Below are 70,820 nucleotides of genomic sequence, written 5' to 3'. Positions count from 1 at the left end.
ATCACAGTGACCGATGCCAACAGACATCAGCACACTTGGGGATCCGCAGAGTTTGCGCATCATGCGCATGACAGATCTCAACAACTCAGCATTTTGGCTAATCTACTTTACTTACATATAAACACACACGGAGCACTGCAACATGGCTCCCTCTCTCTCTAGCATCAGACAGCAAAGAGAAAAGAACAAAGGACAATAGTCCCACTTCACGGAACACAGTAACACAAACATCCTGTCTCCGTTACTTCCCACTCTGTGGAGTCAAAACATACACCGTCATGTGATAGACAAAAATCCCATGACTGCAATCATGGAGCAGGAATTCTAACAGGTTAGACTCCTACTGAATGCTCATGGGGAGGTTATATGATGTTGAGCATCTGTCCTGATTTGCTTGCGGGAAGTGTGTTTATATGTCTTCCCATTGACTCAGCCATTCATCCTGCACTTTTTAGTGCATTTCCTACATCTTTCCTAACTGCAAAAGGTCTGCTTAAAAAGAAGAATGATGGAGTTGGTTTGTTGTGCTAAGGTGACGAAGCACTTTCATCTGCTTTCCTTACACCAAGCAGTATACACTTGAAGTTTAAAGGTTTAAAGACTGTCTCAAGGCAAATCTTTAAAAATGTTGTATAAACATCGACAATTGGGAAACACTTGCCTGCGAGCGCTCCAGTTGGAGAACAGCCTTTACCAAAGGTGTCATGGGCTTTGAAGACACTCAAACTCAGGACACAAGGGAGAAACGTGCAATGCAAGGGAGAAATGTGTGGCAAATCCACACTGTGATCAACTCCTGCCCGGAAACCAATGTCCCCACTGTGGAAGGACGTGTCGATCCAGAATTGGCCTCCATAGTCACTTACGGACTCATTGTTAAAACTGTGTTTATGGAAGACAATCTTCCATAAATCTTTGGCTATGAGTGATCGCCAAAGAAAGAAGAAGACACTTGAATTCCTCCTACAAAATAGTGACAGCTTGAAGGCACCCTTGCTGTTTGTGTGTATGCTTAGGGTATTGGGGTATTGGTTTGTTTTCATTCTTGTTCTTGTCTTTATTTTGTGTTTTTATCTTGTATTTTTATGCTGTGAACTGCCCTGAGATGAAGGGCGGTATGCAAATTTAATAAAGAAAATTAAAATAAAAACTAAAAACAATATTCATTCCACGCATGCACAAACCTGTACATTTCCATTCTAGTGGCCTGGATGGGAGATGTAACTTGATATGCAGAAATGGCAAAACTTACTGGAAAAATAAGAAATTGAGATAACAGACTTTTTATAGAAGAATGGAAATGGTTGATTGAAGATTCACAAACAAATTGTGAACAGACAAGAACATTGGCAGGATTATGGTAACAAGCTGCAGTTTCATAAGAGCATGTATTTAAAGTAGAGGAATAAATGAACCAATTAGGTTCAAGAACAAATATGCAGAAAATGTTAAAAATAAATTTAAGGAACCTCAGAAAGGGGGGGAAGGAAGTCAAGTTTTGAAATGTTAAAATGACTGTAGAATTATTGAAAGGTATAAACCTGAAAATCATAAATAAATAAAAAAGGAGGGGGAAAAGGAAGATGGAACTTGAATATAAAAGAACGACAACTCTACAAGGCCTTGTAGGAAACAACACGGCATGCAAAAAACAAAAAATTATTGAGGTTATAAAAAGTAAGGACCATCCCTGTATATTTGGAACACATGCCTATGGTTCTTTTTAAAAAATCTCTGTCATTTCCAACTGCTCTCTATAACCTTTGGCACAACAAAGGCTTCTCCTAGACCAGGCTTCCTCAACCTCAGCCCTCCAGATGTTTTGAGACTACAATTCCCATCATCCCTGACCACTGGTCCTGCTAGCTAGTGTAATAAACAAAAATCTGCCTTTATTCTCTTATGGGGAACACAAGAGCCCTTATAGAGTCCTTTGTAGGTTCTCTATTGGTCGGAGAAAATAACAGAGGCCAACCAGAGAATATTGAGAAGCAAAGCAGCTAGTAAGCCTGATCTTTATTGAACTGTTGCAACAGGTTGCTCCCCTCACACGCAGGAGAAAGGAGGAGGACCCAGAACAAAGGTGTGCCCGCCCTTATATAGACATTTTAAATTGCCCGCCCTGGAGTCCAAGACCACCCCCAGAAACATCATACCTACATCACAGAAGGGGTGTAGCTCAAGATCACCCCCCAGATACATCACAGAAAGGGCGGTCTACAACAGAAATCTGAGTGTGTTGCTTATCTCCTGTCTGGCAGGTTACTTATTAATGGTCACTTGATTGGATACCCTGGGGAGCCTGGCCAGTCTTTTGTAATGACAAATACTTAGTTCCCGAGCCAGGTCACTGGCTCACCCTATTCATACACAGACATACCCTTAAGAGAGGATTTGTGAAGGAGGAGACAATGGGGAGGCTTTTCCATTTTCCTTTGAGCTTGCAGAGAAATGTTTGAGGTCAATTTGGGAGGGACAAAATGGTTTCAGGACTTTCTATGGGTTTTCAGACTTGTGGTTTATATATCAATGTATGTGCTTGGTTGGTGCATTTATGAACATTCATAAGGGGAGGACAGAGGACGAGATGGTTGGACAGTGTTCTCGAAGCTACCAGCATGAGTTTGTCCAAACTGCGGGAGGCAGTGGAAGACAGGAGTGCCTGGTGTGCTCTGGTCCATGGGTTCACGAAGAGTCGGACACGACTAAATGACTAAACAACAACAACAAGACCTTAAATTTTTTATTTCACTAGGGATCATGGGAGTTGTAGGCCAAAAACATCTGGAGGGCCAAGGTTGAGGAAGCCTGTCCTAGACTAAAACGAAACCTAGGTGTAGCCCTTTCAAACGTTCACTGGCAAAGGTGCCTGGGGGGAAACAACCACTTCCTGCATAGTCCGAGGACACCCTAGACTTGTTTGCACTCAAGTCACCAAAAGTTTGCAGCTCCCTGCATAGCACTGACGTGGAAGGAAACCCACCAGGAGGGGCTCGCTTCCAAGTAAACGTATGATGGTCTAGGCTGTGCAATTGACAACAAAGCTCTCCACCCATGTTTTCCTGGGTGACATCAGACTAACCCGTACAGGGCTTCTTGAACTTGGATTGCAAAACTTTTTCGGTTGTGTTTTCTGCGAGAAACAGAGGAAAAAGTCAGAGGAGGCTGTACGGAGCCTTCCTCCCGAGAGAGTGGAGAGTCGAAGCCTACAGCTGGCACGGAGGAAGGCAGGAAACCTATTTTATTTAAGATTACATTTCTATCCCACATTTTCAATGAGCCCAAGGTGACGTACATGATTTTCATTTGCTCTCCACAACAACCCTGGGAGGTAGGTTAGATGGTGACTGGCCCAAAGTCACCCAGTGAACGTCATGCCTTAACCGGGGTTTCAACTCTGGTTTTCAAAGTACTATGCATCACTCTAACCACTACATCACAGTTGGTCCTCTCTCTCTCTCTCTCTCTCTCTCTCTCTCTCTCTCTCTCTCTCTCTCATTATACAACAGAGGTCGGCAAAGTTTTTGTGGCTTGGGCTAGTTCATGGTCCTGCGGACGCCGCGGTGGGCCAGGGTGCACATGCACACACGCATGCGCAAACGCTATTTCTTTTTTCTTTTTCTTTTTCAAAATCAGTAAAACTTTATTCTATTTCCATTCTATTTCTTTATTCTATTTCCAATTGGAGAAAGCAATGTTTGTTTTACAAAGATAATGCATCTCCCAGAGAAGAAAAACCCTAAATTGAAAATAGAGGTAACATGGAGATTAAAACAAAAGATCAGAATTTGTTTATGTATGCTACTGCCGCCGCAAGAACCCTTCTGGCCAAAAAATGGAAAACACAAGATATACCAACCATCCAGGAGTGGCAGGTGAAGATGACAGACTTTGCGGAACTTGCCAAATTGATGGGGAGGATCCGGGATCAAGAAGACCAGAGATACAAGACCAATTGGAGTAAATTTATTGAATATTTAAAGGAGAACTGTAACAATTTAAAGACACTAGCTGGACTGGAATAATAGCTTCAGTGTAAAACAGTAGTGATACAAGAATAATGTACACGATAAGATGTGATTAATATACCATTTGCAGGGAGGGAGGGAAGTCAAGACTCGGCAGAGTCAAAGGGAACATATGGTAATAGTAAGGATTGTTAGAAAAAGAATATCTAAAGAAAAAAATAAACATTTACTTGAAAAAGGAAAAGAAAATAGAGGTAACATGGGAAAAAAATCACAGTACTGCCCTCTATTCAAAGAAAATAACTCCTGATCTTTTTGGTTAAAGTAATACTTAGACCAATCATTTAGTTTGCTCGCTTGATAAAGTGTGGCTGAGGAAGGGGAGGGAGGGCAGAGAAGGGGCCTGTTTAAAAATACTGAATAAAAAATTTAAAAAGTTGTGCCTGAAGTGAATACATTATTATTTTTATTTTTTTGCAGCCAGCGCCCAGTGTACTGTAAAAGAATACTTAGGCTTTCCATAGTTGTATTGAGACTTTCATCAAGGTGAAATAGTTGATGTCTGTGTGGTTTTATTTCTCTCCCTCCAGGCGCAAACACTATTTCCGGCTCTCCTTCTGGTGTGGAGGAGGCATGCGCAGTTTCCCATTGGCTGCAGGAGCTTACTGCAGCCAATGGGAAGCCGGCCAGCGTCGCGGAAGGCGGTCCCCGCTCTGCTCCATGCCAGTTTAGCGCGGTGCATGGGAGCCAACCGAACGGGCAGCAGGGGTCCCTGAGCAGGTGGCGGGGGTCCATGGGCCTTAGGTTGCTGACCCCTGTTATACAATAATCCTTTGACAATAATAAAAGTTTCCTGGAAGAGCGGTTGGCTGTTAAACCACTCTGGCCATTGTAGCTCTGTGAGGGGAATAGGGGTCACCTAACAACGCCCTTGGGACGCAGGTAGCGCTGTGGGTTAAACCACAGAGCCTAGGACTTGCCAATCAGAAGGTCGGCGGTTCGAATCCCCGCGATGGGGTGAGCGCCCGTTGCTCGGTCCCTGCTCCTGCAAACCTAGCAGTTCGAAAGCACATAACAGTGCAAGTAGATAAATAGGTACCATTCCGGTGGGAAGGTAAACGGCGTTTCCGTGCGCTGCTCTGGTTCGCCAGAAGCGGCTTAGTTGTGCTGGCCACATGACCCGGAAGCTGTAGGCTGGCTCCCTCGGCCAATAAAGCGAGATGAGCGCCGCAACCCCAGAGTCAGCCAAGACTGGACCTTATGGTCAGGGGTCCCTTTACCTTTACCTTAACAACTCCCTTAATAAACTACAGGCCTCTGTTTTCTTTCAGGGAAGCCATGCCTGTTTTAAAGTGCTATATTTCTGCTTTAAATGATGGAGGCCTCAGCGGGGAGGGTGTTCCACACGCTTTTAGCAGCATTCCCCAACCTGCTCCCCTCCAGATGTTTGCACTACAATTCCCATCATCCCTGACCACTGGTCACACCGACTGGGGCTGATGGGAGTTGGAGTCCAACAACATGTGCTTGGGTAAGGCTGCCTTATAATAAGCAGGGGTGTATTCAAAACATGCTTTTAGAAACGTCTTTACATTCTTGTATGCTTCACAGGAGGATGAAACCTCTCACATTTTTGGTTTCTAGCATCTGTTTACTGGGGGAAATGAAGTTCTTACTGGGCTAGTAAAATGTGATAACCTGCCTCCCACCACCACCGCTTACCCCAGGGAATTGTGGGCCTTTTCTATTTGAGGTATTCTCAGAGGAGCAGACATTGTTGCCCCACCCCAGCTATTGTGGGTGATGCAGCCCAGCGAAGCAGAACACTCATCCTGTCAGGTGTCTGAGCCCCCCTGACCCCCGACTTCTTTTGTGTGGGTTGTGGTGGTGGGCCCCACCCTACTCAATTTCCTTTCTGCAAAATCTCAGCTTCTGCTGCAAGAACTGAAGCAGTGGCGTTGTGCCACGTTCTGAAATTCAGGAGAAGGAGAGTCGAAAAATGTTGGCAGCTCTGTTGTTATCTCTCTCCCGCAGGTGTCGCGGGAGCAGGCCCGTTAGTAATCGCACCGTTCAAAGTTGGAGTTAACACTTTATTAGCAAAAACACGATCTCCACAAACTTGGTCAGATGTCAGGCCTAATCAGGAGAGCAGCTCATTCTCAGGGGTCTTACTCCATTAGAATCAGTTGCTGTCACAGCCATCTAAGTCCCCTCCTCTCTGGGGCTTTCCCCTAGCAATCGGAGACTGTGCCTGAATGCAGCCAAGCTGTCCTCTGCTCTTTTTATGCCTCTTCTGGTTCTGGGAGACAAGCAGGGAGGGGAGCTTGTGGCAGTAGGAGCGGGAGACACCTGTGACTCTTCACCAACCTGACTCATCTCTGCCTCTTGTCCTCTCCCCTCTCCTCCTTCCGCTTCTGCCTCTGATTCTGGACGTCTCTCTGCCACAGACTCCCCTTGCTCACTAAAGCCTGTTACCTCTCCAGCTTCTGACACCTCCTCTTCTCAGTCTTATCCCTCTAACCGCTCATCACCACTCTCTGGGCTCAGAACCCTCTTTCCTTGGAAGGTTCCCCAGCTGGTTCCCCAACTCCCCACAAAAAGGTGTTTTTGGGGCACAGAGGCCAACCATTTCCAGGGGGAAATCGTGCCACAAAATCACACAAGATCACTGCAACCAAAACAGCCACCATTCTCTCATGATAAAGTATAGGGCATGGGTAGGCAAACTAAGGGCCGGGGGCCAGATCTGGCCCAATCGCCTTCTAAATCCGGCCTGCGGATGGTCCGAGAATTAGTGAGTTTTTACATGAGTAGAATGTGTCCTTTTATTTAAAATGCATCTCTGGGTTGTTAGCAATGGGATCCCCCCCCCTTCCAGGAAAGGTTAAATCCCAATTGAAGTGGATGAGTTGTGGGGCTGTGGGCTGGCTTTTGCTAACTATGGGTTTATCCGCTATTCCTCTTGTTGCGCCATTCCTCTTGCTTCCCCCAGATTTCTTCTGGGGGAAAACCACTCTTTGGTGCTCAGTTGGAGCAAACAGCAATTCGGGTTTTCTCCTGATGGATGTTTGCTCCGATTTAGCACTAAAGAGAAGGTTTTTCCGCCCCTGAGCAGTGCAGACGGGAAACTGCTTGGATAAGCAGAAGTGTGGACAAGCCCTACATTGTGCGGCTGCTGTGAAAAACGTGCTTGCGTAAGGAGCACCCATCTCATAACAAACTCCCATTTAATATAGATTTGAATTTATGGGGAAAGCTTTGGAAGAGTGTTCTGAAGTTCACAGCATGTTATTCTTTGAAGGAAAACTACCTGGAAATGATTTATAGATGGTATTTAACTTCGAGTAGACTTGCTAAAATGTATAAGTCCGAATCATATAAATGCTGGAGATGTAATGAGGTTGAGGGTACGTTTTATCATATGTGGTGGACTTGTAAAAGGGTAAAAGAGCATTGGGAAATGATAATAATAATAATAATAATTTATTATTTATACCCCGCCCATCTGGCTGGGTTTCCCCAGCCACTCTGGGCGGCTTCCAAAAGAATATTAAAACACTGTGATACATCAAACATTAAAAGCTTCCCTAAAAAGGGCCGCCTTCAGATGTCTTCTAAAAGTCTGGTAGTTGTTGTTCTCTTTGACATCTGGTGGGAGGGCGTTCCACAGGGAGGGCGCCACTACTGAGAAGGCCCTCTGCCTGGTTCACTGTAACTTGGCTTCTCGCAGTGAGGGAACCGCCAGAAGGCTCTCGGTGCTGGACCTCAGTGTCCGGGTAGAACGATGGGGGTGGAGACGCTCCTTCAGGTATACTGGACCAAGGCCGTTTAGGGCTTTAAAGGTCAGCACCAATACTTTGAATTGTGCTCGGAAACGTACTGGGAGCCAATGTAGGTCTTTCAAGACCGGTGTTATATGGTCTCGGCGGCCGCTCCCAGTCACCAGTCTGGCTGCTGCGTTCTGGATTAGTTGTAGTTTCCGGGTCACCTTCAAAGGTAGCCCCACGTAGAGCGCATTGCAGTAGTCCAAGCAGGAGATAACCAGAGCATGCACCACTCTGGCGAGGCAGTCCACAGGCAGATAGGGTCTCAGCCTGCGTACCAGATGGAGCTGGTACACAGCTGCCCTGGACACGGATTTAACCTGTGCCTCCATGGACAGCTGTGAGTCCAAAATGACTCCCAGGCTGCGCACCTGGTCCTTCAGGGGCACAGTTACCCCATTCAGGACCAGGGAATCCTCCACACCTGCCCGCCTCCTGTCCCCCAGAAACAGTACTTCTGTCTTGTCAGGATTCAATCTCAATCTGTTAGCCGCCATCCATCCTCCAACCGCTTCCAGACACTCACACAGGACTGTCACCGCCTTCACTGGTTCTGATCTGAAAGAGAGGTAGAGCTGGGTATCATCCGCATACTGATGAACACCCAGCCCAAACCCCCTGATGATCTCTCCCAGCGGCTGCATGTAGATGTTAAAAAGCATGGTTGAGAGGACAGAACCCTGAGGCACCCCACAAGTGAGAGCCCAGGGGTCTGAACACTCATCCCCCCCCCACCACTTTCTGAACACGGCCCAGGAGGAAGGAGCGGTACCACTGTATGAGAGTGCCCCCAGCTCCCAGCCCCTCAAGACGGTCCAGAAGGATGTTATGGTCGATGGTATCAAATGCCGCTGAGAGATCCAGCAGAAGTAGGAAACAGCTCTCACCTTTGTCCCTAGCCTGCCGGAGATCATCAACCAGTGCGACCAAGGCAGTTTCAGTCCCGTGATGAGGCCTGAATCCCGACTGGAAGGGATCCAAATGGTCCGCTTCTTCCAGGCGTGCCTGGAGTTGTTCAGCAACCACTCGCTCAATCACCTTGCCCAAGAATGGAAGATTTGAGACTGGGCGATAGTTGGCCATTGTGGCCGCATCTAAAGATGGTTTTTTAAGAAGCGGTTTAATAACCGCCTCTTTCAGCGGGTCTGGGAAGGCTCCCTCACGGAGGGAAGCATTCACCACCCCACGAAGCCCATCGCCCAGCCCTTCCCGGCTAGCTTTTATAAGCCAGGATGGGCAAGGATCAAGGAGACATGTGGTTGGTTTCACTCGTCCAAGCAGCCTGTCCACATCCTCGGAGGTAACAGATTGGAATTGATCCCACACAATTTGACTAGACAGGACTCTAGCACTCTCCCGCCCCGGCCCTGCTCCCACGGTGGCGTCTACCTCTTCCCGAATCTGAGCGACTTTATCTGCAAAAAGCTTAGCAAAATCATTGCAGGAGATCACGTGGCCCGTACTGGGCCCTCATGTAGCAGGTGGTTCCGCTAAATTGCAGACCACCTGAAAAAGTCTCCTGCTGCTGTTTTCTGCAGATGCAAATGATATATAATGAATTGGGGGGGGGGGAGTTTAAAAGTACCTTACCAAAAAAACCAGAGTCCTTTTTGTTGGGGATAATTCAGATGGAAATTCCCAAGTGTCAAAAAAGACTATGTATGCTACTACTACTGCGGCCCGTGATTTGTTAGCCCCAAAACAGAAAACGAGCGAGGTCCCATCTAAAGATGAATGACAACTTAAGCTGATGGAATACGTGCAACTTGCAGATTTAACATATAGAATAAGAGAACAAGAAGAACATACGTTTAAAGAAGACTGGAAAATGTTTACTGAATATATGGGTGAAAATTGTGTTCATTTAAAGATGCTGGCAGCACTAAGATAAATTCAACCGTGTAAATAAGTTTTGATGGATGTAACAATGGATTACTGAATGGTTCAGTTCATGTAAAATATTCAGGGATGTATGGTATGCAAAATGAACCACGGAAAGAGAAGAAGGGGAGTCATTGATTTCAGGTTGTTTAAATGGACTTTTTGAAATGTAAATTAGAAAATTTAATAAAAATTATATATTTTAAAAAAAACCCAAACAAACACCCATTTCAATGCACCTGGGGGGAGAGTCGTCAGGCCGCCTTGATCATTTCATTCCATTGCTTTTCCAGTGACTGTCGTTCAAACTGGGTTTGTTAACCCAGTTTTTGTCTTGGATTGGCTAAGTTCAACTTGAGAACATGAAGCCTGCGTTTTTAACAGCTCAGATAGCAATCTTGAGACTTCTCTCTTGTGGGAGTGGAGCCCGGCGTCCTCCGTAGCAAGCGCCTTCTGAGCCCTGCTTCTTCTGCCCCAGTGGTCGAATGGAAACATCTGCTCTGTAAGTTCTGGTTTTGCACGCCGGGTCCCTGTTTCCTGGTGGAAGCAGAAGTTGCAGCTCACTGCTTCGTGACATCTGTCACAAGAAGGTGTCAGATCGAAAGCGAAGACAGACGGCCGAGGACGGATGCCTGAGCGCTTGGGATGTTGAGGACGCCCCAAAGCCCTTGGGACCAAATTGAATAAGTGGAAGAAGGTAAGAGGGGATTAAATGGAACCTGTGAGCCGCTTAGGGCCTGGATCTGTGAGAGGGCGGTGGGAAGGGCAGAGGATTTGGGAAAATGCAAAGGAATGGGTGAATGAAGAGAGACACTGATATTAGGGGCAGGGAGAGATTTCAGTGAGTCTTCCTGTGAAATGTCTGAGGCTTCAGTCACCTACAAAGTTCAGAGGGCTGGAGCGGTGGAGCGACTGAGCTGTGTGAGCTCAACAGTTTTATTTTATTTTATTTTATGTTGTACTTCTGCAAGCCTTGGGGTTCTTGTCTGCAATTCTGGTGGCACTCACCACATGAGTTTGCTGTGTAACTGCTGTACAGACCAGTTGGCAGAGCACGAGACTCTTCATCTCAGGGATGTGGGTTCGAATCCCACGTTGGGCAAAAGATTCCTGCATTGAGGGGGTTGGGCTGGATGACCCTCGCGGCCCCTTCCAACTCTACAGTTCTGTGCCAGTTGTGATAGCTGAGCACGCATTGTGCAATTTGGATGCATACCTTGGAGTTGTTGTCGTGGTTAAAAAACACCCCGTGTAACTTTTTCAGCAATGTAGTGCAGCAGTTAGTCATGTGAGCTGCGTTTCTAGGTACAAAATTATCTCAGACACGCTTGGTGACTGTCAGACGAGTCATTGTTCCCTCAGCTTCAGCCACCTCTCTTCCACAATCTCCAATATAGAGATGATTATATTACTGACTTGCCTTCCACAGCAGTTGTGAGGGTTTGCTGAGATTTTGTACATGAAGCAGTTTGAACATTTGCAAAGCTCTTTTTATCTGCCTGTGGGAAAGCCTGTTGTTCCTTAATTTGTTGTTGTTTAGTGTCCGACTCTTCGTGACCCCATGGACCAGAGCACGCCAGGCACTCCTGTCTTCCACTGCCTCCCGCAGTTTGGTCAAACTCATGCTGGTAGCTTCGAGAACACTGTCCAACCATTTCGTCCTCTGTCGTCCCCTTCTCCTTGTGCCCTCCATCTTTCCCAGCATCAGGGTCTTTTCCAGGGAATCTTCTCTTCTCATGAGGTGGAGCCTCAGTATTGGATTCTCAGCTTCAGGATCTGTCCTTCCAGTGAGCACTTAGGGCTGATTACCTTCAGAATGGAGAGGTTTGATCTTCTGTCTGCAGTCCATGGGACTCTCAAGTTCCTTAATTATAGATCAATAATGGCAGAAAATGTTTTCTGAGACAGCCTGCACCCTACTACCATTAATAATAATAATAATAATAATAATAATAATAATAATAATAATCCCATTCCTTTGACTTGTCTCTTTTGTTTCGTTCTAGAACACCTCAGTTCTTACTCTGGCGATGCTTGTTTTGCATTGTGAAGGAAATGGTAGGTGCATTTCAGTCCTTGGTGTCAGCTGTTCTCATCCACAGGTTGGGATCGGGGCCAGCCCTGCCATTGGGTAGACTGAGGCAGGTTCCTCAAGGGGCAGAGGTGGGGCAGAGGGGTTTCGATTTCTGGGAATGGAGTTGAGAGATGACCTAACCTGGGGAGAAAACAGCAAAAACCTGAGAGGTTATATTTTCTGAGAATCCTCCGGAAAAACAATCTTTCAAAGCACCTGTTGATGGCATTTTACCATTATATTGTGGAGAGTGTATTAACTTACGGTCTGTGTGTGTGGTTAGGGAGCTGCACGGTCAGCGAAAAAACAATGCTATCCAGGGTTGTAAAGACTGCAGAGAGAATAATTGGGTGCACTCTTCCCACCTTGGATCAAATCTACGCTTCCAGGTGCCATAAGAAAGCTGCAGAGATAGCGCAGGATAGTGCGCACCCCAGAAATGATCTCTTTCAGCTTCTGCCTTCTGGAAGAAGGTACAGGGTTATTAAGATTAGGACTAGCCGCCTGAGAAACAGTTTCTACCCAAATGCAATTCTGGTTCTAAACACAGCATAAGGAGTCTCTATAGTATATTGTATTTTAAAATGGGGTTTCAGAGTTTTTAGGGGCTTTTTAATGTCTTATGTAGATTTTTCAATTTCATTGTTCTCTATGGGACAATGACAATAAAGATATCGTATTGTATTGTTAATGCCCATTTAGAACATATGGCTTCCCCCCAAAGAATCTTGGCAAGTGTAGTTTACTATCTGCCGGCCTACAATTCCTGGTGGCTTTTAATAATCTACTGCTTCCAGCTTTGCGCCTCAGTGTGGGGTCGGTGGCGCCATAGGAAATGTAGTTCTCCCAGGGGCTGTGGAAACTGCACCTCCCATGGACCCCTGAGCTGGGATGTGCTGTTACCCAGGACGTCAGAGCCACAAAGGCGAGAGAAGACACCCCGAAACTCATTCTCCTCCTCTGTTTGGACACCTCCACTTCTGCTCTTGTCACCAGCAGGAGTGCCTGTTTGGCCCCACAACTGTGGGTGTTTGGGCCATGAGTGCCATGCAGTGTGCAAGGCCCCGGCACCGAAATTTGTGGGTGCCTGGCCCCTTCATGGGGAATTTTGTGGGTTCCCAGGCACCCAGGTCCCTAGGGAGTTGGCACCTATGTCACCAAGGCAAGGAAAATGAGGAGAGTATGTTTTTGGGTGGTAGCTTTTGACGATGAGGTAGGGCATTTGAGACGAGCAGGTAATTTTCTCAAGCCCTTAGATTGGCTCAGGCAAACGTCTTGATTTATTCTGCTGTGTTCTTTTGTGTGTGTTGTGGATGCTTTGAAAAAAAGAAATCAGGTAGTTTGTGTGAGCTAATCCAACAGGAGCTTGGGATAGGCTGCAGGACTTTTCAAAAAGCATTTTTCCTTGAAGGAAAGAACAAACTCAAAAGGGCACGCGAATGGGCACGTTTTAAATCTTCCCTTTAAATATTCAAACACAATTTACTTAGATGAAAGAGCGTCATGATGAATCGCACATTTTAATAGCAAATAACTGTCATTTCACGAAAGCTGAATTTAAAAATGTCCTAACTCAGAGCCTTGGTTTTTTGAGCGTCTCGGAAGCCGAACAATTTGGAAGCCGGATGCCAAAACCCGGAAGTAATTGCTTGTGTTTTTGAACGTGCCTCAGAAGTTGAACGGCTTACACTGTGTGTTTTTCCATTTTTTCAATGGATTTTGCCGACCGCCTATTGATCTTTGGTTTTTGAAGGTTTCGAAAGTTGAACGGTCTTCCGGAACAGATTACATTCGAAAACTGAGGTTCCACACTGTGTGTGTGTGTGTGTGTGCGTGCACACACACACACACAGTGGTACATCAGGTTAAGTGCTTAATTCATTCCGGAGGTCTGTTCTTAACCTGAAACTGTTCTTAACCTGAAGCATCACTTTAGCTAATGGGGCCTCCTGCTGCCACTGCGCTGTTGGAGCATGATTTCTGTTCTCGTCCTGAAGCAAAGTTCTTAACCCGGGGTACTATTTCTGGGTTAGCGGAGTCTGCACATACATATATACATGCAGTCATACCTCGGGTTACAGATACTTCAGGTTGCGTGTTTTCGGGTTACGGACGCGCCGAAACCCAGAAGTACCGGAATGGGTTACTTCTGGGTTTCGGTGGTCGTGCATGAGCAGAAGCACTAAATTGCACTTTGCGCATGCACAGAAACACCGAATCACAACCTGCATGTGCGCAGATGTGCTGCTGCGGGTTGTGAACACTGTGGGTTGTGAATGTACATCCCGCACGGATCACATGCACAAACCGAGCGTCCACTGTGTGTGTGCATGTGATAGCTGTCAACGTTTCCCTTTTTTAAAGGGAAATTCTCTTATTCCAAATATGATTCCTCACAAGAAAAGGGAAAAGTTGACAGCTATGGTGTGGGTGTGGGTGTGGGTGTATACACACACAAACACAAACACATATATATAAAACAACACAAAAATGCCCACTCTGGAACAGGCTGGCACTGTCTCCTCTCTCTCTCTCTCTCTCTCTCTCTCTCTCTCTCTCTCTCTCTCTCTCTCTCTTTCTGGTTGAAAGAATATCCTTAGGTGGCATCTGTTCAGCAGATACTCTGTGGGCAGTGGAGGTGTTGGGGCCTGGCACCCAGCCATGCCACCCTCTGGAATGGGTGCTGGGTGGAAGAGGTCTTGCTCCAGCCACCTCAGGCCTACGTCCTCAGGAGGGGTAACACGAACTACAGCTAGTTTTGGTTCCAAGGCGAGGAGTGGGATCATAGGCAAGAGGAATGGGGGGGGCAAGAGGGGGGACTGGGCTCCCTGGCACTGATGGCCTCACATCTTCCCAACTATGCAGGTCCCTGCAAAATCACAAAGTGGCTGCTCTTCGGAGGAGGAGCGGCCATTCTCCTGATGCTGTTGGTTATCGTGATCCTCTCCATCTGCCTCTGCCGTGTCTGCAAAAGAGGTAACTTTCTCATTGCGAAATATCTGGGAACAGCCTCTAAAGCAGGAGAGAAAAACTGCCTGAAACAAAGGACGTCCTTTTTGAAAAATCAAAACCTTTTTAGCTGAGAGGTTGTACATATGTTGGTCCTTGCTGGAGAATCCTAAACCCTCTGTTCCTGAAATGAGTAGGGAAGGGGGGAACTGTGCTAAAGTTGAGAAGACAGTGGTGCCTCGCAAGACGAAATTAATCCGTTCCGCGAGTCTCTTCGTCTTGCGGTTTTTTCGTCTTGCGAAGCACGGCTATTAGTGGCTTAGCGGCTATTAGCGGCTTAGCGGCTATTAACGGCTTAGCGGCTTAGCGGCTATTAACGGCTTAGCGGCTTAGCGGCTTTAAGAACAAGGAAACAAACTCGCAAGAACTCGCAAGACGTTTCGTCTTGCGAAGCAAGCCCATAGGGAAATTCGTCTTGCGGAACGACTAAAAAAACGGAAAACCCTTTCGTCTAGCGAGTTTTTCGTCTTGCGAGGCATTCGTCTTGCGGGGCACCACTGTATTTTCCTCAAATCAGTCCCGGTCCCCAACACTAAGGAAACCTCAAAAAGTTTATTGGCTCTGCGTTTCGGAGAGACCTGATCTTGGGGGGAAAGGACATATTTCTGTGGTCGCGTATGCAGAAGGTTCCGAATTCAATTCCTGGCATCTCCCTGCGCAAGGCTTCCTGCCTGAAACCCTGGAGACAGGCTGCCAGTCAGTGTAGACAATATGGAGCTGAGTACACCAAGGATCTGACTCAGCATAAAGCTGCCTCCTATGTCCGTACAAACTACGTCTCCTGGTCTAGGGTGAGGACCAGAACACAGATACAGGGCCCCTTTCAGACATCCTTTGTTTTGTGTATTTATTATTTCAGACCCTCCAAGTGTCCCTATTTTCCAGGAATATTCCTGGTTTTACAGAAGCCATCCTAGTTTCTGATTTGATCTCAGAATGTCCCGCTTTTCCTTAGGACGTTCCTATTTTCATTGGAGAAATGTTGGAGGGTATGGAGTTATCCGACCCCCGAGCCAAGGAGATAAGTAACTAGGCAACCTTTAGAAGACATCTGAAGATAGCCCTGTATAGGGAAATTTTAAAAAATGTTTTATTATGTTTTTGTTTGTTGGAAGCCGCCCAGAGTGGCTTGGGCAACCCAGTCAAATGGGGTGGAGTATAAATCATAAACTACTTCTTCTTGTTGTTGTTCTTATGGAATAGGATGTCCCTATTTTCATCGGAGAAATGTTGAAGGGTATGTTATTTATCCTATTTATTATCAAGGATCACAGGCAAGCAAAGAAAAAGTGATGAAGCAATTTATTAAAAGCTTTAAAATTATAGAATTGTAGAGTTCAACCTGCTTCGATGCAGAAATCTCAACAATGCATCCATGACAGATTCAAAACATCTCCAGTACAGTGGTACCTCTAGTTAAGAACTTAATTTGTTCTGGAGGTCCATTCTTAACCTGAAACCATTCTTAACCTGAGGTACCACTTTAGCTAATGGGGCCTTCCCACTGCCGCCACCACACAATTTCGGTTCTCATTCTGAGGTAAAGATCTTAACCCGAGGTACTATTTCTGGGTTAGTGGAGTCTGTAACCTGAAGCGTATGTAACCTGAAGTCACTATAACCTGAGGTACCACTGTACAGATATGGGCAGGGAAATAACTCAACCTAAACCCCCCCCCCCCTGCTAGAATATGAAATCCCGCTTTCAACAATAATTTTAGTGATTATTTTATTATTTCTACCCCTCACATCCGTCTGGGGTATAAATAATAAGCCACTCTTGGCGGCTTCCAACACATCTAAAAGCAGTTGCAGGTGTTTGTGGGATGGCAGACTGCTTTGTTTCCACAATCAGTGCATGTCTGGCCATTTCCTACTGAAATCCTGTTGGCTTTCCACACCACAAATGTTCTGGGTTACTGTTGTTTTTATTCATAAAAAAAAAATTATATACTACTATGTATATAAATTGAGAGGCACAAATACAAGATGGGTGACACCTGGCTTGAGAGCAGTACATGTGAAAAGGATCTAGGAGTCTTGGTTGACCACAAACTTGACATGAGCCAACAGTGTGACGCGGCAGCTGAAAAAGCCAATGCAATTCTGGGCTGCATCAATAGGAGTATAGCATCTAGATCAAGGGAAGTAATAGTGCCACTGTATTCTGCTCTGGTCAGACCTCACCTGGAGTACTGTGTCCAGTTCTGGGCACCACAGTTCAAGAAGGACACTGACAAAGTGGAACGTGTCCAGAGGAGGGCAACCAAAATGGTCAAAGGCCTGGAAACGATGCCTTATGAGGAACGGCTAAGGGAGCTGGGCATGTTTAGCCTGGAGAAGAGGAGGTTAAGGGGTGATATGATAGCCATGTTCAAATATATAAAAGGATGTCACATAGAGGAGGGAGAAAGGTTGTTTTCTGCTGCTCCAGAGAAGCGGACACGGAGCAATGGATCCAAACTACAAGAAAGAAGATTCCACCTAAACATTAGGAAGAACTTCCTGACAGTAAGAGCTGTTCGACAGTGGAATTTGCTGCCAAGGAGTGTGGTGGAGTCTCCTTCTTTGGAGGTCTTTAAGCAGAGGCTTGACAACCATATGTCAGGAGTGCTCTGATGGTGTTTCCTGCTTGGCAGGGGGTTGGACTCGATGGCCCTTGTGGTCTCTTCCAACTCTATGATTCTATGATTCTATAACCCCAAAGCAATTTACAGCTATATATATTCATAACAAAAATGCGCAAACCTTTAAAATCAGAGACCACCAGCCAGCCATTATGGGAAGATGTAGGGTAAAAGCACCTCTCTGGATGGCAATAAGGCACCAAATATACCAAAATGATACGTGGATGACCCAGTGTACATCTACCACTCACATACTTATATTGCACCAGTGATATACAGTGGTACCTCAGGTTACATACACTTCAGGTTACATACACTTCAGGTTACATATGCTTCAGGTTACGGACTCCGCTAACCCAGAAATAGTGCTTCAGGTTAAGAACTTTGCTTCAGGGTGAGAACAGAAATCGTGCTCCGGCGGTGTGGCGGCAGCAGGAGACCCCATTAGCTAAATCAGATATTTCACTTCGTCAAATACTTTTAAGGATCACTTTTGTATACAAGAAAATCACCGTGCGAGCGGCTACAAAGTCTGGCTGCTACCGGGACCCAACGCAACCACATTTTAAGAAGCGGGGGCTGTAAATTGCTTTGGGAGCAACAGAATGTCCTGACAGTGTTGCTCCTCCCAGTGACATTGCCTGGAAAAATAGGTGGTTACCCTATGCGAGCTTTGCGTGCCTGCATGTAAAGTATTTTTGTACTTCTGCAAACCTTGGGGTTTTTCCCAAGCCTGTGGATGTGTGATGATTATGGAGAATGCAGTGGCTGAGTTTTGGTTATTAAGGCAGCTTCCTGGGCTCCTGCGTGCTGTAAAAAAATAAAGCACAACCTGAGGAAAGAAGAATATAAAATGAAAGCAAACACACCTTTAATTCACAGTTTTTGTCCCAATAATAATAATAATAATAATAATAATAATAATAATAATAATAATGTTTAGTCATGTCTGACTCTTTGTGACCCCATGGACCAGAGCACGCCAGGCACTCCTGTCTTCCATGGCCTCCCACAGTTCAGTCAAACTCATGCTGGTAGCTTCGAGAACACTGTCCAACCATCTCGTCCTCTGTCGTCCCCTTCTCCTTGTGCCCTCCATCTTTCCCAACATCAGGGTCTTTTCCAGGGACTCTTCTCTTCTCATGAGGTGGCCAAAGTATTGGAGTCTCAGCTTCAGGATCTGTCCTTCCAGTGAGGAATAATAATAATAATAATAATAATAATAATAATAATAATAATAATTATTTATACCCTGCCCATCTGGCTGGGTTTCCCCAGCCACATTGGGCGGCTTTCAACAGAATACAATAATCTATTAAACATTAAAAGCTTCCCTAAACAGGGCTGCCTTCAGATGTCTTCTAAAAGTCTGATAGTTGTTTTTCTCTTTGACATCTGGTGGGAGTGCGTTCCACAGGGCGGGTGCCACTACTGAGAAGGCCCTCTGCCTGGTTCCCTGTGACTTGGCTTTTCACAGGGAGGGAACCGCCAGAAGGCCCTCGGCGCTGGACCTCAGTGTCCGGGCAGAACAATGGGAGTGGAGATGCTCCTTCGGGTATAACAAGTGTTTTTGTTTTCCTTCGCAGGAAAGAAGCGAAAACCTATAGAAGTAAGTACTGTGTGATTTAGAGACAATAACCAAGCGGGCAGAGGAGGTTGGGTGAGGAAGAACTGTACACATTTGCAGCATGTAGATTCAGGATCCACAGATGAACTGGAGGAATGGGGAATGGCTCAAAGGAACTTTATTCTCCAGAGCTTCTAAGGCAAACTTGTGCAACACCCTAGGGCATTGTGGAGTCCTGCAGATGTCATGCGCTCCCAGCCCCATCATCCTAAGCCAGCGTTCCCCAAACATCACCACATTGGCTATCCCTGCCCTAGGCCTCTGGAACTGCCTGGGCCATGTGGCTCTAGGGCAAGCCCTCGCATTACCAGCCCTCATAATGCTAAGGGAGCATCTCTAGATTCTCATCCCTGAGATAAATTCAAGGTGTTACAGCTGATAATTGTGGTTTTGGAATGGCTTTTCTTAAAAACAAGTGCTCGTCCCATGAGCTGCACACTGGCCTGAGCTCGGTGTAGTGTCTAGGGATGTTGGAGTGGAAATTGCCAGTGTTCACTGGTTTGCCTCATGTCCAGAAATTGGAAACCAACCTAGTGTATATGTTGTTGTAGGGACATGGGTGGCGCTGTGGCCTAAACCACTGAGCCTCTTGGGCTTGCCGATCAGAAGGTCGGCAGTTCGGATCCACGTGACGGGGTGAGCTCCCGTTGCTCTGTCCCAGCTCCTGCCAACCTAGCAGTTCAAAAGCACGCCAGAGCAAATAGATAAATAGGTACCACTGCGGCGGGAAGGTAAATGGCGTTTCTGTGTGCTCTGATTTTCGTCCCAGTGTCCTGTTGCGCTAGAAGCGGGTTAGTCATGCTGGCCACACGACCCAGAATGCTGTCTGTGGACCATAGCTGTCAACTTTCAGATTTGAAAATAAGGGATCAGCAGCCTTGAAAATAAGGGATCAGCAGCCTCACCTGTCCCGGGGACAGTCTACGGGATATCTAACAATCCGGGATAACAGCGAGAAGCAGCGAGAAACGGCTCTGGAATAAGGGAATTTCCTGCAAAAAAAGGGAAGGTTGACAGCTATACTGTGGACAAACGCCGGCTCCCTTGGCCTGAAAGTGAGACGAGTGCTGCAACCCCATAGTCGCCTTTGACTGGATTTAACAATCCAGGGGTCCTTTACCTTTTTTACCTATATGTTGTTGTGGCTGCCTTCAGCCCACAAATGACACTTAATTATGTCCTTAAACCCCCCACCGCCAATCTGTATTGCATTTCCTTTTCATTGGAATAACCTAATGACAACGTAATCTATGTAGCTAATAATGTACAGTATTCCCTCATCTTAGGCAGGGGTTCAGTTTTGAGGGTTAAGCATGCAGTCAAACCTTTGGCGGTACCCTGTGGCTAGTGGGTGAGAGGGGGAGGGAACACCCCAGCATTACCAAAACTGGCATGCCAAGTGGGCCTCACTGGGCCCACTTGCTGCCATGGAAATGGAAGGCTAGGCATGTCCACGTGAGATCTCGCGGGATCTTAGATTGTCCCGCGTGATCTCAGGGAGCATTCCAGAACTGGTGTGCTAAGTGGACCTTGCCCCCAAGTGGACCTGGTACAAAAAGAGCTCTCCACCTTGTGTGGGACTAGACTTGTGCAATTTCAACCGGCCTGCCTTTAAGCACGTATGGTTGAAATTGTGCACGTGAAATGAGGATGTCCTACAATATGGCTAATGTCATTTTGGGTGGGAGATGAACTGCAGCGGAACAGAAACATCGCTGCATGCGACAAATCCAAGGAGGAATGGGGAAAAAAGGTGCCTACATACGTCCCTAGTGATGACCAGCCAGTGTCTTCTTAAGACTGTACCACTTTGGACTGTGGACAAGGGCTCAAATGACTAAATAGGGGGAGGGAAGGGGAAATATTTATATATGTAGAAAACTGATGTATCAGGAAGGAGGCCCGGCTGAAAACCCTCTTCTTGTCTTCTACTTTTCTATGTGGAGAGGTGGGGGGTTTTTTGTTCAGAGGACTGGAGTGTGGTGTAGTGGTTAAGAGCGGTAGTCTCGTAATCTGGGGAACCGGGTTCGCGTCTCCGCTCCTCCACTTGCAGCTGCTGGGTGACCTTGGGCCAGTCACATTTCTTTGAAGTCTCTCAGCCCCACTCACCTCACAGAGTGTTTGTTGTGGGGGAGGAAGGGAAAGGAGAATGTGAGCCGCTTTGAGACTCCTTAAAGGGAGTGAAAGGCGGGATATCAAATCCAAACTCTTCTTCTTCTTCTAATTCAAGTCTATGAGGGCACATCTAAAGTCTGGTACAGTCCAGAGAAAGAAGTTTAGCTCCTCAGTGGAAGCTGGATTAAAAAAAGGCAGAAGAAGTGCGCGACCAAAAAGGTACTCAGATTTGCATAAAATTTGAGCAGTGGGATGAAACTGAATTCCGCTGAACTGTGACCAGAATTGTGGTGGTGGAGGTGATAAGGCTAAATTTGTACTTGCTGCAAAAAGTGGGTGGCTAGAGAGGAAATCAACTGATACAGCAAAGATACTAGCTGAGCCCCAGGTCTAGGCAGAGTCAGTCCTGTTGAGTTCCATAGGGCTTACTCCCTGGATGCAGTTCTGCAATCAAACAATATTTACAAAAAATAAAATAAATGCATCTATTTAAAGTAAAAGTGCGCCTAGAAATGAGTGGCGAAAGGAACATCCAAAAATGTATTATACAGTCGTACTTAATTCGTTCCAGAGGTCCGTTCTTAACCTGAAACTGTTCTTAACCTGAAGCACCACTATAGCTAACGCTCAAAACTACATACAAAAAATGTGCTCGTTAGGAGAAATTCACACTAAAATGCTGAATGATTTTCATTGGGGTCTTTTTTGTAAAACAAACAAACAAAAAATTGCTTCAGAAATGTGGAGAACTGATTGGAAAAATAGGAAACTGAGAGAACCAAAACTGAACTAAATCCATGCCTATTGTGAGGTCAGGTGAGGGAAACATAGCCCTCACAGGGGGAGATAAGAAGAGATGGGTTTGAGACCCTCCCGACAGGTGAATTCTGCCAATGGCGGCTTCTGCCATCATCCAAGCACTGTGCCCAGGGAACTCCCAGGGGCCAACAAGGATGGAGGAGGAGGTATGGTGGTGGTGGTGGGGCTGAATTTCATGTTCTGGTTCGAATTAACCAGCCCGTTCTTCTCATCTTTTGGCACTAACCGATGTGACCTCTTGCTGTATCCTTCCCTTTCACTAGGGTGTGGCCGGCAATCCGGATGAAGCTAGCTTGCATTACGCCGAATTGCAGAACCTCCCCGATTGCAATCGGGGGCAATGTGATGGGGGGACCTGCCCAGCCCCTTTGGCATCTCTCAACAACGACTATGCCACAGTGGCAGAGCTAAAGGAAACCGCCGATCAGGGAAGCCGCTGCAGGCCTGAGCCAAACAAAGAGGACGGAATGGATGGCGCGGTGAGTGGGGACCAGTCGTTCGTGGAACAGGACTGAACTTTCGTTGGACTGGAATGGGAGATTCAGCAAGGGGAAGAAGGTTCTGTGCTTGATGTGGACTGTGTCTCTGTTGTGCTCGGATTCTGGCCCCAGAGAAGCTGAAACATTCGGCCATTGGACTGTTCGATACAGGTTGAATATCTTTGCATAGATCTTGCGGGGAGGGGTGTGCCTAATTTATTTTGATCCCCCTCTTTTTGCATCTTCAAACAATTTGGATTCCATTTTTGCAAAGAAAGGGAAGGGGGTTGAGGGGAGATGGAGACATGTCCTAGCTCAGGCATAGGCAAACTCCGGCCCTTCAGATGTTTGGGACTACAATTCCCATCATCCCTGACCACTGGTCCTGTTAGCTAGGGATGATGGGAATTGTAGTCCCAAACATCTGGAGGGCCGGAGTATGCCTATGCCTGCCCACGCTCCTCTCTACAGCTGCTGACACGCTGTCATGGACTTGGAGACCTGGGTTCAAATCTCCAATGAGTTGGGCTTCAGATAAGCCATTCATCTTAGGCTGAACTACCTCTCAGGCTTGAGCCCCATGTATGGAACAATAGGCGGGGTGCAAAAGTGACCAAACGTGAATATATACGAATCATGAAGAAACCTAGAAGAAAACCAATTCTGTGACAGAAAGCAGGTTCTGTATCTGTGCTGTGACATCCCACCAGACTTCCCAGCATGTTAGAGTTGAAAACAGGGAGACTCTTTCTTGTATACTGCAATCATCTCTGTTCTCATCCTACCCTCTCTCATTACACAAAGCTGTTATTTTCCTACTGTACACTATCTTCATTGAGTTTACAATAGCCTGTCTTTCGCTGCCCCTCAAAGCAAGGTGCACCAGTAAAACTTACTGTGAAGGTCTCCTCGTTTTATTTTTATTTTTCAAATAATCTTACAACGAATGTGGCTGAAGCGCTGTAGGACGTCTTCAAGTCAAACTCATTCAGCGACGTTCACTGTCTGGTCGCTGGAGGAATGGAATGGAGCATTGCCCCAGTGCAAGGAGCATTTATGTGCTAAAAAAAGGTAAAGGTGAAAGACCCCCTGACCGTTAAGTCCAGTAGCAAACGACTCTGGGGTTTCGGCACTCATCTTGCTTTATTGGCCGAGGGAGCCGGCGTACAGCTTCCGGGTCATGTGGCCAGCATGACTAAGCCACTTCTGGCGAACCAGAGCAGCGCACAGAAACGCCGTTTACCTTCCCACCAGAGCGGTACCGATTTATCTACTTGTACTTTGATGTGCTTTTGAACTGCTAGGTTGGCAGGAGCAGGGACCGAGCAACAGGAGCTCACTTCGTCGCGGGGATTTTAACTGCCGACCTTCTGCTCGGCACGCCCAAGAGGCTCAGAGCTACCCATGTCCCTATTTATGTGCTAGGCTACCCTAATCTCATGCCCTCCAACTTCAGGTGTATATAGAGAGGTGATATTTGGGGGGAAGAGATTGGGGTGTGTTGCTTTGGCAGATAGGCAGTCTATGTTTCAAAGGATGACTGAATGTGCAAATGGAGGGGAAAAAATAAATAAACTCTGAGCATAGAACTGCCACAAATGACACTCAAGCAAGAAAAGAGAAAGATCCTCTTTTGAAGTTCTGAGCGTGTTGCTCTTTCCTTCTCTCCCACGGAAAAAACGGGTGGGTGAGTTTCAAGAAAAGAGGAAGGCTTTGCACTTCCTCTTGCCTCCTCGGTCAGGAAGCTTTGAAAAGGAGAAGAAAAATAAACTACGTTGCAGGACACCTGCTTTGCATGCAGTTTTTAAAAGATTTTGGTGCCCTCATGTACAGTGGTACCTCGGGTTACAGACGCTTCAGGTTACAGACTCCGCTAGCCCAGAAATAGTACCTCAGGTTAAGAACTTTACCTCAGGATGAGAACAGAAATCGCACAGCGGCAGCGGGAGGCCCCATTAGCTAAAGTGGTGCCTCAGGTTAAGAACAGTTTCAGGTTAAGAACGGACCTCCGGAACGAATTAAGTTCTTAACCCGAGGTACCGCTGTATATCTAATTCAAAATATAAACAAGAATCAACCATAAAATTAAATTTATTTTTTTTAAATGAAACAAAACCTTCAGTAAGGTGGAAAACAATGTTTACTTTTGTACACTTTATCTATATTTGAAAGTAAATTCTGCTACTTTTTCTAATTGCAAAGTCTTTCATCAGATCCTCAAAACGAATCTTACGTAACACATCTGCTTCCAACACTTAGCAGAAGAGATGAGGCACCAAGCCATGTTGTGTAGTTTTTCTGTTGGGATTTTTTAATATATTTCAGCTGAGAAAGCGAACGTTCAGCTGAGCAATTTTGACACCGTTAATGTGAAAAATCCGGCAATGGAAAATCTCCATGGTGCCCCCTATCCCACTTTCCTTGATGCCCTAAACACATGCTTATTTTGCTTAATGGTTAATGCAGCTCTGGATTTAATCCCCACCATCTCCATGGAGGACTAGGAGAGAACTGTGTCTGAAAACCATGGAGATTGTCCCTGCCAGCCAGTGTACGCACTACTGCCTCTGCTAAATGACCCCGTGGCCCGGCTCATTCAAAGGCAGCTTCCTATGTTCCTCCCATCTGTGGCCTGGCTGATGCAACACAGGGGTAATATGTAGTTCACACCTAGAAGCCGCTGACTCTCTGGCTAAAATGCAACATAGCTGGCTCTCAGTGCTGGCTGCAACCTGCCCATTTCCCATTTCCCTCTTTTGCTCCTCTGCACATAGCCTTGGCCATGTGCAGAGGGACGCGGGAAGTGCTGTGGGTTAAACCACAGAGCCTAGGACTTGCTGATCAGAAGATCGGCGGTTCGAATCCCCGCGACGGGGTGAGCTCCCATTGCTCAGTCCCTGCTCCTGCCAGCCTAGCAGTTCGAAAGCACGTCAAAGTGCAAGTAGATAAATAGGTACCGCTCTGGCGGGAAGGTAAACGGTGTTTCCGTGCGCTGCTCTGGTTCGCCAGAAGCAGCTTAGTCATGCTGGCCACATGACCCGGAAGCTGTACGCCGGCTCCCTCGGCCAATAAAGCGAGATGAACGCCACAACCCCAGAGTCGGCCACGACTGGACCTAATGGTCAGGGGTCCCTTTACCTTTACATAGCCTTGGCAGCTGACTGGGGCACCCTTCACCAGCAAGCACTCGAGGGAAGGACTTAAGCACAGGGGCAAACATCACACTTTGTATGTAGAATTCAATCTCTGGCATCCCATGTATAGGTTGCAAAGGAACTCTGAAGACCTGGAAAGCTGCTGTTAGTCAGTGTGGACGGAACTGAAACTTGATATACAGTGGTACCTCGGGTTACATGCGCTTCAGGTTACATACGCTTCAAGTTACAGACTCCGCTAACCCAGAAATAGTGCTTCAGGTTAAGAACTTTGCTTCAGGATGAGAACAGAAATCGTGCTCCGGCGGCGCGGCGGCAGCAGGAGGCCACATTAGCTAAAGTGGTGCTTCAGGTTAAGAACAGTTTCTGGTTAAGTACGGACCCCCAGAACGAATTAAGTACTTAAACTGAGGTACCACTATACTGGGAGTCGGACTGGGGGTAAGGCAGCTTCCCAATACAGTGGTACCTTGGGTTACAGACGCTTCAGGTTACAGACTCCGCTAACCCGGAAGTAATACCTTGGGTTAAGAACTTTGCTTCAGGATGAGAACAGAAATCGCATGGCGGCAGTGGTGGCCATTAGCTAAAGTGGTACCTCAGGTTAAGAATGGTTTCAGGTTAAGAAGGGACCTCCGGAAAGAACCAGAGGTACGACTGTATATCATAAAAAAGAAAGCTTAAAATAATTCTCATGAGGTACATAACTAACAACATCCTAGAAAAGACTTTAACCCATCAGCTTCTTAAAAAAAAGTGGAAAAGGGGGTGTGTGGTTGTGAGATGGTGTGTATTTAACCTAGTGTACAGTGGTACCTCAGGTTACAGAAGCTTCAGGATACAGACTTCGCTAGCCCAGAAATAGCACCTCGGGTTAAGAACTTTGCTTCAGGATGAGAACAGAAATCATGTTGCGGCAGCGGGAAGCCCCATTAGCTAAAGTGGTACCTCAGGTTAAGAACAATTTCATGTTAAGAATGGACCTTCAGAACGAATTAAGTTCTTAACCCGAGGTACCACTGTATCCCTCTTTGTGCTGTCCTGACAGCTGGTCGAGGGAAGCTCCTAGCTCCTATCTTTGCATGCAGAAGATCCAAGATTCAATCCTTGGCATCTTCGGGCGAAAGGATCCGGGAGCAGGTGATGGAAATACCTTTCTCTTGCCAGAGACCCTGGAGAGCTGCTGCCAGCCAGAGTTGGCAAGAAGTAGGTTTCCCAGTAGGTTTCCAAGCACAATTCAAAGTGTTGGTGCTGACCTTTAAAGCCCGAAATGGCCTTGGCCCAGTATACCTGAAGGAGCGTCTCCACCCCCATCGTCCAGCCCGGACACTGAGGTCCAGCTCTGAGGGCCTTCTGGCGGTTTCCTCACTGCGAGAAGTGAAGCTACAGGGAACCAGGCAGAGGGCCTTCTCGGTAGTGGCACCCACCCTGTGGAACACCCTCCCACCAGATCTCAAGGAAATAAACAACTACCTGACTTTTAGAAGACACCTGAAGGCAGCCCTCTTTAGGGAAATTTTGAATGTTTGACGTTTTATCGTGCTTTTAATATTCTGCTTGGAGCAACCCAGAGTGGCTGGGGAAACCCAGCCAGATGAGCAGGGTATAATTAATTAATTAATTAATTAATTATTAATAAAAACAAAAACAAAAACAATAATAATTATTGAGTGTGACGAGCAAAGACCTTGAGATGGTCCAAGCTAGCTATGTCCCCTATGCATCCCATACAGCATCTTCCAGAGTTAGGGACTGGTGAATCTCTTTATTTCAGTTTCCAGCAATTTCTCATCTCTCCCATCTTAAGTTCAGTTTGCAACATTTCCACATCAATTTCTCTCTGTCTCTCTCTCTCTCTGTGTGTTTTTTTAAAGACGTCCTGAAAATTTGTCAGTCCTTGAGCCCCAACAGACACATTTCTGCAAGCGATTACCCCCAACACAACGCATTTTGTGAATGCATTTTCATGAGCCTATGCTTTTTTTAATGCACGTTTTCTGCCAATATCTGCATTTTTGTAGATGCAGAGAAAACTGCATTGCAAAAAGTGCACATTTCGAAAGATTTCAGTCTGCATTTCAGTTTTGCCTGTTGTTCTGGAAAGCGCCGAGTAGGTAGACAGACATTAAGATGTGAAGCAAACCAAACATTTGCCCCCGGATCCTGCCAAGGGCTCGCTGTCTTTTTTATAACACACCCTGAAGGGAAGTGAAATTCTAAAGCAGACGAGCGGGTTTTAAAGGAAACCTGCCAAATTGCAGCATTTCCACAACTCCAGACATACAGGCATTACAAAACTGCAATGCAATTTCTGACCCCTGCAGAGGATCATGGTAGCACAGTTTGCAGGCTGTTTTGCTCCCAATGGAATTTCCAGACCAAAATATGTTGTTGTTGTTTAGTCGTTTAGTCGGGTCCGACTCTTCGTGACCCCATGGACCAGAGGACGCCAGGCACTCCTGTCTTCCACTGCCTCCTGCAGTTTGGTCAAACTCATGCTGGTAGCTTCCAGAACACTGTCCAACCATCTCGTCCTCTGTCGTCCCCTTCTCCTTGTGCCCTCCATCTTTCCCAGCATCAGGGTCTTTTCCAGGGAGTCTTCTCTTCTCATGAGGTGGCCAAAGTATTGGAGCCTCAGCTTCACGATCTGTCCTTCCAGTGAGCACTCAGGGCTGATTTCCTTCAGAATGGATAGGTTTGATCTTCTTGCAGTCCATGGGACTCTCAAGAGTCTCCTCCAGCACATAATTCAAAAGCATCAATTCTTCGGTGACCAGCCTTCTTTATGGTCCAGCTCTCACTTCCGTACATCACTACTGGGAAAACCATAGCTTTAACTATACGGACCTTTGTTGGCAAGGTGATGTCTCTGCTTTTTAAGATGCTGTCTAGGTTTGTCACTGCTTTTCTCCCAAGAAGCAAGCGTCTTTTAATTTCGTGGCTGCTGTCACCATCTGCAGTGATCATGGAGCCCAAGAAAGTAAAATCCGTCACTGCCTCCATTTCTTCCCCTCCTATTTGCCAGGAGGTGATGGGCCCAGTGGCCATGATCTTCGTTTTTTTGATGTTGAGCTTCAGACCATATTTTGCGCTCTCCTCTTTCACCCTCATTAAAAGGTTCTTTAATTCCTCCTCACTTTCTGCCATCAAGGTTGTGTCATCTGCATATCTGAGGTTGTTGATATTTCTTCCGGCAATCTTAATTCCGGCTTGGGATTCATCCAGCCCAGCCTTTCGCATGATGAATTCTGCATATTAGTTAAATAAGCAGGGAGACAATATACAGCCTTGTCGTACTCCTTTCCCAATTTTGAACCAATCAGCTGTTCCATATCCAGTTCTAACTGTAGCTTCTTGTCCCACATAGCTAATGCTAGCTTCAGAAGAGGGAGCACATTCAGTGGTAGAGCCTCTGTTTTGCATACAAAAGGCTCTAGGTGTCATCCTTCACATCACCAAGTCAGGCTGGAGGAGACCCGCTGCCTGAAAACCCGGAGAACTGCAGCTGTAGCCGCTGTAGACAGTTCTGGGCTAGAAATGTTGTTGGTCTTATTCAGTATTAATCAGCTACCAATGGCATGGATACATATTGGGACAGCTTAGTCAACAGAGCAGGATATTCTTAATCTCAAGGTCATGGGTTCAAGCCCCTTGTTGGGCAAAAAGATTCCTGCATTGCTGGGGGTTGGTGCAATTCTATGAGTCTATGTCCTCCAGGCCAGCTTAAAAGGTAAAGGTAAAGGGACCCCTGACCATTAGGTCCAGTCGTGACCGACTCTGGGGTTGCGGTGCTCATCTCGCTTTATTGGCCGAGGGAGCCGGCGTACAGCTTCCGGGTCATGGGGCCAACATGACTAAGCCGCTTCTGGCGAACCAGAGCAGCGCACGGAAACGCTGTTTATCTTCCCGCTGGAGCAGTACCTATTTATCTACTTGCACTTTGACGTGCTTTCGAACTGCTAGGTTGGCAGGAGCTGGGACCGAACAACAGGAGCTCATCCTGTCATGGGGATTCGAACCGCCGACCTTCTGATCAGCAAGTCCTAGGCTCTGTGGTTTAACCCACAGCGCCACCCTTGTCCCTTCCATGCCAGCTTAGATCCCATTAATTAAAGCTTGCTGGCTGTTGCTGGAGCAATGTCTGAGCTGTCCTTGGTCCTGCAGAAACGGCTGCAACCTCCACCTGTTGCTTTGTAATGGATTGGTTGGGGGGCCAAACGACATGTGACTTTTAATGCCTCTTTTTCACAGGATCAAATCCTTTCTGTAGGCCTGGTCACAAAACAGGAACCTAAATGGCACTTCTTCTTTTTTGCAAGTATATATAGTTCAGTAAAAAATATTTTTAAACTGGTGTGTGTGTGTGTTGTGTTTTGCAGAGACCTGACAACCTTTGAGTCCTTAGAGAGGTCTTATATGCATGTGTTTCGAACCTGTGGCCTCCAGATGCTACTGGAGAACAACTCCCATCTTCCCTAGCCATTGGCCATACTATATGGCCTAGGACCCTCGTACCTACGGGACCGCCTCTCCTGGTATGCCCCACAGAGAAACTTACGGTCTTCAAATAAAAACATCTTGAAGGTCCCAGGCCACAGAGAAGTTAGGCTGGCCTCAACTAGAGCCAGGGCTTTTTCGGCTGTGGCTCCGATCTGGTGGAACACTCTGTCACAAGAGACCAGGGCCCTGCGGGAGTTGACATCTTTCCGCAGGGCCTGCAAGACAGAGCTGTTCCACCAGGCCTTTGGCCAGGGCACAGCCTGACTCCCTCCCTCGGCAATCTTCGCGGAGCTCTGGCCCAATGGTTGCTAGTGCCTTGAATTAATTAATTTTTATAATGAATGATTTTAGAATGTTGTTTATGTTGTACTTTTGTACTGTTTTATTGTTGTTAGCCGCCCTGAGCCCGGCTTCGGCTGGGGAGGGCGGGATATAAATAAAATTTATTATTATTATTATTATTACTGTCTGGGGCTAATGGGAATTGGAGTCCAACAGCCTCTGGGGGACTGCAGCTTGGGAAATGCCAAATAATAATAATAATAATAATAATAATAATAATAATAATAATAATAATTTTTATTCCTGGTTTAAAAACTGGGCTCAGGGCGGCTAACAGCAAATATAAACATTGATTAAAATGCGACTTAAAAACAGCATAAAATACAACATAACATGCAGCATCAATATCAATAAAATTCAAAAAATCATTGGTTCAGATCATTGGTTCGTTTGCTTCCTCCAGAACCACTTAAATTTTGCTCTGCAAGTCCTAAGATCAGGGGTGGAGAATGTATTGCTCTCTGGAAGTTGCAGGACTACAGTTCCCATCATTCCCGACCATTCACCATGCTGGCTAGGGCTGATGAGTGAACCTGGGCTGCAAATGTTGTTAAGAGGCCAAGCTCACATAGCCTGTTGCAGGCCTATCACTGTTAAGAGGCTTCTTGCCTGTAGTTCTCTCCTTTGGCCAGCTGGTGGCACACAAGCCAAACAACCACCTGACTTCTCCCAGGTCACAGATTCAAGCCCTGACACTTCTGACACCATTTCCTGCAGAGTCTCCAGTACACATTTTGCAAACGCTCGTCTCCTCGCTAGGCTTGTAAGTATACAGGTGTCAGCTATGAAGCAGGCCCAAAACAGCACACAAACGGTGCGAGCCAGTATGCGTACGTGAATGGACTGTCAGCAAAGGACCCTCCGCCTGCGTGTACACAGGTGTTTTAAGGATGCACGTACATACATAATCCATGCTATTGCAAATAATAATGGTGTACACACATCAATCTGCGTTTTGCCTCTCTGTCATGTTCTAGAATCATATCCTAGACCTAGTGTAAACCCAGGTTAGCCCTAGTGAGTGAGCATGCAGTGCCCCCTAGTGGTTCTCTGTGCAATGACGTTTATGTAAAGTATGTTTCGAGAGGGGAAATTGCAAGTGAAACCTTTGAAAGACTTCCACGTTTTCAAAAATAGCATCCAGCAGAGTTTTACTCGATGACTGGGCTCATCCTGGGGCTTTTGTTGTTGTTTAGTCGTTTAGTCGTGTCCGACTCTTCGTGACCCCGTGGACCAGAGCATGCCAGGCACTCCTGTCTTCCACTGCCTCCCGCAGCTTGGTCAAACTCATGCTGGTAGCTTCGAGAACACTATCCAATCATCTCGTCCTCTGTTGTCCCCTTCTCCTTGTGCCCTCCATCTTTCCCAACATCAGGGTCTTTTCCAGGGAGTCTTCTTTTCTCATGAGGTGGCCAAAGTATTGGAGCCTCAGCTTCAGGATCTGTCCTTCCAATGAGCACTCAGGGCTGATTTCCTTCAGAATGGAGAGGTTTGATCTTCTTGCAGTCCAGGGACTCTCAAGAGTCTCCTCCAGCACCAGAATTCAAAAGCATCAATTATTCGGCGATCAGCCTTCTTTATGGTCCAGCTCTCACTTCCATACATCACTACTGGCAAAACCATAGCTTTAACATACAGACTATCCTGGGGCTAGGCCGGGGATATGGGTGGCCATATTCAAACTCTGATGAAGACTTTGTGAATAGCGTCATTATACACTTGAGTCACCAGTTGGCGTTGTAATCTAGGTGGAAGCAGGAGTTTTCCTGTGTCTACCCTGTCCTTGGTTCAGACAGCCAATAAAATCCTTGTTTAGGTTCCTGCCTGGCATGCAGTCTTCCATGAGAGTCTCGGAGGCCGCATGATGGAACCAGGGCATTGAAGCCAGTTGTGCAGCCGACAGATGGCATTGCCAGGCTTCTAGGATTTGTACCTGGCCTGGATAACCCAAAGAGATCAAATCGCCCATCAGCTGCTGAAACTGAGTTGCGTACATCTTGATCCCTTTCTGCACATCAAGACCCTAAAGCAACTTGGAACCAGGTTACCTGAAAAACTGCCTCTCCCCCATATATCCCTGCACTCCTCAGATGGAGTGCTGCTGAGTGTACTGCGTGTTCTCTAAACGGGGCTTTCGGTGTTGCAGCTACCAGCCTTCTGGAATCAATTACCGGCTGAAATTTGACAGGCGCCTGGTATCATGATGTGAAGCCTTTCCCTGAAGTGCGATCCGGTCATTTATGAAATATTAATTGTGCATCTGTAGCAATGCTTTCAGAATATGTACGGCCAGTATTTTATTTTACCTTTGTCTTGCTGTACGCCGCTTTGATGGCCTCAGGCCAGCAAGCAATTTATACCATTGTAGCATTAATAACTTAAAATTAAAGGGAGTTCTGAGGACCGAGTGCAGAGAGTTCCAGAAAACTCCCAGCCTCAGGCTGCAGGTCCACAGTGATGCTGTAATAAAAAAATTAAGGTCTTATATATATAATAAATGTTCATAAATGTACCAACCAAGTATGTACATATAGATATGTGGACTACATGTCTGGAGCAGCACAGGAAGACCGCCCTGAAACCATTTTGACTCCCAAACTGACCAAATGTTTTCTCTGCAAGGAGGGAGGGGGTGAGGGAACCTTCCCATTGTCTCAGGAATTGGGAAATCACCGTCTCAAAGGAATGGCCAGACTACCAGGAAAGGCAATCAGATGAGGCATTATCAGATAGCCTGGCAGACAGGAAAAACTACAACATTCATTTTTTTGTTGTAGACCACCTTTTCTGTAATGTAGGTATGATGTTTGTGGAGGGTGGTCTTGGGTTACACGCCTTCTGTGATGTATGTATGATGTATGGAGGGGTGATCTTGAGCTCCAGGGCAGGAAATTTAAAATGTCTATATAAGGGCAGGCACACCTTGGTTCTGGGTCCTCCTCCTTTCCTGCGTGTGAGGGGAGCACCCTGTTGCAACAACTTTAATAAAGATCAGGCTTACAAGCTGCTTTGCTTCTCAATATTCTCTGGTTGGCCTCTGTTATTTTCTCCTACTGATAGGGAACCCACTTAAGGACTCTCTACAGGCTCTTGGATACCCCATAAGGGAAGAAGGGCAGATTTTGTTTACAACGCCATCCCTGAGCAGGTTTGAAATAGGGCTATGTAAGCTCCCACCCTGTTGAGGATCCGGCCAGAGGGCTTTCTCTCTGTGTACAACAGGTGTGGGGATCCTTAGGCAATGGGGACTAATGCAGCCTACCTGGCCTCTCTGTTTGACCCTCAGGACCCTAGGCCATGCCCCTTTCCCAGGCTACTTGCCTTCTCCTTTGGCCTCATCCTTCACCACATGCACTGGGTCCTGCCCAACTTTGGGGTGTGTGTGTGTCATGTGTGTGACATTGCATGGCAGGAAGAGGCCCACTAGGGCCCATTGCATCCACAGGGTGGCCTGCTGGGGCCCGTTGCAGCCATAGAGGCGCAGGTCAATTCTGTGTCCAGGGCAGCTGTCTACCAGCTCCATCTGGTACGCAGGCTGAGACCCTACCTGCCCGCGGTCTGTCTCGCCAGAGTGGTGCATGCTCTGGTTATCTCCCGCTTGGACTACTGCAATGCGCTCTACGTGGGGCTACCATTGAAGGTGACCCGGAAACTACAACTAATCCAGAATGCGGCAGCTAGACTGGTGACTGGAAGTGGCCACCAAGACCATATAACACCGGTCCTGAAAGACCTTCATTGGCTCCCAGTACGTTTCTGAGCACAAGTCAAAGTGTTGGTGCTGACCTTTAAAGCCCGAAATGGCCTCAGTCCTGTATACCTGAAGGAGCGTCTCCACCCCCATCGTTCAGCCTGGACACTGAGATCCAGCGCTGAGGGCCTTCTGGTGGTTTCCTCACTGTGAGAAGCGAGGCTACAGGGAACCAGGCAGAAGGCCTTCTCAGTAGTGGTGCTCGACCTCCCATCAGATGTCAAGGAAATAAACAACTATCTGACTTTTGAAGACACCTGAAGGCAGCCCTGTACAGGGATGTTTTTAATGCTTGATGTTTTACTGTGCTTTTAACATTCTGTTGGGAGCCGCCCAGAGTGGCTGGGGAAACCCAGTCAGATAGGCGGGATATAAATAATAATAATAATAATATATTATTATTATTATTATTATTATTATTATTAAGAGAAGGCCCAGTGGGGCACATCATAGCTGTTGGTAGACCCCGCAAGGCTTGCCATGGCTGTGGGTAAGTTTGCCACAGGCCACAGAACATTGAGGGGGCCCGGACCGCTCCTTGAAAATCTGGGAGGGCTCGGTCCCCCGTCTCCCCATAGATGTCGCCCCTGCCCTTCACCAGCCTTCCTCCACCCTCTCCTTGAGGGACTTATTGTCTGGCTGGAAACTTTCCTTGAAATGTGGGGCAGCCTCCTGCTCTCCAAGAGGGGGAAATGCGTCTGTGCTATACAAAAATAAAGTGCCGCGTCAGTTGCTGTGCCCAGTTTCACCACTTGCCTCACCTATCCCTGCCTAAGGTTGCGAGAAGCTTGCCCACCCTTGCTAGAAGACTTGCCTTCCCTCTCAGTAGGGAAGATTCCCTGGGTCCTGAACGGCAGGCCTCAGGCCAGATTGCGCGTTGCCACAATGAGAATCAGGAAGGGCCCGTAATTTGATTCAGCAGCAGAGTACAGTGGTACCTCAGGTTACATACGCTTCAGGTTACGTATGCTTCAGGTTACAGACTCCGCTAACCCAGAAATAGTGCTTCAGGTTAAGAACTTTGCTTCAGGATGAGAACAGAAATCGTGCTCCGGCGGCGCGGCGGCAGCAGAAGGCCCCATTTGCTAAAGTGGTGCTTCAGGTTAAGAACAGTTTCAGGTTAAGTACGGGCCTCCGAACGAATTAAGTACTTAACCTGAGGTACCACTGTACTTGCTTTGTACCCAGAAGGCCCTGGTTTCGGTCCCTGTCCTCTCCAGTTAAAAGTATCAAGAACTGAGGGATGGAAAAGACCTTCTGCTCAAGACACAGGTGAGATGCAGCTAGCCAGAGGAGGTTAAGTTTCCCCAGCATGGTGCCTCTCAGATTTTTTCGGACTACAACTCTGACCATACCAGCTGGTGCCAATGAGGAGCTGTAGTTCAAAATGTCTGGAGGGCATCATGTGGGGGAAAGCCTGGGAAGTGGCCCCTTTGGCGTCGTGCCCTCTCTAGGGGCCCTCTTACTCCAGGCCCCACTGCTGCCACAAACAGTCCCACCATTTAAATTTCCCACAATGCCCCAGGGCAATGCTGTGGCAGGGGCAGCTGGGGAAATTCAAAACAAGGCCGATCACCAGATGTATTTGTTGTTGCTGTTTCTAAGGGGGTGGGTGCCCAGGGCGTGTACCAGTCACCTCCTGGGGTATTGGCAGCTGCCCATGGGTGCCAAGTGGTGACATTAGACCCGTTTCGACCTAATACAGTGGTACCTCGGGTTACATACGCTTCAGGTTACATACTGTCAGGGGCTCAGGGACTGAGCCACAGGAGAAGGAGGAGATGGAGAGCGAAGGGGAACAATCGGAGGGGAGCGCAGGAGGGTGTGACAGTGACCAGGGAGATTCCCTGAGTCTCTCCAGCGAATCAGAAGATTCCCAGAAGGAGGCCCCCAGGGTCAGGGCAAGGGGGGCCAGTGGGGAGTCGCCAAGCGGCAGCTGGAAATCAGGGGTAGCTTCCCCACCAGAGCGCAGCGGGGGGGAAGAATCCCACAGATTAGAACAAAAGCCTCCTCCTGCAGGAGGAGAGAGTGAGGCAGGACTGACCACGCCTCCGTCAGAGAGTGGAGGGGCGGAGGAGAGAGCAGGGCCGTCCAGCCTCCCGGAAGGAGAAAGCAGTGAAGGGAGCAGTGTAGCCGTTAGGAGGAAAGTGGGCGGCTGGGCGCGAGCGCCAAGTTCAAATGTAGAGGTGCGAGGGACAGCAGAAAATCCGGATTGGGAGCCAGGTCCCAAAGCCCGCCGGAGACAGGGGGAGGAGTCAGAAGAATCCGCCTCCGAAGAGTCCAGGAGGGTTGGGACCCCAGAGGGCAGGAGGACCCGGAGGCGAAAGGAGCAGAGGGAGGAAAGGAAGAGGTGGAGCAAAGCTCGGGTATTGAACTGGTGTAAAGGAGGGGCGGATTCAGACGGGACTTCGCCGGTCTAAGGACTCAGACGTAGCGCTGCGCGCCACGGATGTCAAACCAACCATGAACCACAATAAAGACTTTTGTTTATAAAGAGCAACTGGCGTTGGTCCTTTGTGAGCTGGGACCTGAGGCAGCCGCTGACACATACGCTTCAGGTTACAGACTCCACTAACCCAGAAATAGTACCTCGGGTTAAGAACTCTGCTTCAGGATGAGAACACAAATCGTGCTCCGGTGGCACGGCGGCAGCAGGAGGCCACCTTAGCTAAAGTGGTGCTTCAGGTTAAGAACAGTTTCAGGTTAAGAACGGACCTTCGGAATGAATTAAGTACTTAACCTGAGGTACCACTGTATGTGGAAATTCCAATGTTGCAACAGAATCGCAGACACACAAAAAACACATACAGCTCAGTGATTCTATACTTCTAGTATTATTATTATTTTTTGCATCAATCCACAAAAAGTTCTGCCCATGGGCAAATGGGCACCAGCTCCAACTTTCCGTGAGCTCTTTCCTCCACGAAAAGATTGGCGTGGCGGTGTGGCAACAGAGCCAGATTTAGGGTGGTGCGGGTCGTTTCCCCACACAGGCCGACGAGCCAAGGGGGTGCAAAACTGAGAAGATCCACAATTGAGAAGATCCACTTGGGGGCGCCACATTTTGGCCTCACGCAGGGTGCCATATTACGAAAGATTTCCCAAGTCCGCCCCTGGTGGCAAGTCGACAGCCTTGCCAGCATTGGTGTTAGCGTCAGGCCAATCCATCTCTCCCGCTTTGGGGCTGCATACATCCTAAACAGTCCGCGGGAGGAAGTCCAGGAAGAAGGTCTTCGTCTTTGGTTCCTCCTCTCCTAGACGGGCCTCCTCTCCAAAGAACGAAAGGCAAATATGGCTGGTTTACACAGGCCCGTTGGGTTGGTGTCTGTCAGGCTGTGACAAGGTTTGGTAAAGGAGGGAGCGGAGGAATCTGGGATACGAGTCCTTCTCCATCAGGCCGTATATGCGCCGCTGAGCCTGTTCGAAGCACGAACGAGTGGGTAGCAAAATGTTCCGATTTGTGATGTCTCTGGTCTGGCAGTCAAGGTTCACCTGCAAACATGAGATGGAAGCGGTCAGGTTACATGCCAGGAAATGGCTGTTGCTACAGCGATTTAAACAATGCCTAGCACACAGGGAACCAGGCAGAGGGCCTTCTTGGTAGTGGCGCCCACCCTGTGGAACGCCCTCCCACCAGATGTCAAGGAAATAAACAACTACCTGACTTTTAGAAGACATCTGAAGGCAGACCTGTTTAGGGAAGTATTTTAATGTTTGGTGTTTTACCATGTTTTTAATATTTTGTTATGGGAGGCGGGTGGCGCTGTGGGTTAAACCACAGAGCCTAGGACTTGCTGATCAGAAGGTTGGCGGTTCGAATCCCCGCGATGGGGTGAGCTCCCGGTGCTCAGTCCCTGCTCCTGCCAACCTAGCAGTTCAAAAACACATCAAAAAGTGCAAGTAGATAAATAGATACTGCTCCGGCGGGAAGGTAAACAGCGTTTCCGTGCGCTGCTCTGGTTCGCCAGAAGCAGCTTAGTCATGCTGGCCACATGACCCAGAAGCTGTACGCCGGCTCCCTCGGCCAGTAAAGCGAGATGAGCGCTGCAACCCCAGAGTCAGTCACGACTGGACCTAATGGTCAGGGGCCCCTTTACCTTTACCTTTAATATTCTGTTGGGAGCCACCCAAAGTGGCTTTGGAAACCCAGTCAGATGGGCAGGGTGTTAATAATAATAATAATAATAATAATAATAATAATAATAATAATAATAATAATTCAGTCATAGCTGCAGGGGAGAATTGGAGCACTGAAAACAATCGTCTGTGGGTCGGGATGGAGAGGCGTGGCCAAAACGGCAGTAGGATACCAAAGGTAGCGTCAAGCAGGGAGTTGGGAAAAATAAAAATAAATTACTAGGTCCGGATTAACTCATAGGCAAAGTGCGGTGTAGAGCAGAGGTGGAGAACTGGCAGGAAGATGATTTGGTGACTTGGGTCACATCCAACACCATATAGTCAAACCACATGTCTTCCCCCCCCCCCCCAGATGACGATGATACGTTCATATTCCACCTCAAGGTGGTATACACCCTTCTCCTCCTCTTCATTTTTTCCTCACAACGACCCTGTGAGGGAGGAGAGATAGTGACTGGCCCAAGGTCACTCAGTAGGCTTCTTGGGTGAGTGGAGATTCAAACCCTGGTCTCCCAGGTCCTAGTCCAGGACTTTACCCACACCATCACAGTGTAGGGCCGGCGCACCTATGAGGCAAGGTGAGGCGACCGCCTCAGGTGACAGAGTTCTGCGGCACAGCAGCTCCCGATGCCAATCTTTCTCCCCCACTCTTGTTCCTGATGCAGAACTTCCCTGACCCTTTCTTCCCTGGCGCAGAGGTGGGGGGTGCCATGTCAAGATCTGCTTCAGGTGGCGAAATGTCTTGGGCCAACCCCTTGTTAAGAAAACCAAACCCATCCCTCTGCCTCCACCTCAGAAAAGAAGACCAGCTCATTCAAAAGGCATTTTGGGTGAGGATAGTTTTGGAAGCGTGCTTATCGAGCCCAGTTCTCTTACCTCTTTGGGGGCATGGATGGTGACGTATTGGTCATAGATCTTCTTGGCGCTGTCCTGGAGTTTGTCGCAGCCTCGCAGCTTCCGGTAGTCTTCGCACGCTAGCCAGAAATCCAAATTCTCTTCGCTGAACTCTGACTTGAGGAAAGCGTGGAAGACAGACCGTCCATCTGCAGGGAAGAGGGATGGAGGAGTCAGGGGTTTCCCCTCAAAGAATCCAAATTATTTTATTGGAATAAAGGGTGCAAATGCTTTAGCTGAGATTTCGGCATTGCAGCAGGCTGGACTGGATTACCCTTTAGGTTCCCTTCCAGCTCTACAATTCCACGATTCTATGAAATTTCTGTACATACCGTATTTTTTGCTCTATAAGACGCACCTTTTCCCTCCTAAAAAGTAAGAGGAAATGTGTGTGCATCTTATGGAGCGAATGCAGGCTGCGTTGCTTTCGCTGAAGCCAGAACAGCAAGAGGGATCGCTGTGCAGCAATCCCTCTTCCTGTTCTGGCTTCAGGGATAGCCGCGCAAAACCTCTTCAACAACAATTGATTCAGAATATATATTTTTTCTTGTTTTCCTGCTCTAAAAACTAGGTGCGTCTTATGGTCGGGCACGTCTTATAGAGCGAAAAATATGGTAATTGTTTTCTGCTTCAGATTTTCAGCTCTTGTTTCTTGGAAAGGGAAAGTGAGAGGGATTGTATTTCTATGTGAATAAAGGGAAGTAGGCAAATGTAATCTATAATAATATTATTAATTAAATAATTATAATATAATATAATATAATATAATATAATATAATATAATATAATATAATAAAAATGCATATAATATAACATAATATATATAATATAACATAATATGCTGTGGCAGCTTTTCTAAAGACTTTTTGTGGTTCTGAACCACACACTTACATGGATGAAGCAGTAACTTTTCCAGAGATTCAGCCCATTCTTGCGCTTCCTCAGGAGTCGGCCTATAAGAGAGAAAGTGTCTGAGCAACTGGGAACCGGCTGCCCTCTGAGCCCTGGAGCAATTTGGCCAGAGTTCCATAAGGCCTCCCAGGTCCTACTCTTCACAGCATGGACTGGGGAACCTGTGGCATTCTGGATGTTGTTGGACTACAGATCCCATCTTGCCTCGCCACAGGTTGGTGGTAGTTGCACTAAAGGAACGCTGATATTCTTCTGTGAGCTCCTGTGGCGCCTTCAGAGGGGAACCTCAGGGCACAGGTCCAGACTCCCACTCGGCAAAATAACCAGGAATGACCTTAAACGCAGCAGAGCCGGCTTGCTGCATTGTGAGGCAAGGGAAGTAATGCGTATTGCTGTCTCAAAAGGGCCGCTCCACATAAGATCATTAAGCCATGGGCCATTTTTGATAACTGCACCACAGCTCAAATCTCCGTCTCTATCCGGCCAACCCATAATTCTACTAGATTCACTCGCAGAAATCAGGCAGATAATCGACAACATCGAGACGAACACACATTCCCTGCACCGAGGACCACTCTGAAAAGAGATTTGGCCCCAGACCAGATCTAAATGGCCTATAGCTCTTCCTGGAAGAAGAGGTTAAGTGGACGGGTTAACAAGAAGGATTAAAAATTAAAAACGAAAAACAATGTGATTCATTGCTGGCTTATTACAAATGTATTTTCCCCATTACCAATCCATCTCCTCCCCACGCCCCTCCACCTCTTGATTTAAAAAATGCCTTCCTTTGCCATTTCCGTCCAGGTACTTAGTAGCAGGACTAAGAGCTTTCCATGGAATCATAGATTTGCAGGGTTACACCCTGTAATGCAGGGCCGGTCAAGTTGTGCAGATGCCTCATGATCGTCTTCCAAAGCAACTTCCCTATTCTGAACTTAAAAATGGAAAGCGTAATGCCGGTGGTCAACAAAAGAGGCTTAAAGATGCTCTCAAGGCAAATCTTTAAAAATGTAGTATAAACACCAACAACTGGGAAACACTGGCCTGCGAGTGCTCCAGTTGGAGAACAGCCTTTACCAAAGGTGTCATGGGCTTTGAAGATGCTCAAACTCAGGACGGAAGGGAAGAAGAAGAAGAAGAAGAAGAAGAAGAAGAAGAAGAAGAAGAAGAAGAAGAAGAAGAAGAAGAAGAAGAAGAGTAGTAGCTTGGATTTGATATCCCCCTTTATCACTACCCGAAGGAGTCTCAAAGCGGCTAACATTCTCCTTTCCCTTCCTCCCTCACAACAAACACTCTGTGAGGTACGTGGGGCTGAGAGACTTCAGAGAAGTGTGTCTAGCCCAAGGTCACCCAGCAGCTGCATGTGGAGGAGCGAGGAAGCGAACCCAGTTTACCAGATTACGAGTCTACTGCTCTTAACCACTACACCACACTGGGGAGAAATGTACTAAGAGGAAAGCACGCTTGGCAAACCCTCACCGCGATCAACTCCCACCCGGAAACCTATGTCCCCACTGTGGAAGGACGTGTGGATCCAGAATTGGCCTCCACAGTCACTTATGGACTCAGTGTTAAAACTGTGTTCATGGAAAAAATCTTACTCTGCTACGAGCACTGGTGATGCAATGGTGTACACCTGGGGCAGCAGGCTAGTCTAGGGGGACGGGCTAGTATGCACAGCTCTGTCCTGCAACAGAGGGGAGTAGTCCAGGGAGGGGCTTATGAGAACAAGCCAGGGCTGCTACTACTGCCCTGGCCCAACATCTCCCACATCTCTTCGTCTAATGGTAGGGCCGGCCCTGACAGAGATACAGAATAATAACTGTATGGTCCACTGAAGCCTCACCCCCCCCCCTCTCTCTCACACACACACAATTCTTGTTAGAATAAGAAAGCTAAATTACCTTAGGGATTGAATTTCATTACCCCCTGAGCTCCATAACCTTAGGAAGTTTCTTTTATTTTTCCTCCTTTTGAAAAGAAAGAAAGAAAAAGTAAATCAAATGCAAAGACACAGTGGAAGCCAACCTTCAGATTGGTGTGGGGTCCGCCCCCCCCCCCCCCGGATATTCTGCAACACATCATTGATGCAACAAGAGTGCATAAGAGATGCATTTATATTGGCCCATCTGCACATTGTTTCTCTTTCTTAGTTGCTCTGCGGTGCTCCTCTGATGTTAGTGTCCAGGGAGCCACTCCTGAGCTTCTGTGCAACAAAAGCAGGTTGTGGGAAACAAACCAGAACATTGGGCACAAAAAGTTACAGGATTGCACCAGGAAGCTATGGGCCATGCACCAACTGGAAAAGTAGTAGTAAGTCCAACCCAAGACATGTTCAGGCAACGAACACTATTGAAAGCTGGAGCAGATGAGCCATTGGCCTGATCCTGTTCTTAGCTCAGTAAGTCCTACAAAGTAGATCTACAGTATCACCCCCATTTTCCACATGTAAGGCAAGATTGGAACTTTATCAGAAATAGGTGTTAGAATCTCTTTAGCATTTTATAGCACCTTTCCCTGCTGAAGTGCCTCAGTAGATACCGTGTTTTTCGCCCTATAGGGCGCACTTTTCCCCCTCCAAAAATGAAGGGGAAATGTGTGTGCGTCCTGTGGGGTGAATGTAGGCTTTCGCTGAAGCTTGGAGAGCGAGAGGGGTCGATGCGCACCGACCCCTCTCGCTCTCCAGGCTTCAGGAAGCTATCCACAAGCCTTGGGGAAAAAACTAGGTGCGCCCTATGGGCTGGTGCGCCCTATAGGGCGAAAAATACGGTACGTTCTTTTGGTCATCTTTACAACAACTTTGAAAGGCAGGCTGCTAGCATTTATCGTTGCCGTATTACAGACCTGGGGGCTTGGGGATTGTTGTCTGCATCTGTTCTGTCTTGAGAGACAATGGACTGTGCCTACAGGAGGTGAAGCCAATCTGCTGCCTTAGCATCACCAAAGTGACCTTCCCTGGGGCGCAGGCCTGGGCAGTGTGTCTGGAGTTCTTGGGCTGCCCAGAGGACAAGACTCCCCTCTTGGCCTTGCTGATGTGGTCCAAAGGAAAGCAGAGCAACAACATTTTGCTCTGTATTTGATTTTGATATTTGGTTGGAAGCCGACCAGAGTGGCTGGGGAGACCCAGACAGATGGGCAGGGTATAAATAATGAATTATTATTATAAATTATGATAACATTTGGCACCAACTTGGCTGCAGGAGTTGCCGGAAGGAGGCATAGAAGGCACCATCTAACAGTCTTAGGGACTCTGCTCTGAATTTGTTTAGCCTTTTCTTCTCCTGAAGATCTTCCACAAAGCAGTGGAGGTTTAAGATCATCATCATCATCATCATCATCATATAATAATAAAATTTTATTTATATCCCGCCCTCCCCAGCTGAAACTGGGCTCAGAGTGGCTAACAATAAAAGTAAACACATCATTCTAAAACCAATTCATTCTAAAATCAATTCAAAATCAAATTAATGGCATCTATTGGGCTAGAGTTCTGTGAGGATTACCAAAGGAGGGGATCAGGCTGTGCCCTGGCCAAAGGCCTGGTGGAACAGCTCTGTCTTGCAGGCCCTGCGGAAAGATGTCAAGTCCCGCAGGGCCCTAGTCTCTTGTGACAGAGCATTCCACCAGATCGGGGCCACGGCCGAAAAAGCCCTGGCTCTGGTTGAGGCCAGCCTAACCTCCCTGTGGCCTGGGACCTCCAAGGCCATCATGGTTTTCCTTCTCCTAGATGGGCTACCTTCCCAGGTTGACGAACCCCATATGCCACTCACTTCCCTCTACAGCACATGCAGAAACGGCCTTCTTGACCACTGGACCCACTATTGGGTCCCGTTTGCTCAATCCGCTGAAGCCCTAACTCACCAAGGGTTTGAGACCCATTGGCTGCCCTCACCTGGTTTAGATGAAATTCTGCAGGCTCAGGAATACAGTTGTACCTTGGTTCTCGAACGGAATCCGTTCCGGAACTCCGTTCGACTTCCGAAAACGTTTGAAAACCAAGGTGCGGCTTCCGATTGGCTGCAGGAGTTTCCTGCACTCAATCGGAAGCTGTGACGGATGCTCAGCTTCCAAAAAAACGTTCGCAAACCGGAACACTCATTTCCGAGTTTGTGGGGTTCAGGAGCTGAAACGTTCGAGTTGCAAGGCGTTTGAGAACCAAGGTATGACTGTAGTACAGCTACCCAGCAAGTCGAAGGAGGAGGTGAGATTTAAACCAGGATCTGGCAGATTATAGCTCTGCTTTTAGCTACTCAACTCACCGGCGGCGTTTTTGCCTCTGTTGTGCCTGGCAGTTGCTGTCACCTTCTGATCCCAGATCCGATTCCACACTCGACGCCAGAGACTGAAACACAGAAACAAGTTCAAGTTCTGTGATGCCCCAAGGGACCCAGGTGCCCAGGGTCCCACAACCACTTCCAGAGGCCAGGGGATTTTATGCCACTCCCTGAATTTCACTGAATTCAGGGCTAGAGTCACCTCACCTTATGCACAGGGCTGTCTTTATATCTTGAGATATAAAGCCCAGACATGACTGGGAGTGGCCGCCGAGACCATATAACATCGGTCCTGAAAGACCTACATTGGCTCCCAGTATGTTTCCGAGCACAATTCAAAGTGTTGGTGCTGACCTTTAAAGCCCTAAACGGCCTCGGTCCAGTATACCTGAAGGAGCGTCTCCACCCCCATCGTTCAGCCCGGACACTGAGGTCCAGCTCTGAGGGCCTTCTGGCGGTTCCCTCCCTGCGAGAAGTGAGGTTACAGGGAGCCAGGCAGAGGGCCTTCTTGGTAGTGGCACCCTCCCTGTAGAACGCCCTCCCACCAGATGTCAAGGAAATAAACAACTACCTGACTTTTAGAAGACATCTGAAAGCAGCCCTGTTTAGGGAAGTTTTTAATGTTAGAAGTTTTTATTCTGTTGTTAGTGTTCTGTTGGGAGCTGCCCAGAGTGGCTGGGGAAACCCAGCTAGATGGGCGGGATATACATATCATGATTATTATTTAGGTTCTCAAAACATTTAAAGGGGGGGGGGGAATGAGCCCTCTGTAAAGGTCATCCAAGACAATTCTCCTTAATATGTAAATGTTGTTACAGTGGTACCTCTGGTTAAGAACTTAATTCGTTCTGGAGGTCCCTTCTTAACCTGAAACTGTTCTTAACCTGAGGTATCCCTTTAGCTAATGGGGCCTCCCGCTGCTGCCGTGCAATTTCTGTTCTCATCTTGAGGTAAAGTTTTTAAACCGAGGTACTACATCCGGGTTAGCTGAGTCTGTAACCTGAAGCGTTTGAAACCCGAGGTTCTACTGTATTGATTATTATTATTATTCAATCAGTGAGTCACTTAACTCACAAGAGGTTTCAAGGTCCCATCCCCTCACAGTACTCCCAGCCACAGGAGTCAGTTAAGCTACAATGGCATCAGCAAACCTACTAGACAAAGGACTTTGCCTCTCAGATCTTTGCATCACTTATTAGTCTCTGGTCCCCCTCTAGAGAACCCAGGAGTCCAGGCTCCCAGGCCCTTTGGCATAACCCTTCCTTGGTAATGAATTATCAGCTTTCTATTTCGCCTCAGGATGTGCTTTTCTGTCTCGCTTTCTCTTTTTTTCACTGCAGGAAATTCCAGAGATTAAAACCATTGGGAACAAAGACACTAAAATATTTATACAACCGAGCTAAAATAAAATAGAATCTGGACTCGCAGTTTCTCCTGGAAGTGGTGTGCGGTGGCGGGTGGGTTTGTGGAAAGAAGAAAGATGGACAGTAAGAGGACTTTAAGGTCCATGAATAGTCATAGTTTAGAGGTCCTGGACCCTAAGGAAGTCAGGTTATCCTACACCAGGGCCAGGGCCTTTTCAGTGATGGCTCCGACCTGGTGGAATGCTGTCCCATGAGACTAGGTCTCTGCAGGATTTAAGTTCCTTCTGCTGGGCCTGTAAGACAGAGCTATTCCACCTGGCCTTTAATTTGAACTTAGTCTGATCTTTTATTCCCCTTCCTTCCCTCCCCCTCCCCTTTTTATGAAGATTACCCGCTCTGGGATCCCACAGCTAATTCTCCCCTGGTCTCCTCACTGGCCCAAATAGGACTAATTTAGCCAGCTAGCCCTGTTGATCATCTAATGTCTATTGAATGGATTTCCCCCCTAAATTGATTTTTGAATTCTGAATTTATTGTTATTCGCGTTTTATACTGCATTTTATGCTGTTTTTTGTTGCATCAATTAAGGGTTTTAAGTTTGTTGTTAGCCGCCCTGAGCCCGGTTTTCTGAACTGGGAGGGGCAGGGTATAAATAAAAATTTATTATTATTATTATTATTATTATTATTATTATTATTATTATTAACAAAAGGGCTGGAAACATGGCAGTGCCGTGCGAGGAGGAGTAATGGCCGCCCACTGACTTTGTTGGAGCCTCCGAAGAGATTCCTCAAGTGCTGCTTGGCCGCCGCAACTCTCCCTCTGAGGCGCCGCTCTTTCCTCAAAGACTTGGGGGACGGCAAGCTCCACCCGCTTCCTGTTTTGTCCACCACCTCGGTCTCCCCTGGGCACGGCACCCCCTTTTGGTCCAGGCGGCCCTCGCTGCGGGATCGCCACACCCCTCCGGGGTCTTGCAGGGGGATCTGGAGGCAGGTGGACACTTCTGCGCCCTCCAAGAGGATGCTGGGAGGGGAGGGCTTCTCCTGGGTGGGAGCCTCGTGGTCACCCCCGGACTCCGACTCCTCGAAGCTCTGGTGCTGCCTTCGGAGGGTGCTCCTGTGCCAAGGGAAAAAATCACAGTCCACCAGGCAGCCTTCGGAGCCACATTTCTGGAGGGGGCTTAGCATCTGTGAGAGAGAGGGAGAGAGAGAGAGAGAGAGAGAGAGAAATTATGGCTATTTTGGTTTAAATGTCCAGTAGCCCAACTAAGGTAAAGGTAAAGGGACCCCTGACCATTAGGTCCAGTCGTGGCCAACTCTGGGGTTGCAGTGCTCATCTCGCTTTACTGGCCGAGGGAGCCGGCGTACAGCTTCTGGGTCATGGGGCCAGCATGACTAAGCCACTTCTGGCGAACCAGAGCAGCGCATGGAAATGCCGTTTACCTTCCCGCCGTGCTTTGACGTGCTTTCGAACTGCTAGGTTGGCAGGAGCTGGGACCGAGCACCGGGAGCTCACCCCGTCGCGGGGATTCGAACCGCCGACCTTCTGTTCGGCAAATCTTAGGCTCAGTGGTTTAACCCACAGCGCCATCCACATCCCCTAGTAGCCCAACTACTAGCCTACAAACAGCTCAGCCGTCCTGCTTTTATAAGGCAGCTGGCAGTCAACATGGTAACAACAACAACCCAGGGTTTCCTGCCTAAATTAACTGACGTGGACCTGAGTGACAACTATATACACGATACCCCTGGTGGCCAGGGTCAGAACTTCAACACATAACATAACCAGTCCTACAAACAGGTGAGCTAGGGAAGAAGAGTTTGGAAGAACGGTTGAGAAAATTGAGGGGAAATGGGAGAAGGAGGAAGGATAGTATAAGCAATTTCAGAGAACTCTATGGCATCAGCAGCATCAGCATTTATTGAGTTTATATACCGTCCTATACCCAGGGGTCTCAGGGCAGTTCACAGAATAAAATCAAGATATAAAACCACAAAATACCTAATAAAAACAACAACCCAAGAGCCCCCCCCCCCCCATAAAATCATCACCATTATTTATTGAATTTAAATACCGCCCTATACCCAGGGGTCTCACAGAATAAAATCATGATATAAAACCACAAAATACCTAATAAAAAACAACAACCCAAGAGCCCCCCCCATAAAATCATCATCATTATTTATTGAATTTAAATACCGCCCTATACCCAGGGGTCTCACAGAATAAAATCAAGATATAAAACCACAAAATACCTAATAAAAAACAACAACCCAATAGCTCCGCCCCCATAAAAACACATTTTAAAATGGCATAGGATGTCAATCGGATCAACCAAAGCCCTGGTTAAAAAGGAACGCTTTTGCCTGGTGCCTAAAGGTGTATAAATGAAGGTAGCAGGCGATTTTCCCTGGGGAGAGCATTCCACAGATGGGGAGCCACCGCAGAGAAGGCCCCGTTCTCGTGTTGCCACCCTCTGATGGGCCATGCAAACGCTTTATACAAAACATGAAAACAAGGAAAGCCTTAGACTTTGCAGAAAATAGGGGTGCCTTTAACCAGGAGCTAAAGGGATGACCAAGGTTGGGTTTTACACATCAGTTTGAAAGAATCGTCCAAAGCATTGTTGGCACATTTTCTAATTCGGTACAGTGGTACCTCAGGTTAAGTACTTAATTCGTTCCAGAGGTCTGCTCTTAACCTGAAACTGTTCTTAACCTGAAGCACCACGTTAGCTCATGGGGCCTCCTGCTGCCACCGTGCTGTTGGAGCACGATTTCTGTTCTCATCCTGAAGCAAAGTTCTTAACCTGAAGCACTATTTCTGGGTTAGCGGAGTCTGTAACCTGAAGCGTATGTAACCTGAAGCGTATGTAACCTGAAGCGTATGTAACCTGAGGTACCACTGTATTTGTCAAGCTTCCAATCTCTAGGGAGCGGGTCTCCACATGAGTGTCTCTTATTTTTGCCACAGGGCCCCTGTGAACTCCGGAGGATGATGGGAAGTTCCTACAGATTGCCGGGGGCACATCAAGTCTTCACACTCTCTAGATCGCCAGGCTAATGGCCAGTCAGAAATAGATGTTATTTTGAGCCCCTCAAAATTTTGAGCCACCCAGGCTCTGAGCACCTTCCTCTCTTCACTTAAGCCACAACCCAATGCCTACTTTCCTGGGAGTAATCCCCACTGGAATCGGTGGGGGTTACTTTTGAGGAAATGCGCAGAGCATTGCGCTGTCAGACAATGGCCTGCAGGGATCCCATCCATTTGCTCTCTCGCTGGGAATCTCTCCAAGGCAGATAATATCTGAGAGAAGCTCATTAAAGAATTATCTGGCCGGGTCTTGGCATCAATGATGGAAAGACATGTGGAGATGAATTGTATTCCTCTTGGTCATGGCTAGGCAAACTAAGGCCCGGGGGCCAGATCCGGCCCAATCGTGTTCTAAATCTGGCTCAGGGACGGTCCGGGAATCAGCGTGTTTTTACATGAGCAGAATGTGTCCTTTTATTTAAAATGCACCTCTGGGTTATTTGTGGGGCCTGCCTGGTGTTTTTACATGAGTAGAATGTGTGCTTTTATTTAAAATGGGTTATTTGTGGGGCATAGGAATTCGTTCATTTCCCCCTCCAAAATATAGTCTGGCCCCCCACAAGGTCTGGGGGACAGTGGATTGGCCCCCTGCTGAAAAAGTTTGCTGACCCCTGCTCTTGGTCCACCCACCCTTTATTACCATCGTTTCCCTTGTCGCGAATGCTTTCCAGAATGTCACCTACGTCATAGGCAACCGTACTGAACAGCAGCAGGCAAGGCTGGTCGGTTAAGCTAAATGGGGGTGGTGCCCCACCAACCTCAGTCTGGGCTCCCATCTGCCTGCCTTCTTACAACCAGTCATGGGGGTGACAACAATCTCATGACTGCAATCATAGCTCAGGAATTCTAACATCCACTGCCTGTTTTCTCCTCCTTCTTCAACTCAGGATTGCCCTTGCAGAACATAGCAGGGAGCAGGTGGAAGAGAATTCAGCTCTTCCTTGACTCCACCAACTGCCCAAACGGAACCAGGCACCAGAAGTTGGGCCGAGGAAAGCGGATAAGATCAAGGCCGCCTGTGGAAGATGCTTCGTGGGCCAAGCAGGCATTTGATCTGGAATTATTCCAAAACATCACTCCCTCCAATCTTCATCCAATCTAGTTTCTGGCCTGGTTTTTGCCCGTGAAACAACATTGGTTGTCCTGACAGATAACCAAGGCTAGGACGAGGACCTCAAATCTTTAAGCAGGGGCCCTACCCAGACATCCTGTTTCCGGACCGTTCGCCCCGATTTGCCAGCACAAAATTCACACAGAGGTTAAAAAGCAATGCTATTTTTTTGTTTGTGTGCAGGTTACATGACACTGAGCGATGTCATGGTTGCCCAGCACTTTCAAGTGCATCTTCCCACACTTTTCTGACCACAAAAATCCCGCCGTTCCAGTTTGTTTTGGAGGCGGGCAGGCAAACATTTTTTCAAACTGCATTATGATGAGTCTGGCCATTGGTCCACCTAGCCTACACTGGCTGGCAGAGGCTCTTCAGAATTTCTAGCTGGGATCTCTCACAGCTTTTCCTGTAGATACCAGGGATTGAACCTAGAATCTTCCATATGCAAAGCCAGATACTCTGCTGGTGAGCTATGTCCCTTACATTCCTCCAAATGCTATAGCTTGAATTTGCTGGTATGTGATGGAATCATACCAGCAAAACAGTGAAGGAACCAGCCAGACCATCTCTGTGGAGAGCTGAAGCCGGTTCTCAATACAATCCAAATAACTTTATTGTACTAGTCATTGGAGGGACATGGGTGGCGCTGTGGGTTAAACCACAGAGCCTAGGACTTGCCGATGAGAAAGTCGGCGGTTCGAATCCCCGCAATGGGGTGAGCTCCCATTGCTTGGTCCCTGCTCCTGCCCACCTAGCAGTTCGAAAGCAAGTCAAAGTGCAAGTAGATAAATAGGTACTGCTCCGGCGGGAAGGTATACAGCGTTTCCATGCACTGCTCTGGTTCGCCAGAAGCGGCTTAGTCATGCTGGCCACATGACCCGGAAGCTGTCTGCAGACAAACGCCACCTCCCTCGGCCAATAAAGTGAGATGAGCACCGCAACCCCAGAGTTGGTCACGACTGGACCTAATGGTCAGGGGTCCCTTTACTAGTCATTGGCCATGACAAATGTGAACCAAAAATGAATACAGTAGATGCTTGGGTTGCGAACGTGATCAGTGTGGGATGCACGTTTGCAACCTGCAGCGGCGCGTCTGCGCATGTGTGAGTTGCAATTTGGCATTTCTGCGCATGCACAAAGCGCGATCTAGCACTTCTGCGCATGTGCGACCCTCGAAACCCAGAAGTAACCTGTTCTGGTACTTCCGGGTTTCGGCGGGTCCATAACCCGAAAAAACGCAACCTGAAGTGTCTGTAACCTGAGGCATGACTGTACAAGCAAAATGGAGTTGAAGCTGGTTAAAGAATACTTCAAGGCAGGACTGGAGAACCCTTTTGGACCTGGGGCCCAGATCTTTATCTGCCCTCATCCCACTGGCCAGCTTTGACAGGTGGACTGGACAACTCGCCTTGTAATCGTGTGATGTCATTAAGAGACCACATGATTGACAGATGGGATGCCACACCCACCTGCCAAAATCCCTTGCACGGGGTTCCCAGTGACATAGCCAGGCCATAGCTGTCAATGTTTCCCCTTTTTAAAGGGAAATTCCCTTATTCCGAATAGGATTCCTCACAAGAAAAGGGAAAAGTTGACAGCTATGAGCCAGGCCCATGCTTTGCAAGCCTCCTTCATGCTGCTCCTTTCCACCTCCGATGGTGGGTGGGCAGGTAAGGAATGCTATAAATCCTACAAATAAATAGGTTTTGTCATAAACTTCCAGGCTCTTCTACAGCAGAACCTGAAGCGTTGTCGCATGTCTTCCCATGGCTCCCCTTACCAGCTACGCTTCCACCCCAATTAATGTGGTGGTGGGGGGCATTCAGTGAATGGTATGACGTCATTATTCTGCAAGTTCCCCTGCTCTCCCCTCTTTCTCTCCAGACTCAACTTCACTGGTTGCTATTGCAGGACAGTGTGGCGGTTGTGTTATGCCTTTAGTAACCCTACACTTTACAGAACGAGGCAGGGGACACAGCCTCTTCCAGACAGCCTGTTTATGGAGCGTGCAGTTGGATTTCAAAAGCCGCTTCGCGGTAAAAAGAGCCCCAAACCCACATTAATTGCACAACCTGATGATTATCAGCTTGTAGTCAGAGAGAGATAGGCTTTTTCCACTGGCAGAAGCAACACTGCGGAACGTCTTCCCTGCCAATAGCCAGGAGACTTCATCTGTTTAGGACATAGCAGTTTGGACAGGCACACCTCCCCCCCCCCCCCCGATTTCATGAACCTCTTGCGTTTTATTGCTTTTAATGGCTGTTCTAACTCTTTTTATTGTTTGCTGTTTTTATGGGCTTATTTTATTGTACGTTTTAATGGCAGATCTTTTTCTTTTTTAATGTTCAGATGAAATTGCTTAACTGCGTATTTTCATTATGTGCGTTTATGTTATCTGCCAGTTTTTCTTCTTGTTTAAATAAAAAAAAATATAACACACACACACACACAACTTCTACCTGTAAAACTGTAGAGAGCTGCCACAGCTTTGGGGGTGCTTTTTGGGAGAGCTCTCATCTTGTCCCCTCTGCTTATGGCTGCAGCTGCATCCTGTATTGTGGGCACAGCAGTCGAGCCAAATTGACATTTCTGGTGCTGTGCTTGCACCATGCTGAACTATCTCCTGTCAGCCCCCCTCTCAGTAACCAGGAGTGACGCATAGCATTGAGAAGCCAGAAGATCAACGCAGCCTCACCAGCAGTATCCCACCAGTGTCGCCCCACTGGCTGCTACTATGCTTATCTTACTGTTGAGGTGGCCGACAGTGTGAGTGTCTAAAAAATTCCCATTGGTCTGCCCTCTGCAGCCTTCCTGGGTGCGTGGGAGAGAAACCCTCCCATCAGACTTTTTCAGATCAGGAAGTGCAGGCACCTGGGGAGGCTGCTGAACGCTGGAGAAATGTTTAGTTGGAAGGGAGAAACACACCCGCACCTTCAGCTCCCTCACGAAAACAAACTAAGTTCAAGACCCCACCCCTCACACAATTAATAAAGAAACACTAAAGCTGGAATTAAGATTGCTGGAAGAAATATCAACAACCTCAGATATGCAGATGACACAACCTTGATGGCAGAAAGTGAGGAGGAATTAAAGAACCTTTTAATGAGGGTGAAAGAGGAGAGCGCAAAATATGGTTTGAAGCTCAACATCAAAAAAACGAAGATCATGGCCACTGGGCCCATCACCTCCTGGCAAATAGAAGGGGAAGAAATGGAGGCAGTGAGAGATTTTACTTTCCTGGGCTCCATGATCACTGCAGATGGTGACAGCAGTCACGAAATTAAAAGACGTCTGCTCCTTGGGAGAAAGGCGATGGCAAACATAGACAGTATCTTAAAAAGTAGAGACATCACCTTGCCAACAAAGGTCCGTATAGTAAAAGCTATGGTTTTCCCAGTAGTGGTGTATGGAAGTGAGAGCTGGACCATAAAGAAGGCTGATCACCAAGGAATTGATGCTTTTGAATTCTGGTGCTGGAGGAGACTCTGGAGAGTCCCATGGACTGCAAGAACCTCAAACCTCTCCATTCTGAAGGAAATCAGCCCTGAGTGCTCACTGGAAGGACAGATCCTGAAGCTGAGGCTCCAATACTTTGGCCACCTCGTGAGAAGAGAAGACTCCCTGGAAAAGACCCTGATATTGGGAAAGATGGAGGGCACTAGGAGAAGGGGACGACAGAGGACGAGATGGTTGGACAGTGTTCTCGAAGCTACCAGCATGAGTTTGACCAAACTGCGGGAAGCAGTGGAAGACAGGAGTGCCTGGCGTGCTCTGGTCCATGGAGTCACAAAGAGTCGGACACGACTAAACGACTAAACAACAACAACAAATTAATCCTCAAGCGCCCTGAGAAAGGGGAAATAGAAGCCTCTTTCACAGGGAAATTGGATTCTTTCTGAGAGGTGCCCTGGGGACTTTAAAAGAGAGCTTATAAAAACCAGCTTATAAAAATCAAATTCAAATGAAATCCAGTGTCTCCTCTCTTGCTTATGATGCCTCAGAGAACGGCTGGCAGATCATAAATGGGCATTATGGTTTGACTCGGTAGCAGGAAGCCGTATATGCTCGTGCCCTGGAGCCTCCATTTTGGCCAACTGAAGTCAGGAATGTTTTCCCGCCTCCTTTTAATCCTGTTGTTTGATTTCCATCATTCTTTAAGTGCAGCGCGGACAGGCTCAGCTTGCGAGACATTTCAGATGTGGTGGACTGATTTAGTGGTGAGGAAACTTTTAAATGTCGATGGTACTCTTGGTCTCTCATACACAAACAAACATGCCCGCCTGCCCTGTGTTCAGTTCCTTCTGGAAGATTCTTTGGGTGAAAGATTTGCTCACCTTTTGGCTAGGGGACTAAGTATTGGCCCTGGTGGGAGGGCAGGAGAGAATTTTTACCTCAGGTCAAATTTTACCAGATTAACTGTTTGCACTGTGTGTACAGTTGTACCTCGGCTCCCAAATGCCTTGGGAGTCAAATGTTCTGTCTCCTGAACGATCAAAAACCAGAAGTGACTGTTCCGGTTTTCAAACTTTTTTTTGGAAGCTGAATGTCCGGTGCGGCTTCCACTATTGTTTCCAACGTGCCTGCGCAATTGGAAACCAATTGGAAGCCGCACCTTGGTTTCCGAACGTTTCGGAATTCGAACAGACTTCTGGAACAGATTCTGTTCGAGTTCCAAAGTACGACTGTATATGTACATTATTATCATTTTCTTACAGTATTATTATTATTTCCTTTTAGTACCTCCTTTCACCATCAGGTCCCAAGGCAGGTGGCAGAGATTTGAAATTCCATATTAAAAACAGTTAAAGCAAATTACGGCCACAGAAATGGAATGTGTCCTGGAACGCCCCCCCCCCCCCCCAAAAAAAAACCTAAGGCAGTGAGGTGTGTCTTCTTCAGCATAGAGTGGAAACGATATAATGAAGGTGCCAGATGCAATTCTGTGGGGAGGGAGTCCCACAATATTGGGTCCACCAACACCTGAACTCTTATGGGTGGGGGAACCACCAAGAGGGCCCCATTGGAGCAAGAGTGTCTACTCTATAGGGAAGGAGGAGTCTTTCAGATATTTAGGGCCCTATGTCATTTAGGGCTTTAAACAATAATGTGATGGCAGAGGGAGGGCATTGGCCTGACCTCTGGTCACCTGTGTCATACGGAGACAGGCGGGAGAAGGGGTGAGTAGGAGGAGGAAGAGACAACACAGTGGAAACACACTGGGTTGGCTCTGCCGATGTGCTTGCACCACACCGACCTCATGGCTGCCTGACCCCTCCTGTTCTTCATCCCTGTATACAGCAGCGACATGAGCAACGGGAGGTCAGGTGAATGACTGCCCACACAGCCATATGCTATTGCATGTGTGGGAATACACACACGAGTGAGCGCACACACAGACAACTTTGCTTCCAATAGGATGTCCAACACACACACAAAAATTGGGAGATACCAGACGTTGTCTATCCACCAACAGAATGAAGAAATAAAACGGTTATTGTGGCACTGTGGTCAAAACCACTGAGCCTAGGGCTTGCCGACCGGAAGGTCGGCAGTTCGAATCCCCTTGACGGGGTGAGCTTCCATTGCTCGGTCCCTGCTCCTGCCAACCTAGCAGTTCGAAAGCACGTCAAAGTGCACGTAGATAAATAGTTTACCACTCCGGCGGGAAGGTAAATGGCGTTTCCGTGCGCTGCTCTGGTTTTGCCAGAAGTGGCTTAGTCATGCTGGCCACATGACCCGGAAGCTGCACGCCGGCTCCCTCAGCCGATAAAGCGAGATGAGCGCCGCAACCCCAGAGTCATCCGCAACTGGACTTAACGGTCAGGGGTCCCTTTACCTTTAACTATGCAACCTTTGGAAGACAACTAAAGGCAGCCCTTTTTAGGCAAGGGGTTTTTTTAATAAAAAAAAATGCTTAATGTTTTATTATGGTTTCCTATATGTTGGAAGCCACCCAGAGTGACTGGGGCAACCCAGTCAGATGGGTGGGGTAATAATAATAATAATAATAATAATAATAATAATACATAACAACAACAACCACCAGGGTTTTTTTTCAGGGGGAACCTACAGGAATTGAGTTCTGGCACCTCTTTTTCTAGAAAAATAGCACTAATAATAATAATAATAATAATATACTTCTCTCCCCTGCCCCCATGGCAACACCTGTGCCCCACAATCTGCCCCTGACTCTCAGGAGCAATTTTAAGGAGGCACATGGGGTGAGATCCTAAGAAAATAAGATAAAATGAATTCTGTTCCCGCTGCGTCCTGTTCTCACAGTGATCCACAAGCAGAACAGAAGCTCAACAGCTCCTTTCCATGCTTCTGCGGTTTCCAGCAACTGGTATTCGGAAACATATTGTCTCTGACAGTGAAAGGGGGAAGTCCCATTGCACAGGCAGACTTCCACTCAGGCAATGTTGGCTGTCGTTCCGTATTATTTACATATCCATTCATTATATTTATTAGCTGCCGGATAATGTAGATTCACTAGGTAATATAAATGCAAAACTAAGTAAAAGAGTGTGTACATATATACAGTGGTACCTCAGGTTACATACGCTTCGGGTTACATACGCTTCAGGTTACAGACTCCGCTAACCCAGAAATAGTACCTCGGGTTAAGAACTTTGCTTCAGGATGAGAACAGAAATTGTGCAGCAGCAGCGCAGCGGCAGCAGGAGGCCCCATTAGCTAAAGTGGTGCTTCAGGTTAAGAACAGTTTCAGGTTAAGTACGGTCCTCCGGAACGAATTAAGTACTTAACCTGAGGTAACACTGTACACACACACACACACACACACACACAACAGCAGTTAATACAGTATACATCATCCACGCGAAAAGCCAAACCAGCACAAAAGAATAAAGGAATTGCCAACTTACCACAACTTACGTTTACACATCAGAAAAGCTAAAAGTTGAAAAGTTAAAAAGCACCATCTCACCCGCTATTACACAACAGAGGTAATGGTTTAAAATGACTGTACAGTGGTAAGAACTTAATTCGTTCCAGAGGTCCGTTCTTAACCTGAAGCACCACTTTAGCTAATGGGGCCTCCTGCTGCCGCCATCTGATTTCCGTTCTCATCCTGAGGTAAAGTTCTTAACCTGAGGTACTATTTCTGGGTTAGCGGAGTCTGTAACCTGAAGTGTTTGTAACCCGAGGTACCACTGTAATAAAAAAATATTTAAAACAGTTATGCAAAAGCTAATGAAATGCCTGAGGAAAGTGTTCCGCAACCAGGGAGCCGCCCCTGTAAAGGCCTCAGACGCCATTTGGAGGAACAGCAGGATACAGAATCATAGAATTCGAATCAGAGAGTTGTGGACTTGGAAGGGACCCTGAGGGTCATCTAGTCCAACCCCCTGCAATGCAGGAATCTTTTGCCCATCGTGGGGCTCAAATGCACGACCCGGAAAATAAGACCCTCATGCTCTACTGACCGAGCTACCTGGGCAAATAAATAAATGCAACAAATAAATAAACGCAGCACAGACCACTCGCTCCTGGAATCCGCTCTATATGGCGAAGAGCTAGAGTTCATTGGTAGAGGGCAGAATTTGGTAAATGCCTATCCGTTCCTTTCCCCGCAGAGTTCACAACAATGTGCAACTAGCCCAAGGTCATGCCTGACAGTGAATTTGAAGCCGAGTCTCCCCCGTCCTAGACCAAACTATACATACTGCAGGTCCTTGCATGCAGAAGATGCGAATGGGTCTCGGGCGGACCCTGCCTGAGACCTTGGAGACACACACAGACACACACATATTGGTGGGAAGGTGTTGCCATCCCCTATACAGTCATAAAGGTAAAGGTAAAGGTAAAGGGACCCCTGACCATTAGGTCCAGTCGTGACCGACTCTGGGGTTGCGGTGCTCATCTTGCTTTGTTGGCCGAGGGAGCCGGCGTACAGCTTCCAGGTCATGTGGCCAGCATGACCAAGCAGCTTCTGGCGAACCAGAGCAGCGCACGGAAATGCTGTTTACCTTCCCGTTTACCCCCTATTTAACTACTTGCACTTTGATGTGCTTTTGAACTGCTAGGTTGACAGGAGCAGGGACTGAGCAACGGGAGCTCACTCCGTCACGGGGATTCGAACCGCCAACCTTCTGATCAGCAAGTCCTAGGCTCTGTGGTTTAACCCACAGCGCCACCCGTGTCCCAGTCATACCTTGGGTTAAATATGCTTCAGGTTGAGCGTTTTCAGGTTACGCTCCGCGGTGACCCGGAAGTAACGGAATGCGTTACTTCCGGGTTTCGCCACACGCGCATGCGCAGACGCTCAAAATGACATCACACGCATGCGCGGAAGCGGCGAATCGCAACCCGTGCATGCGCAGGCACGGGTTGCATTCACTTCAGGTTGCGAACGGGGCTCTGGAATGGATCCTGTTCGCATCCAGAGGTACCACTGTAAAATGCAGCTTGGCTCACTTGCTTGAGTCGCCTGCGCCGAGTCCTGCCCCATAGCCATCTGTCTGTGGTGCACCTGTTCGCAGCTTATGGCACCCTGGTTTGCCAGGCACACGGCACACTGGTTTGCCATGTCTTGGAGGACTTGGGTGGCGCACCCGCACCTGCCCTCCCCAAGCGGGTTGGGTTGGCAAATCCCTGGCTGGAAAGTAATCACTGGTAATAAACGGATGCGCATTCCGCATTCTGCCGTGGCTTTTCCTCTTCCTCGTCCCCTCGCCTTTCTGGGACAAGCCAGCCTTCTGTCGCTACAGGGAAAGAAGAGTTAATGCATGTGTGTACCCCACGGGACAGCGAAAGGTCAGGGACGGAGTTTCTGGCTTATGTCTCTGCTGAGACGTAAATCATGTGCTTTCAGAAAAGTCGAAGCAGGGAAGGGAGAAGCCCAGCGCCGGTGCCCTACAAGCCTGCCTGCCCTCTCTCCTTCCCATAGCTGTCAACGTTTCCCTTTTTTAAAAGGGAAATTCCCTTATTCCGAATAGGATTCCTCGCAAGAAAAGGGAAAAGTTGACAGCTATGCTCCTTCCCCGTCTTCGTCCAGTGCGCATGGGCACACAGCCCACTGCCAAACCGGCCCAGTCCTCTCTCCCCATCCCTAGAGGCTCTCTCCCCAGAGCCACTCATTTCGTCCATCCGTCCGTCCACCCGAAAGGTCGAGGAATGTCCGGAACATCAACAAGCACGGAAGGAAAAACCAAGGGGGCCATCTGAAGGGACTGCGATAGAAGAGGCTTTTCCTTTGCAGCAAACTTGGGCATGGGCACATCAGCCAGCTGGGACACAGCAAGGATGGGAGACGAGGAGGGTGAGGACTGAGAGAGGGAAAGAAACAGCCCCCTCCCCTCCAATTTCATACCCTTCAACATTTCTCCGATGAAAATATGGGCATCCTATTCCATAATTATAATAATGATATTAAATTTGTTGTTAATACCCCATCCATCTCTATTGGTTGCCTCACCCACTCTGGGCAGCTTCAAACATATATAAAAACATAATAAAACATTAAACGTGGGTTTTTTGTGTGACAAACAAACACTTCTCTATACAGTGGTACCTCGGGTTAAGTACTTAATTCGTTCTGGAGGTCTGTACTTAACCTGAAACTGTTCTTAACCTGAAGCACCACTTTAGCTAATGGGGCCTCCTGCAGCCGCCGCGCCGCCGGAGCACGATTTCTGTTCTCATCCTGAAGCAAAATTCTTAACCTGAGGTAATATTTCTGTGGAGTCTGTAACCTGAAGCGTATGTAACCCAAGGTACCACTGTACAGGGCTGCCTTCAGATGATAAATTACATACTCTCCAACATTTCTCCGATGAAAATAGGGACATCCTACTCCATAACAATAATAGTAATTATAATAATTTTATAATTTATACTCCACCCATGTGACTGGGTTGCCCCAGTCGCTCTGGGCAGCTTCCAACAAACAAAAACATAATAAAACATTTATTTTTTAATTCCCTATACAGGGCTGTCTTCAGATGTCTTCTAAAGGTTGCCTAGTTACTTTGGCTCAGGGGTTGCATAACTCCAAACCCTCCATCATTTCTCCAGTGAAAACAGGGACACCCTAAGGAAAAGCGGGACATTCCAGGATCAAATCAGAAACCGGGACAGTTTCCAGGGCTGTCCTTGGAAAATAGGGATACTTGGAGGGTCTGCAGTTTGTGGGGAGCAAGGATTGCACCCACAATCTGTACCTTCCAGGGACAATAGTTTCGGGCAAGCTTTTTTTCCTAGCTGGGCAGAAAGGTCCAGCTGGGCCGTAGGTGTTCGTTTTTCCGGATTTGCAACTGGGTGCTACTATTCAAGGTGTTGCTGTTATTATATAAGGCACTTAATAACTTGAGAACAGTTTACTTACAAGATCGCCTTGCCCCACACATGCCCAACCGACCGCTCCAGTTGGCAGGATTGGCATTACTGGAGGTGCCTACATTAATATTTATCTGTAAATTTCTGAACCGCCCTTCATCCGAAGATCGTAGGGCAGTTTACAATATGAGAGCACAAAAATATGCAGGATAATAACAAACATAAATGCTAAGTCCCCCCCCCTCCCAATAGTAGCCGTTCTGCTTTTGTAAGTGTGGCAACAACTGGGCTTTGGAACTCCCTGCCACTTGATATTAAGCAGACAGCTTCGCCATACACTTTCCGGCACCAGCTAAAAGCAGTCCTGTTTAGACAAGTCCACCCAGAGGATTAGAAAGCTGAGGTAATTTTAATCCGCTTTAGTATTTTAAGTTTTATATGTTTTAAAGTAAGGCTTTCTTTTCTTTCTTTTTCTCTTTACTTTACTTTTCTTTTCGTTTTTTCTTTTCGTAAACCACTTTGAGGGTTGTTGGGGGGGGTTTTGGTGTGTTTTTAAACAATCAAGTGGTGTGTAAATTTTCTGGAATAAATAAATAAATATTCTGGGGAGGGGGGTGTACTGTTTTCATTGTATGTCTGCAAATCGCCTTAGCACATATCTAAACTGTGAATAATAATAATAATAATAATAATAATAATAATAATAATAACGGTGACGGTTCTGCATTTCTGTTTGATTTAAAAATATTATCTGATCTCAGTCTTTGAGAATGGGGAGAGGGATATGGCAATGTTGAGATGGAGGGAGGGAGGGATAGATTCAAAAATGGGGACAAAACTGGGGTCACAGAGATTTAAGAAGGGAAGCTAGATGTGTCTCTGACAGCAAAGGGGTTTTTAATTTTTTTTTAAAAAAAGAGTATTCAAAGTGCTACAGCTGCCATCCTAAATCAAATAGGATATCCTTCTGAGTAAACGTGGCTAAGATTGTGCTGTTAACAGGATTTGCTGTGGCTCAGGTATGGACCACAATAAATCATTTGCCTCTTAAAGTGCTGGAAGATTTCCACCTCTCCCCCCCCCTCCGCCGCCCACTCCTAGGCAAAAAAAGAATGAGGAAACTGATTCAATAAAGATAATCAAAGTGTACTGGCACTGCGTGCCTGTCATATATTTACAAAACACACAAAGCATGCTCCCCCTTTCCAAAGAACCGTAGTTCACTCCCCACAGAGCTGCTATTCCCACCACCCTTAACAAAACTACAGTTCCCAGCCTGGGGGGTGGGTGGGGCAGGTTTTGCCTTAAATGTACTGTGTAGACACAGCCTCCCTGTCCGTCTCTCTGTGTCTTACATGAAGAAGAGTGAGGCAACTGATTCCCTCCAGACAAAGTATACAGAGAGTCAGCAAGAGATTGAATCAGGTGGAGAGAAAGAGGGCAAGAAGAAAAGACAGAGAAATAAATAAACAGGCTGGCACTGGCTTTTCCTGCTCACCTTTCTGTCTCTCACTCGTCTGCAGTCTTTTCCTCTTCCTTACTTTCTCTCTTCCCCACTCTTCTGGGCCACAGGAGAAGCCAAACCTCCGCCAGCTAGTTCCTTTGCAGCTCTGAACAGCCCTAGTGCTCAAGTCAGCTCCTCCCTCAATGCTCAATGGGAGTGGCAGAGTGCCTCTGTGTGTGTGTGTGTGTGTGTGTGTGTGTGTGTGTGACCCTGGGCCTTTGACAGTGCAAAAGTAAAGCGTGACATCACGAGGCACTCCCCAGAGATTTGCGGTGGCGGTGGCTGAATGGGGCACAAGTGTGTCATCAGGCAACGGAAGTGTTGCAGAGTTAAACACCACCTGCGGCTCAAGCCTAGTCACTTTCTCCAAGTGCCTCTGGAGAACTGTGTGTATCAGGCCGGGGGGGGGGGGGGACAACAAAATCTCCCCATCTTGGGGGGGAAAGCTGGGGCAACTCGATCTCTGCCTGTTGCTCAGCTGTTCAAAGACACATTACTTGCTTACAGTGCAGGCTGGACCGCCGGGGCGAAGCGGGGGTCACTGCCCCACCAACCTCGGTCCAGTATACCTGAAGGAGCGTCTCCACCTCCATCGTTCTGCCCGGACACTGAGGTCCAGCACCGAGGGCCTTCTGGCGGTTCCCTCACTGCGAGAAGCTAAGTTACAGGGAACCAGGCAGAGAGCCTTCTCGGTAGTGGCACCTGCCCTGTGGAACGCCCTCCCACCAGATGTCAAAGAGAAAAAATACTACCAAACTTTTAGAAGACATCTAAAGGCAGCCCTTTTTAGGGAAGCTTTTAATGTTTAATAGGTTATTGTATTTTAGTGTTTTGTTGGAAGCCGCCCAGAGTGGCTGGGGGGACCCAGCCAGATGGGTGGGGTATAAATAAATTATTATTATTATTATTATTATTATTATTAACCTCAGCCAACCCCCACCTGCCAGCCTTTGTAATTTTTTCCCCACCAGCTACCGGCCTCCTCCTGTTTAGTCTCGTTGCGATTTCTTATGGAACTTGGCAGGATGGAGACAAGGCTTCGTCTGGCTTCATCTGTCTGTCATCATGGTCTGCAGAGGAATGCTGGGAGGCACCAGTTGGGGGACCCCCAAGGGAAGAAGACTTAGAGCCCAGGGAGCGGTGGTGGATTGATGATGAGTGGTCAGAGCAAGAAGAGAGAGCAGACTGGGAAGAGGAAGGTTGGAAGCTGAAAAGGCAACAGGGTTTAGTGAGCAGGGAGAGTCTGTAGCAGAGAGCAGTCCAGAATCAGAAGCAGGAGAGGAGATGGGCCAGGAGACAGGATGATGGAGGCAGGCTGCTGAAGAAGCCAGGGGGTCTCTTCCTCCCACTGCGACCAGCTCCCTTCCCCTCTGCTCTCCCAGAACATACAGAGGAATGAAGACATAGGAGCAAAGAGAGACAAGATGGAGGAGCCTCAGATTGCTGGGGAAGGACCAGTGGGGGGTGGCAGGAGTCTTAGAGAGTGGTGGGAAAGCAGGGGCCTTCAGTCCTTGCAAGTGCCTCATTGGGGCAAGACCTACTAGGAAGAGTTGCTGTCATCACAGCGCCTGAGCAGTTTTGGTTTCTTTGAATAAAGAGTTAACGTCACAGAGACCAGGTGTTTCATTGCTGACTGGCTCCTGGTACTGCCGGTGGCTCTGGCGCCCTCTGCTGTTGGCCTTCTGGCCTTCTTCCCTCCCAGTCCTAATGGGTACCCTCCATCACTGCCTGCATCTAATGGGTAAGGGCAATGAGGACAAGGTCCCTGGGCCTTTTGTAATAGTTGTGTCAAAACAAGGGAGCTATGGGGTGGAGGAAAGCTGTATGGGCCAAAATCCTTCCCCGCCTCAACCCCCACTGGATTGCCATACCAGGAAAATATGCACTTCCTGAAGCTCTGCTCATCGTGACACATGTGCCCAAGAGCAACTTGGTGCAGATGCCCGAAGGGAATTCCATAGCTGATCTGAGCAGCGCATGACTCAGGTTATGATGTGATATTTGTTGAGGGGGCAGAGGAGCAGGTAGGAAACGTCACAGGAGCTGATCCTGCCACATCCCAGTCTTTTGAGCAGTGAAGTGAGGGCCTCACCTCAAGGAACTCAGGGCAGGGAGTAGGAATTCAAACTAAGAACTTGCCTGCTCACCGCTACGTTGCCCAGGTGCAGAAGAGGACACGATTCCTGCACCTTTAATAGCTGTGTTGAATTTCAGCGAGAAGAGCTTCCGCTTTAAGGACATCAGAAGAAAAAGTACGAATAATTTCAATGTTTTTGATGGCGACTTGGAGGATTCCTTACGATCCGTCAATATATAAATATGAATAAATAAATAAGAAGAGCTGTCCTGGATCAGGCCAAGCAGTCATCTCATCTGGCATCCTGTTCTCATCCTCTCTTGGGGGAGTCCTTTTCATAACTTAAGTTTGCACAGTGTAAAGGAGTACATTCTTTTTCTATCCCGAATGTCCCAATATTTCACCTTAATTGAATGCTTATAAGTTCTGAGAGAGGGAGAGGGGCTTTTTCAGGTCCATGTCCTCCATGCCATAATTTTATACAGTTCTATCATGTCTTCTCCTTTCCTCAAAATTAAAAAGCCCTGTTTTAATTGTTCAAACCTGCGTTTCCACTGTGCCCTTGAATCCTTCCTACAAAATACTGACAGAGAAAAATTGTGGGGTGGGGGCTCTCAGGAGGATGCCCCCCAGCATTGGTGTCTTCCATTTGTTTATTTTTGGATTTCTTCTTCTTCTTCTTCTTCTTCTTCTTCTTCTTCTTCTTCTTCTTCTTCTTCTTCTTCTTCTTCTTCTTCTGTGATCACTCGTAGCCGAGTAAGATTGTCTTCCATAAACACGGTTTTAACAATGGGTCCGTAAGTGACTGTGGAGGCCACTTCTGGACCCACACTCCCGTGTCAGTCCGTGTCATGCAAATCTTCTACGAGACAAACATTTGAAGATGTTCTTTGTCCCAGGAAGAGAGCAATATAGCTAATCACAGGTAATATCCTCGGTATCTGAAGCTGTGTACATAGACTATGTTTGCAGACAGTACAATAAAGCCATCGTGTTCCCCTTTTTCTGCAGTGGAATGCCATCTCTGGTGAAACTGGTTCTGCAGACTTTTGCAGCACTTCTGGCTGTTTGCTGGGAAACCCAGAACTGTCCCCAAGAAGCATAACTAGATGTGCCATAGATGTACCATGTACACATCCTTTTCTGGGATTGTAGCAGCGGGCTCTGTATCCTGTTGAGTGGCACATTGGGGAAATTGCCATCACACAAGACAGTTAAGGGAAACTCTGGCAGCGCAGCGGGACGCAGGTGGTGCTGTGGGTAAAACCCTCAGCGCCTAGGGCTTGCTGATCGAAAGGTCGGCGGTTCGAATCCCCGTGGCGGGGTGCGCTCCCGCTGCTCGGTCCCAGCGCCTGCCAACCTAGCAGTTCGAAAGCACCCCTGGGTGCAAGTAGATAAATAGGGACCGCTTACTAGCGGGAAGGTAAACGGCGTTCCGTGTGCTGCGCTGGCTCACCAGAGCAGCAATGTCACGCTGGCCACGTGACCCGGAAGTGTCTCCGGACAGCGCTGGCCCCCGGCCTCTTGAGTGAGATGGGCGCACAACCCTAGAGTCTGTCAAGACTGGCCCGTACGGGCAGGGGTACCTTTACCTTTACCTTTTACTGGCAGCGCAGCAGCACATTTCTCTTTTGCCTTTTAAATGCAGGCCCTCCAAGTGCCCCTATTTTCCAGGGACAATCCTGGATTTACAGAAGCCATCCCAGTCTCTGATTTGACCCAGGAATGTCCTGCTTTTCCTTAGGACATCCCTACCTTCATGAAATGTTGGAGGGTATGGAGTTATGCGACTCCTGACCATCTGAAGGCAGCCCTGTATAGGGAAGGTTTTTAGAAAATGTTTTTATATACAGTGGTACCTCGGGTTACAGACACTTCAAGTTACAGACTCCGCTAACCCAGAAATAGTACCTCAGGTTAAGAACTTTGCTTCAGGATGAGAACAGAAATTGTGAAGCGGCGGCAGCAGGAGGCCCCATTAGCTAAAGTGGTGCTTCAGGTTAAGAACAGTTTCAGGTTAAGAACGGACCTCTGGAACGAATTAAGTTCTTAACCTAAGTTCTTAACCACTGTATGCTGGAAGTAGCCCAGAGTGGTTGGGGCAACCCAGTCAGATGGGTGTGGTATAAGTTTTATTATTATTATTATTATTATTATTATTATTATTATTATTACTACTACTACTTCTTGGTAGAAAGCCTTCTCGGTAGTGGTGCCCTCCCTGTGGAATGCCCTCCCGTCAGATGTCAAGGAGATAAAGAACTACATAACTTTTAGAAGACATCTGAAGGCAGCCCTGTATTGGGAAGTTTTTAAATGTTTGATGTTTTATTATGTTTCGATACATGCTGTAAGCTGCACAGAGTGGCTGGGGAAACCCAGCCAGATGGGCGGGGTATAATTAATAATAATAATAATAATAATAATAATAATAATAATATTGAATAGGGCGTCCCTGTTTTCATCGGAGAAATGTTGGAGGGTATGTAAATGAGGCGTTCTCGATTATGGTTGTGCTGTTAATAGACCTATTTCCCCCCTCCTCTCTCTTCCCTCCTTATAAAAAAACAAAACAGCTTTCATCTTCATAGGACGTTTAGAACTGCATCAGGATTTCCATAAAGAGCCTCAAAGAGCAATTAGGCAGGCACCATGTAAACAAAATGATTGTTTAGAATCATAACGATAACATCATAATTATTATTTATATTCTCCCAACTGCGCTGCTATGGCTACATGAAGCCGTTTGAGGCTGTCGTTTCTTGCCGGGGAATATGCGTGTGTTTGTGGGAGATGAGGCACGGGATGATATTTGTGTTCACTGAATTGCGCTAAATCCCAGAGTTGTCATCTGTTACTGCAAGAAGCCACAAGCCTCACTGTTTTTGTGTGCATTTTTAAATTTTATTTCCAAGAGAGCTGGCGGTTTTGCGAACATTTCTAACCTCCCACGCCACAAGCAGCCTTGAGTTCATGCCCCATGGAATGAGGAAGTCAGGCGTTGTGTAACAAGACAAGTTGGGGCTTGTTTGTGTGAATACCGACATATTTCTTGACAAGGGACTGCATTCTCGCCCCCTTCCAGCCACCCTTTGGCAGCTGCATGGCGGGCCAGAACTCAACCAGTAAAGCTTGCCTCCGTACAACCTCTCCATGCAAAGGACATACCTTACCTGTTGAATTTTTACTTGCGCACTTGATTCGGATTCCCTTCAGAGGCCGGTGGACCTTGTTGGCTGCGCCCAGGAAGCCAGTACAGTGGTACCTTGGGTTAAGTACTTAATTCGTTCTGGAGGTCCGTTCTTAACCTGAAACTGTTCTTAACCTGAAGTACCACTTTAGCTAATCGGGCCTCCTGCTGCCGCCACACAATTTCTGTTCTCATCTTGAAGCAAAGTTCTTAACCTGAGGTAATATTTCTGGGTTAGTGGAGTCTGCAACCTGAAGCGTATGTAACCTGAAGCGTATGTAACCTGAGGTACCACTGTAACGCTTCCGAACGCCAGTTGCTTGACACCACAGGAGGAGACAGTGCTCTTGTGCCCAGAACCTGCGCTTCCCACAAGCTCATGTGGAAATACAGAGAACGGAACATAAGATGGGAAAATTGGAGGAGCTGAGAGAGGAACGGCGTTTGCCCCGTTTGCCCATCCTTAGCAGCCAGAGGAAAGGGAAACGGCGCCTGCTCTGCCACAGCTCCCGGCGACAAGATTTCAGAAACTCAAGGGATGACATCCTTCACAAAGGCACTGCTCTGCTTGCCTCCATTGTTCACTCCCTTTGGGGTGTGTTGCAAAACCATTCAGCAGAAGCAGGCTGTGACGGCCTTGCCTTCTGACGTGGGCTGGTTTCCAGGAACACCTTACAAACACATATCTCATCCCTCTTCTGCCAGCACACTGACTGACTCCCTCTTGTCTCCGGGGCAGCGTTCGACCTAGCAGGAAGTCTGAGCAGATTTGGTTCGTGAGACCGCTGTTCCCGAGAGAGAGGTGCTCCCTCTTCCCTCCCTTCCAGGGGCGCTGACTTGGCCCCCCAGGTCAAACGGCCTCGGTCCTGTATACCTGAAGGAGCATCTCCACCCCCATCATCCAGCCTGGACACTGAGGTCCAGCTCAGAGGGCCTTCTGGCGGTTCCCTCGCTGCGAGAAGTCAAGTTACAGGGAACCAGGCAGAGGGCCTTCTCGGTGGTGGCGCCTGCTGTTGAGTCGTGGGTGAACATATCAGACTGACACAGTGATTCTTCAAACAGCTCTTGTTTATTCACAGGCCAGAACAGAACTGAACTGAAGGGTTCAGCCAGCCTGCTTATATAGAGCTCCACTACAACGCAACTGTAACAACTTTCTGTAACTATCCAATCACTGAACATCACTTTCAATCCCTTATTTGGATATGCTGACCTGAGTGAAAACTATCTACAGTATTCCCCTGCTGGCCCAGGGTGAGAACTTCAGTACATAACACCTGCCCTGTGGAACGCCCTCCCATCAGATGTCAAGGCAATAAACAACTATTTTACTTTTAAAAGACAACTGTTTAGGGAAGTTTTTAATGTCTGACGCTGTATTTTTTTTAATATTCGGTTGGAAGCCACCCAGAGTGGCTGGGGAAACCCAGCCAGATGGGCGGGGTATAAATAATAAATTATTATAATATTATTATTATGGGTGCCCAAAGGCACTCGCGACATGTCACGGCATCATGACACCTCATTACATTGGTGGCGGCGCAGTGGCGCTTCCGGGGCCTCACTGGGCCTCAGAGGTTATGTCTGAGGCCTCGCAAGACCTCTGGCACAACTTCCAGTTTCTACCGGAAGTCGCTTCCGAGGCTTCACAAAGCCTCAGAGGTTGCGTTGGAGTCCCATGGTATTGGTGCTGAGCACCCACAAACTCTTTTTTGTGGGTACCCTGGTACCCAGGGCCCCCTAGAGTTGGCGCCAGTGCTCCCTTTGCAATCTCTGTTGTTGCAAAGCCAAGCCCGTTGCAAAGGTTCCCCAAGGGGCAGATAAACACCACAAAGGAAACCTTGACTGTTCCATTGCAGGCCCCTTAAAGGTGCTTTCAGTATGCCACATAGTGCTCATATATTTCCTTCCTTCTTTGTCATTATTAATATTTCCAAAACTTAGACACAACATACCACAAAATGTCCTAGCGCTGTGGGTTAAACCACAGAGCCTAGGACTTGCCGATCAGAAGATCGGTGGTTCGAATCCCTGCGACGGGGTGAGCTCCCGTTGCTTGGTCCCAGCTCCTGCCCACCTAGGAGTTCGAAAGCATGTCAAGTGCAAGTAGATAAATAGGTACCGCTCTGGCGGGGAGGTAAATGGCATTTCCGTGCGCTGCTGTGGTTCGCCAGAAGCTGCTTAGTCATGCTGGCCACATGACCCGGAAGCTGTACGCTGGCTCCATCGGCCAGGAAAGCGAGATGAGCGCCGCAACCCCAGAGTCGGTCACGACTGGACCTAATGGTCAGGGGTCCCTTTACCTTATAAAAAACGAGCAGTTATATTACGTGCCCAAACAGACAAAGCTATCATGTCTCTGCCCCTTAAATCCAATATTGTGATTCAATTCAGCCATTTTAGCAGGTTCCCAAAGTTTTCCCACTCATTCTTCCATAGGAAATGTCCCCATTTCTGGAAAACGTTTTCCGGCAACATGTAACAGACCCCTTCTTTTATCCTTTCCCTCTTCCTTTCCACACCCTTACCCCAGGGGTTCCCAAACTAAGGTCCGTGGTCCGGATAAGGCCCGAAGGATTCATTTATCCGGCTCGGGGCAACCCCTGCCGCCTGCTGCCGCTGCCTGCTCTTACCGGCACTGCGCACCCCAACATAGCTGTCAACTTTTCCCTTTTCTTGAGAGGAATCCTATTCGGAATAAGGGAATTTCCCTTTAAAAAAGGGAAACGTTGACAGCTATGCACCCAAAATAGCTTGTGCGCATGCGCAAGCGTTATGTGCACATGCGCAAGTGTTATTTCCGGTGCACATCCGGGGCGGAGGGGGCCCGTGCACATGCGCAAGTGTTATTTCCGGTGCTCCTCTGACCTGGAAGTGCACCAGAAATAGCATGTACGCACAGGTATGGGCACACACTCCCCCACTCTCCGGCCCGCCGCTTGATCAGCACTGGGGACACCGGCCCGAGGCGCGGTAAGTTTGCTGACCCCTGCCTTACCCCATTGCTTAATGCCACTCCCCATGCCAGCCTCCCTCCCCCTTGCCCCCAGTGAATAGCTTCCCACTTCCAGATTCTTTTGCATTTGGATCGATCTCATCATCTGTTTTCCTCAGGGCCTTGCAGAGCCAGGTAGAGGCCCGGGCCAGGTAGATAATGTGTCCCCCCCTTTTTTTTACCCTGGGGGTAACTGAAGTCTTATAAATAAGTAAGTATATAAATAATTTTCACGAAAGCTATGCTGACAAATGATTTTATTTCAAGGAAATGTATCTGCATATAAAGACAAAATGGAAAATATAGGTAAATATGCTCACCGAGGCCGCCTTTGGAGTCGGAGGCCCAGGCCAAGTGGCCCATATGCCCCCCCCCCCCCCCCCGTCTGGGCCTGGGCTGGAGGATCTTCTGAATGGAGCGAGCGAGAGGCAGTCCTTTGCCTGCCTATAGCTGCCTGGTTGGAAATATTAATGATGGATGTAAACACTTATCTGCTCTTCTCAAAGCAGGGAGAAGGCAGACAGCACCAGGCCTTGTCAGATGAGTTGAGGATGGACTGAAAGATGCTGCCGAGATAGGGAGGGGGTGGGAAGAGGAAGGGAGAGCCTTTTGTTTTTTGGGCCTTTCAAGGACAGCCTTCCATATTGATTGAAAAACGCCGCCAGCCTTTTGTCCGTCCCAAGGTTGCTATTGGAAACGGAGCCGAGGACGACCCAGACCTTTCTTTGTGCTGAAGCCTTTGAAAGTGATGGTTTCAAGATAGCTGTTGCAGCCAATGTAAGAGGAGGTGTTATAAGAA

At 47.7% G+C, this 70,820-nt stretch overlaps 2 protein-coding genes across 2 annotated transcripts; one reads left to right on the top strand and one right to left on the bottom strand.

Moving 5' to 3' along the window:
* The first annotated feature begins 10,183 nt into the window (after window positions 1-10,183).
* LST1 (leukocyte specific transcript 1) lies at window positions 10,184-23,329 on the top strand. Its single transcript, XM_077922930.1, has 5 exons — window positions 10,184-10,370; window positions 11,680-11,731; window positions 14,613-14,723; window positions 18,970-18,992; window positions 22,208-23,329. Exons 2-5 carry the CDS (start codon window positions 11,704-11,706, stop codon window positions 22,457-22,459), a joined length of 414 nt encoding a protein of 137 aa, XP_077779056.1. The 5' UTR covers window positions 10,184-10,370; window positions 11,680-11,703; the 3' UTR covers window positions 22,460-23,329.
* Window positions 23,330-36,986: 13,657 nt separating this feature from the next.
* LOC114592056 (regulator of G-protein signaling 3-like) lies at window positions 36,987-61,880 on the bottom strand. Its single transcript, XM_028719889.2, has 7 exons — window positions 61,754-61,880; window positions 46,517-46,939; window positions 44,374-44,456; window positions 42,019-42,084; window positions 40,094-40,155; window positions 39,185-39,351; window positions 36,987-37,663 (listed from the first exon to the last, which is right to left on the bottom strand). Exons 2-7 carry the CDS (start codon window positions 46,937-46,939, stop codon window positions 37,472-37,474), a joined length of 993 nt encoding a protein of 330 aa, XP_028575722.2. The 5' UTR covers window positions 61,754-61,880; the 3' UTR covers window positions 36,987-37,471.
* Window positions 61,881-70,820: the final 8,940 nt, after the last annotated feature.

This window comes from Podarcis muralis, chromosome 2 (assembly GCF_964188315.1).
Source record: "Podarcis muralis chromosome 2, rPodMur119.hap1.1, whole genome shotgun sequence".
Classification (NCBI taxonomy): Eukaryota; Metazoa; Chordata; class Lepidosauria; order Squamata; family Lacertidae; genus Podarcis; species Podarcis muralis.
Note: the sequence above shows the minus strand (reverse complement) of the source record. Positions and strands in the feature narration are given on the sequence as shown.

Excerpts from the sequence above, each read along its gene's own strand:
- LST1 (XM_077922930.1), top strand. The coding sequence starts at position 11,704 with ATGCTTGTTTTGCATTGTGAAGGAAATG. Across the intron at positions 14,724-18,969 it reads CTGCCGTGTCTGCAAAAGAG|GAAAGAAGCGAAAACCTATA; the intron begins GTAACTTTCTCA and ends TTTCCTTCGCAG. Across the intron at positions 18,993-22,207 it reads AGAAGCGAAAACCTATAGAA|GGTGTGGCCGGCAATCCGGA; the intron begins GTAAGTACTGTG and ends CCCTTTCACTAG.
- LOC114592056 (XM_028719889.2), bottom strand. The coding sequence starts at position 46,939 with ATGCTAAGCCCCCTCCAGAAATGTGGCTCCGAAGGCTGCCTGGTGGAC. Across the intron at positions 42,085-44,373 it reads CAGAGGCAAAAACGCCGCCG|GAGGAAAAATAAAAGAAACT; the intron begins GTGAGTTGAGTA and ends TCTTTTCAAAAG. Across the intron at positions 37,664-39,184 it reads CCATCCATGCCCCCAAAGAG|GTGAACCTTGACTGCCAGAC; the intron begins GTAAGAGAACTG and ends TCATGTTTGCAG.